Below are 72089 nucleotides of genomic sequence, written 5' to 3' on the forward strand. Positions count from 1 at the left end.
CTGTCGCCCACTTCCATCAGGCCCTGGACACTTTGGTCACACTGCCCCACTGCCCTCTGGCCTTGTCCCCCCCGAGCTCTCCCAGCACCTGCCTTGCACTAATGCACACCCAGCAGTTCCCTCCTGTATGTGCCTTCCTTCCCTTTCTCCTCTGCCAAGAACGCGCTCTGTCCCCTCCTCCTGTCCCTTCTGGGAAGACTCTTCTCTACCCAACAATCACACGTCTCAGGCTTGCACATTGGTTTTCTCACCTTCCACTTAGCTCATGTCCATGAAACTCTCTAGAACTTTTGAAAATCGGTTTCTGAACCCAAGCCTGTGGTCTGAAGAGGACAGTGTTGTGGTTGCTGTCCTGGAGAGTCTGAGGGATGTCTGTGTCCACAACTCTGGCCACACCTGGGTGTATCTGAGAGCTCTGGAGGGCAGGATAACCACACCTGGTCCAACAGTCATGACACACTAGCTGCCCATGAAAAGTTGGCTGTGTTAAGCTTTCAAGGGGCACAAACCAATTAGTGGGTATCTGCAGGCACAAGACGACATTATTAAGGACTGAAAACTTTGGCCAACCTCGTAATTAGCCCCAAGTGGCACTTTGTTAGTCAACACTGACCTGGTCATTCACTTTTATCCTCTATTACCCTTCTACAATACTTTCATCTTGAATAATCAAATTAATTGTTCCTGTATAGACACTGGTTTGCCGCTGGAACACTTCCCCTCCCTTCCTGACAAGAATATCAAGGTTTTGTTGATTTTGTTTTGCTTTGGTATTTTAAAACTATCCTTTCCTTTGCTCTCAGCCACGTGGTTTGGATGGGACTGACCCCACCTTCAGGTCCAGGGGGTCAATTAGCATATTCTTGTCTTCTAGCTACAGTGACTGGGGATGTAGTTCAGGGAGAGACCCAGTAGTTCCCTCTGATGACAGTGACTCATCCAGGAGTGGGTCCATGACCTCAGCTTGTCTGTTCACAGAGAACCTCAAGCCCACTTCCGGGAATCATGGTACCTACATGCTCTATTCCGAGGCTCAATAGTGTGAGGATGGGAGGCTTGGAGCTGCTGTGCCATAAGGGGAGTGCCAGGAACTGTACTAGGGGTTCACTGAAAACCGGAGAAGTTGTCTAACGAGTGGATGTGGTGCTCAGAGATGGTTATTGCAAACATTGTTTGAGTCCTGGATCAAGGTCTGCCTGAAACCAGTTTATCCCTGGATTCTTCAGTTACATGAATTGAATGCTGCCTTCTTTGGACCAAGTCAGTTAGACCAAAGTAGTTTTCCATTACTTGCAACCACAAGTAACCCGAGGTTCTTCTAATAATCACATTTGTTACTGTTTCTCTCAATTTTCTTGCTCTCTGAAAGATTAGTCACCAATACTCAGTTTTCTGCCTTAGTTTCTCACTCTAGTGTACTGTGCTCATTCAGCTATATTGCTTACGGGTGCATTTCTCATGCCTGTAAAGAGCTTCTCCATGTACTTGGAACTTTCTTGGATCAAAGGATACTTCCCACATTTATAAAGCCATAATGTTCCCACTCATATTTGCAAAATTCTACAATTCTACTAATTGAGCAAAATTGGGAGAGGTCACTAAAAGGAAACAAGGCAAATAGTAAGTAAATACTTGCACGATATCTGTCTGGCAGGTGTGCTCCAGTGTCTCTGTGCGGATTTCTTGCAGGGATCCCTCCTTTCAGAAATCCTCCATCTACCAGCCCTTAAGCCCCACAGGTTTGGGTATGTGACCCAGGCTAGCCAATCAGAATCCACTTACCTGGGCATAAGTGATTGGTTCTGAGAAGGACACATGATCCAAAGAGGCCCTTTCAGTGTATTTACTGGGATTTAATATTCAGTTACTGGGATTGTACACTAAGGCAATATATGCTAGCGTTGCTCATTACCTTCCCCAAGATGCATAAAGGAAGTTATTTACAGCAGGAGGGAAAGAGGTCAGTGGGAAAAGGAAGCTGAAAAGCAGAGCCAAGAAATTGAGAGAGGCAATGGAATGAGAGGGAGGGAGGGAAATGAGATATAGCCTCTGGATTTAGTTAAAACCATTATACTTGTCAACATTTTGTTTACATGCAGTCAATTCCTCCTTTTGCCTTTTCTCATTCTTTCATTCTTTAGTTTGTCCTTTCTTTTCTTTTCCTTTCTCCTCTTCCTCCTCCACCTCCTCCTCCTCCTCATTCTCCTGCCAGTTCTGTTCATTTGCCTGGAAGGGAAAAGTGGCTTAAAAAACATATTTTCCTCACTTCCTAATTTTAAAATTTCGTGAATGGTGTCATTAAAGCATTAAGGAAACCGAATGGATACTCATCAGGCAGTTCTCCCAGTACAAGGGGAGAGGTAATTTAAATGCATAAGTACTTTTTAAAAAAACAAACATCCATTTACTCACCATTCAGATGAACACATGCATTAACATTTTGTCATGTTCTCTTCAGATCATTATTTTATTCAAGATATGAAATATTATAAAGTCTTTCTTCAGAAGGAATTTCTTCTGGTGAATTCCCCTTTCTACTGAAACCATTTTAAACTGGTTTTCTGTCACTTAAACTGGAAAGAGTTTTTACTAATAAATATACCTCTTGTCCCATGTAAGACAAACAGCTCTAGAGCTGCCATCTGTTTGTATCTCCTGCTGTGATTGTGTCTGACAAGTTGTTGGTGCATAACAGATATTCAGTAATGGTGGCAAATGTTGTTTAACTACATACCAAGTCACATCGTTGAAACAACTACATTTTGAGGAGTTCTTACTATTTTTACGGGGAAAATAAGAATGTTTTTTATGATAACAGGAAATTTTTTGTTGTTTGTTTGAATTTCACAGGTGGGCTTTTTTTCTGTTTGAATTTTAAAAAGCAAAAAGCAATGTTTCTCCCACCAAAAGCACAGGTAGCAAAAGAAAAAATAGATAAATTGGACCTCATCAAAATTAGCATTCTGTGAATTAAAGGATGCCATCAAGAAAATGAAAAGGCAAACCATAATATGAGAGAAAATATTTACAAATCATATATCTGACAAGGGATTAGTATCCAGAATATATAAAGAACTCCTACAACTCAACAGCAACAACAAAAGAACCCGATTCAAAAATGGGCAAAGGACTTGAGTAGACATTTCTGCCAAGAAGACATCCAGATGTCCAACAAGTACATGAAAAGATGCTCAATGTCACTAAACTTTAGAGAAATGCAAATCAAAACCACAATGAGATATCACTTCACACCCGTTAGTATGGTTATTATAAAAAACAAATCCATGGGGCGCCTGGGTGGCGCAGTCGGTTAAGCGTCCGACTTCAGCCAGGTCACGATCTCACGGTCCGTGAGTTCGAGCCCCGCGTCGGGCTCTGGGCTGATGGCTCAGAGCCTGGAGCCTGTTTCTGATTCTGTGTCTCCCTCTCTCTCTGCCCCTCCCCCGTTCATGCTCTGTCTCTCTCTGTCCCAAAAATAAATAAGCGTTGAAAAAAAAAAATTTAAAAAAAAAAATAAAAAATAAAAAACAAATCCAACCATGATAAAAAACCCAGACAGAAAATAGCAAGTGTCGGCAAGGGTGTGGAGAAATTGAAAGCCCTGTGTGTTGCCGGTGGGAATGTGAAATGGTGAAGCTGCTGTGGAAAACAGTATAGTGAGTCCTCAGAAGTTTAAAACTAGAATAAACATATGATCTAGCAATGCTACCTCTAGGTATACAGTCAAAAGAATTGAATGCAGGAACTTGAACACATACATACACCAACGCTTATAGCAGCATTTACAATAGCTAAGAGGTGAAAGAAGCCCAAGTCCATCAATAGATGAATGGATAAGCAAAATGTGGTCTATACATACACTGGAATACTATTCAGCCTTAAATGAAAAGGGAAATTCTAACACATGCTACAACATGGGTCAACCTTGAAGACATTATGCTAAGGGAATAAGCCAGACACAGAAGGACAGATACTGTACGATTCACTTCTATGAGGGACCTGGACTGGCAGGGTTCATAGCAACAGAAAGTAGAATGGTGGTCACCAGGGGCTGGAGGAGGGGGAAATGAGGAGTTAGTGTTTAATGGGTACAGAGTTGCTGACTGGGAAGATGAAAAATTCTAGAGATGGATGGTGATGATGGTTACACAACGTTGTGAATGTACTTACTGCCACTGAATTGTACACTTCAAAATGGTAAATATTGTTATGTGTATTTTACTACAGTAAAAAATAAAGCAATGAGAGGCACCTGGGTGGCTCAGTCGGTTGAGCAACTGACTCTTGATTTCAGCTCATGTCATGATTCCAGGGTCGTGGGATGGAGCCCCACACTGAGCTGCTGGAGTCTGCTTAAGAGTCTCTCTATCTCTCTCCCTCTGACTCTCTGTCCTGCATGCACACACTGTCTCTCTCAAAAAAAAAAAAAAAAACAAACAATAATTCTCAAAGCAAAATGATAGAGACAGTTGGTAGATTAGTTGTTGCCTGGGCAACAACTGGGGGGTGGGAATGGGGATTAACAGTCAAAGGGCACTAAGATGTCATTGAGGGTGATGGAAAAGTTCTAAAGATGGAAAAGTTCTAAAACTGATGATGATTATACAACTTGGAAAATTTCCTGGAAATCATTGAATTGTACACTTGAAATGAGTAAATTATAAGTATGTAAGACATATATGTAAGATATGCTTTATAAGGCTGTGAAAAACCAACACTGTTTCTAGAAATCGCTCACAGAAGAATCCTAGTTCTAGAAAACTAGGTCTTCCAAAAAGGTCACCTATGTTTGGGAAGCACTGTAGGTATTTCCCCTTGAGAGGCTTACAAGGCACCTGAGAAAACAGAGGTCTGAGAAGGGGCGTGGCAAAGAGACCCACTCAGCCTATCCTCTCTCAGAATGTCCTAGATGTGTTTCTCAGAGACCCCTCGTCCTCCCTCCAGAGATCTCATTTACATCCCTCTGTCTAACCGTCTTTGGAAGGCATTTCAGTAAAAGCTAATTGACATTAAGTAGAAATCTCTTCGGTTGGCAGGCAGTTGCTTAAAGTCACTGTAATTGTTCTGAGTCCCTGAAATCACTTTCTCTGCATTGCCATCTATGTAACCAGAGGGGATTATTCAGCTCAGCAAGTGCGAAGAACAGAGATTGCCTGAATGCTTCATCAGATTGCGTCTCTCTGTGCCACCAAAGCCAGTAGTTCCCAGACAGATGTGAGGCACCCCACCCCTGCCACGGGGAGGAGACAGGAAGAGGGGAAGGCACTCCCTCAGCCTGGCTTCCTCTAGGCACTGGGCTGCCCCCACTTATTTCTCTGGTAGTACTGCCCTAGCTCTCATCAGGAAAATAGACTTTTCTTGAGAGGCTGATGGATAACAGTCCAAGGAAAAATCTTAGGTAGAAACTTCTAGAAACTTCTAGAGGGTCTTGTAAAGCTAGCTAAAGAGAATTTATTACACACCCACTGTATGCCAGGTGCCATACTAGGAGTGTCCCTATGTCTCATTTAATCCTCTTGGAGCTCCTGTAGCAGGTAGTATTCCACTATTTGGCAGGTGGGGACCTGAGGTGTGGGGGTTAAGTGATTCTCTTCTCATGTCGGGTCACACAACCAGGCTTGTGTTCTTCCCATGACACCACATATTGAAACTCTGGCCAAATGCAGCTCAAGAAAGTTACAGAGAATGGAAAACAAGGTAAAAAGATGGTATTTACAGCACATTTTTGGCAGAAGCTCCTGGGTAATGATATATGAAAAACACACACACGCGCACACACCATTACACAGTTAAGGTTGTGATCAGGTGAGTGGCCTGGGGCACAAAGAGGCAGGAGAAGGGTGGCTGTCCTGAGAGGTCTTCAAGGTGGGGAGTGGGCCAAGGAGCACTTCTGAGTCAGGCAAGACCCCACAATGAATTCGCACAGAGGCAGGAAGAGCTAGTGACAACCACAGGCCCTTATCTCTAGGGCTCGGAAACTCACAGGAAAAATGAGAATTCCAGAACAGAAAGCAGCACAGGGTGACATCAGCATGTAAACAGGCCAGCAGTGCCTTCAGCCAAGCCAGGGAAAGGGTGGGGTTTCCTGCTCTGTCCCCTGGCCAGTCTGGCGACCCTGCTGCCTTGTTGAGGCAGGAGGTCAGGCACTGTCTGCCCTCACTCCAGGAGACTGCATGCAATGTGCTAAGATCAAGGCCAAACGGAGCTTCTTGGTTCCTGGCAGGATGAGATTACTGGGCTTGGTACCAAAGGTTCCAAGGTTACTGGAGCTGGCAAGCCCCTGCACAATCACTGACCTGTGGTTAGAGCTGGGTCCCTGGGAATCACCACCATCTTGTAATAATGAGTAATAAAGCCGTGAGCACATCACATAAACTGCCTCATTTAACGCAAGCACTGAGACATCTCTGAGGTAGGTATCGTTGCTCCATTTTCTGGAAGCAGAAACTGAGAGCATACAGAGGTTAAGTAACGTGTCTGAGTCTCAGAGACAATAGGTAGTAGTAGTGAGCCCACGTGTCCGTGTATAAAAGCTATGCTCTCAACAGCTCACAGACGGGGCCAAAGTTCTGTGCTTCACTTCCTCACGATGTGAATAGAAGTACTGAGATCCTTGTCAATCCTTGTCCCTGTTTTGAGAACTGCCATCTGGCTTTCTGGCTCCTGAAGGACCCCTGCCCAGGACATTGGCTCTCCCACACATCAATGAACAATTCTGAGGGTCTTTTAAAAATATATATATATAACTTCGATTGCTGTCTTTTCCCTACTGGACAAGTAATTATAATGTTCCTAAACAAAAGAAAAAGGAAAAAAGGAAAAAAAGAAAAAGGTAAGCACTAAGAATAAAATGTGGATCACCTTCAATACCTACAACTCAGCAATAATGAAAGCGTATCTTTGCTTTAGACTCGGAAGTGATTTTGTCTCCTAAGTATGTGTATATATTTACAACAATGGATTCACATTATGTTTTGCAATCTTTCTTTTTTAACCTATCTACGTAGAGAATATTTTCTACAATATGCAGTGTTCTACAGCATAAATTTTAAGGCCAGTCTGTATTTTGCCATTATAAGTAATCTCTTATTTGGGGATGGTCAGGTTGCTTTTAACTTTTTCACTATTATGGAAAATTATTTAATGAAGATTCTGTAATGAGATCTATATGCATATTCATGAATATTTTCAGATGATAAATTACCAGATATGGAATTCTGGGTTTAAAAATGTTTTAAAAATATGGTTTAAAAAAGTTTATATGAAAGCAGCATACTCTCATAGCATATAATGTAGAGAATACAGAAAAGTTGAAAAAAAGATAAAAGTCAGTATTTCCATAGTTACATTTCTGTCTCCCAAACAACCATTAATAATATTTTATTTTCTCTAGAGTTTTTCTATGCATTAAAAACATTATAATCAATTTCTTTACATAATTTTGCATTCAGTAGTTTTCATTTTATGTGTATAGTATTGTATTATAATGATAGTATATATTATAATTATAGTATAGTATTATGCAGTATAATTAATGTGTGCTCAAAACTTTTCCCCATTCTTTGTGTGTTTCACTCCTCAGTCTCAAGATTTTCCAAAGGAAAAATGAGAAGCTTCTTGAACGTTATGGATATTTATAATAAACAAACCTCCCAGGACCATTTGAGAGGCTTCCTCTGAGCAAGCCTTTGAGTTTGAGTAGGAATATGGCATGCTTATTAAAAAGATCATTCTGGAGGCTTTGGCAGGGCAGACGGAGGAAGAAAGTAACCAGGGGCGCCAGTCAGGTGAAAGTGGTCCAGGCAGGTGAAAGTGATGGTCCCCATGGGGATGTAGACAAGCTGGGTTGACTTTGGAAAATCAAACTTGCTAATAACCATAGCCATGATAGATGTGTGGTGTTGGAAGGGAGACACAGGCAGCAAGGAGTGTAGCTTGAATTTAGATTTAAATAGCTATATGGGTAGGCTGTCATTTACTGAGATAGGAAAAGCTGGAAAAGGAATAATGTTTGGGATATTAGTTTCCTATTAGTCTGGGAAGATGGAGGCTTGCTTTGGATTTAATTTCACTTTAGAACATAAGGAAATGGGTAAGTCTGACCCACCCTCAGAGTCAGCTATGTTTTCTCTCTCTCCCCCTCCTGTCTCCCCTTGTACTTTGGGGCAAATTTATCACATTCTAACTTCTACTGCTATTATTTTAGGACATGCCTATATTATCCCTACTGGAGTTTTAAATTTGTTAGTACAGGTGTGCTTTTAATTTCCCTTACAGTTCTGTATTTCACTGCATGATACAAAAGTTAAGTGGCTGATTTGATATTTCTTTTTGTTTTTTACTATAAGCATTTATAGCTATAAATTTCCTCTTAGCACTGCTTTTTCTGTGTCCCATAGTGTTAGCATGTGGTGTTTTCATTTTTATTTGTCCCTAAGTATTTTATAATTTCTCCTGTGATTTCTTCTTTGATCAATGGATCAAATGGATCAATGGATCATGGTTAAAAGCATATGTTTGATTTCTACAACTTTGTGAATTTTCTAGTTTTCCTTAGGTTATTGTTTTCTTTTTTTTTAATATATGAAGTTTATTGTCAAATTGGTTTCCATACAACACCCAGTGCTCATCCCAAAAGGTGCCCTCCTCAATACCCATCACCCACCCTTTCCTCCCTCCCACCCTAGGTTATTGTTTTCTAACTTCATCATGTTGTGGTTGGAGAGGATACTTTGTATGATATCTATCTTTAAAGAAATCTATTGAGACCTAATTTGTGGCTTAACATATGGTCTATCCTGGAAAATATTTCACGTGCACCTGAAAAGAATGTATATGTTGTTGCTGTTGGGTGGTTTTCTGTATCTGATTTGATTTAGTTGATTAAGGAGTTTAAGTCCTCTGTTTCCTCACTTATCTTCTATCTGATTGTTCTATCTATTTTTGTGAGTGGGGATACTGAAGTCTCCATTTGTTATTCTAAAACTGTCTTTTTCTCCCTTCAATTCTGTCAGATTCTTTGATTTATATATTTTGATGCCCTGTCGTTAGGTGTGTAAATGTTTATAATTTTTATATCTTTTTGTTGTATTGAACCTTTTATTAATATGTAACGTATTTCTTTGTTTCTTATAAACATTTTTTTACATGTAAAATTATTTTGTCTGATATTGATATAGCTACCCTTGATCTCTTTTGGTTACTATTTGCATGGAATATCTTTTTCCAAACTTTTACTTTCAATCTGTCTGTGTTTTTGTGATCTAAAGCGAGTCTCCTCTAAACAGCGTATGGTTGGGGGCGCCTGGGTGGCGCAGTCGGTTAAGCGTCCGACTTCAGCCAGGTCACGATCTCACGGTCCGTGAGTTCGAGCCCCGCGTCGGGCTCTGGACTGATGGCTCAGAGCCTGGAGCCTGTTTCCGATTCTGTGACTCCCTCTCTCTCTGCCCCTCCCCCGTTCATGCTCTGTCTCTCTCTGTCCCAAAAATAAATAAACTTTGGAAAAAATAAATAAATAAATAAACAGCGTATGGTTGGATCAGGTGTTTTTATTCATTCTGCCTATCTCTTTGGATTAGAGAGTTTAATTCATTTACATTTAAAGTAATTGCTGATAAAGAGGGACTTACTGTTGTCATTTTGCTATTTGTTTCCTGTATGCCTTATAGTTTTTTTGTCCTTTATTGGTTGCATTACTATCTTCTTTTGTGTCTAGTTGATTTTTGTAATGAAATGTTTAAATTCCATTCTTATTTCCTTTTGTATATATACTATAGCTATTTTCCTTGTAGTTACCATGGGGATTACATTCAACATCCTAAAGTTAAAACACTCTAATTTGAATTTATAGCAGCTTGACTTCTTAATATAAAAAACTCTGCTTCTTTATCGCTCCAGCCCCATCCCTTTGGTTGTTAATGTCACAAATGATATCTTTACACACTCTGTGCCCCAAACCATAAACAAATGATTCTTTTAAACGCATTACTTTCGTATTATGTGGAAAACAAGATTTAGAATTACAAAGTAAAGTTACAATAACACAAGCTTTTAGACTAATAATTTTTTCTTCAAATGTATTAATCATATAGAAAACAAAAAGTACCACTACAAATTATTGTTGCAATAATACTAGCGTTTATATTTGCCCTTGTATTTACCTTTACTGAGATCTTTAATTCTTTATCTGGATTTGAGCTACTGTCTAATGTCCTTTCATTTCACTTTGAAGAACTCATTTTGGCATTTCTTGCAAGGCACCTCTAGTGGGAATGAACTCTTTTAGCTTTTGTTTCTGTCAGAGTGTCTTAATTTCTACCTCACTTTTTAAAAGTTTATTTATTTTGAGAGAGAGAGAACATGTGATATGAGAGAGGGAGAGATGAACCCAAAGCAGGTTTTGTGCTGTCAATGCAGAGCCCAATGCAGGGCTTGAACCTATGAGCCATGAGATCATGACCTGAGCTGAAATCAAGAGCCAGACACTTAACCACTGAGCCACCCAGGCACCCCTATGCCTCACTTTTAAGGACAGTTTTGCCTGATGTAGGATTTTATGTTGACAGGGGTTTGTTTGTTTGTTTGTTTGTTTAACACTTTGAATACTGCCACTGCCTTCTGGCTTCCAAAGCTTCTGATAAGAAGTCTGCTGATAATCTTATTGAGGCTTCCTTATATGCAATGATTTGATTCTCTCTTGCTGTTTTCAAGATCTCTCCTTGCCTTTGGCCTTTGAAGGATTATACTGTGTCTTAGTGTAAATCTCTTTACGTTCATTTTAGCTGAAGTCCGTTGAGCTTCTTGGATGATTATATGTATATCTTTCATCAAATTTGGAAAGTTTTTAGCTATTATTTCTTCAAATATTCTTATAGCTTCATTGTCTCTCTTCTTCTGGGATGCCCACAATGAGTATGTTGATCTTCTAGATGATGTCCCACAGGTCTCCTCTGTTAACTTTCATTCAATCATTTTCTTTCTCTTCCTCAAACTCAATAGTAATTTCCATTGTTCTATTTTTAAATTTACTGAATCTTTCTCTGCCTGCTTATATTTGCGTTTGAATCCCTTTGTGATTTTTTTTTTTCATTTCAGTTATTGTATTTTCAGCTCCAGAATTTCTTTCTAGTTTCTTTTTAGGGTTTCCATCTCTTTCTTTTTCTTTTTTTTTTTTTTTTTTAATTTTTTTTCAACGTTTATTTATTTTTGGGACAGAGAGAGACAGAGCATGAACAGGGGAGAGGCAGAGAGAGAGAGAGGGAGACACAGAATCAGAAACAGGCTCCAGGCTCTGAGCCATCAGCCCAGAGCCCGACGCGGGGCTCGAACTCCCGGACCGCAAGATCGTGACCTGGCTGAAGTCAGACGCTCAACCGACTGCGCCACCCAGGCGCCCCTCCATCTCTTTCTTGATATTCCATTTTGTATATTCATCGTTTTCTTGACTTTCTTTATATATTTTTTTTAGTTTTTTTGAGCATCTTTATGACAATTGTTTTAAAGTCTTTGCCTAGTATATCCTCCATCAGACCTTTTTCAGAGACAGTTTCTCTTGATTTTTTTTCCATTGAATGGGACATACATTCCTGTTTATTCATATTCCTTGTGATTTTTTGTTGTTGTTGAAAAGTGGACATTTGAACCTGAAATAATGTTATTACTCTGGAAATTGCATTCTCTCCTTTCCTCAGGGTTTGCAAGTTTTTTAAACAATCATTCTTATATTTGTTTTTTTATTATTGTAGGCTGCCTCTCTGCTGAGGGTAAGCCTGAGCTGTAAATGCAAGGTGCTCCCAGGTCTTTTCTGTACTTTTCCCTGAGTGTGTGTGGCCACTTTCTTTTTTCCTATACATGCAGTTGTTTTTGAGTGTTTTAATCTTTAATGTCTGTTTCCCAAAAGGAGAAAAAGAGATAAATAAAGGGGGATAAAGGTTGCCAACCTTTTAAATCCCCTGGAAGTCAGTTCAGCTAGAGGGAGAGAACCTTGCAACAGAAGTGGGAATTGAAACAACAATGGCTGCCCATTTCTTTGTCTGTACCTCTGTGATCAGAAGCAGCAATCAGCAGTCAGAGCACAAATCCTTGATATCTAGAAGATAGTTTTCCTTTTTGCCCATGCTTACTCTCATACATTGGGTGCAAACTGTCCCAGGGACATGTGCACAGCTGTTTCCCACATGGCTGGGGGTGGGGGAATGAGCAGCTACTACTGTGCCAAAAGTTGAAATTAACCAAAACCGACCACAATTTACCATCTAAATCTTGTGCTGGAAGTTGCAAACTTTCAACAGACTCCAGAATTCCAAAATAGTTCTATCACACATATTCCACTAGTAAAATTGTTGTCTAGGTGGAGAAACAGATTCCTGGTACTTCCTAGTCTTCCGTCTTTTCATACCTTACTCTTCTTGACAGATATACATGTTTCCACCCCATGGATGTACCATGGATATGTATGATCAATCTCATTGCTTTTTAGATTTCATAGTAGGCAATGTTGGTTGCCTTCCTAACATCGCTTTCTCCCTTTTTCCATCCTAACATAATCCCAGATCCCTTCAGTTACTTATCCCCTTCACTGCTCTGAAAGGAGATACTGACCAACCTAAGCCCATTGGAACTTGGCTCTATCCTGGTAACAGTTATTGGTCCAGGAACATACATATAACCTAAACTGATCACCCAGATTGAAGATTAGGGCTTAGAGACCATTCTTAGGGGAGAAGGGCCACTCTCTGCCCTGTGTTCTTTCTCTCCATTGTGAGTAGGTATGAGGGAGCATGTGGCCATCTTGCAAACATGAGAAGAATCAGCTAACCCAAGAAATGGCAGTCCTCAGTGAGGAAAGACCCTGATTCTTGATGACATTTTTGAGTTTCTCCTCATACCATATCAGGGCTTTTCACCTATGGACTTGCAATTATGTGAGAGACGAACTTTCCTATTTTCTTAAGTTGATGGAGTTACAGTTTCTGAAACTTGTGTATTCTAACTGATACAGGGTTGTTAGGAGGATTGAATCTGTTCATATTTGTAAAGCGCTTAGAATGGTGCTTAGCACATGGCAAGTGCTATATTAGTGTCTGTTGAATAAATAAATAAAATACAAGTTTTCCCACTGTCTTCAATGATAAATAATGATACCACAAACCTCTTTAACATGCATGTAACTTGAATATTTGGGAGGAAGTAAAACTACTCATTAGGATCCTATAAAAGTGGATACATGTCATTATACATTTGTCCAAACTCACTGACTGTATAGCACCAAGAATAAACTCTAATGTGAACTATGGACTTTGGGTGATAATAACGTATCATTGTAGGTTCATAATTTGGAACAAATGTACCACTCTGGTGCCAGGGTATTGATAATGGGGAAGGTGGTGCACATATGGGGACAGGAGGAATATGGGGAATCTCTGTACCTTCCTCTCAATTTGCTGTGACCCTAAACCTGCCCTAAAAACATTCTTTTAATAAAAAAATTGTTTGTCATGTGTATAACATGTTCTCTGATACTATCATTCTGCTTCCAGAAATTTATTCTAAGAAAGTAATCAGAGACGTAAATAATACTTTACATGTACAGATATTCATTGCACCTTTCAATAATATACACCCAGCGTTCAATAATCCGGGACTGCTAAGTAAATGTTGGTATAACTATGTGATGGGATACTATGCAGACATTAAAAATCATGAGCTATTAAATCACAAAGGAAGTTGGTCATGATATACTAAGGAAAAAAAAGATCACAAGGCAGTGTTGACAATGTGATCTCAATTTCATGTATATGACAAGGAGTGTGTCTACGGTGTGGATTGCAAAAGCACCTGTAGAGAAAAAGATCGGAAGTAGGCACGGGAAATGTTGGCCATAGCTATCTCTAGGTTATACAGTTGCAATGGCCTGTATTTCCTTTTCTACTTTCCTGTATGGTTTACATTTTGTTTTAGAATGAGCATGTAAACATCCTTTCCCACAAATAGTAAACACAGTCAAATTATTCTCTATTATATTAGCAATTTTTATAGAACTTAGGATATTCTAGTTCACAACAAGCCAAAAGGAGTCTAGAAAAATGCTATGCTACAGAAGTTGGATATTCATTTGATTGATTGATTAATTTATTTGTTATTTTTTATTTTAGACACACAGAGAGAATGTGAGGAGGGGAGAGGGGCAGAGGGAGAGAGACATATTAAGAGCGAATCTTAAGCAGGCTCGACACTCAGCATGGAGTCCCACATGGGGCTTGATCCCACGACCCTGGCATCATGACCTGCGCCGAAATCAAGAGTCGTATGTTCAACTGACTAAGCCACTCGGGTGCCCCTGGATATTAGTGTTTAAAAAAGACATCCCAATTCTTTGCATTAGAAGTATACTATACAATGGCTTCTGATACGGTGGCGGGTCTGATAATCCTCATTTTGGAGAGATAAACTATGCACTATTCTCATGGACCTAACACAGCTGAAGTTTTTTTTGACTTAAGAATAGCAGCAACACTGAGTAGAGTCTGGACAAAAAAAACCCCCACAAATCTCAATTTTAAAGTTTTATTTTTCACAGTCATAAATGACTCATTGACACTCGTAGTGAGAGGATTTTCGTGAGCTGGAAGCCACTGGAGTGTTTTTTAGAAACATGTAATTTGAAAATTAAAATGATCTTGTCCATTTTGGTTTAGGTGGCAGTTTGGAAATTAAATGGTTTAAGATGAAAGTGTGTGCGTAAGCACCATGTCTTCCTTTTAATCCTATTGTAGTTTCTAAATTTACTTCTAATATACAAAGGAGCTGGGAATTAGCCTGATACTCAATGGAGCAGAAAACTTACTTATCTTGATGAGAAAAAGAAAGATGCTGGGGAAGCTGACCAATTTTGCATTTAAAAAACGACAGCAAATTGCCCTGTGGATGAATTACATACATTTGGACCTGTGCTCACTGTTGTTTGGGTTGACTGTTTTTATTGATGCTTTCCACTTCTCCCTGTATGTGGGCAAACCCTTGTCGTTAGCCTATGTTTGTCACCCTCTGAAGAATTATTGAAGCCCAAACAACCTTCTGTAATCCCCTCTTTCAGAAGCAATTATGTCTTCTATCATCACCTGTTTCCTTGTGCATCACGAACACATTCCACCATGGAACCAACTGCCAAACCGTTTTAAGTCATACCTTCAGTTTCCAGTGGTTTTAACAAAAAGGGTCTTTCCCTAAAAACCCCTTTCCTTGGGGGTTGGAGACTCTCTAGACTTAACTGGGTCACCACCCTCACAGATAAAGCAACTTCATGGTTGCATTTATGGTTTTAGGTAATAGTCACCGTCTTTGTCTCTATTTTGCAACTAGAGGGAAAATGTGTGCCATTTTAAGTTTTAACGGAATTTCTATTGCTTGCCTACTTTCTTACAGAAATACTGAAAAACCTGAAGTGATCTCCCTGACCACTTAAGGTGGGGTTCCTCAGGGCTCAGGCAGACCCAGGCACTTCCCAAACCTTTGGGAAGGTTTCTTCCCAACCCTTCTTGCCAGATGATCACAGACGTTCCCTGGACTGTAAGGACAATCTTTGTGTCACCGTGTCTCAAATGCATGTCTTTCCCTTAGACTTCTCCTCTGAGATAGAAACTGACAAGTTCCACTGCCAGCTTCCACAGACGGGTACCCTCCTAGACTGTTGGAATGGAGGCTGTTTGGAGGTCAGGGGAAGCAATGGAGATCGTATTTACTCTTTTCAGTTCACAGGGGACGAACCTGAGACGCAAAAGGATTCAGGATTGTGCACAACTGTCCGAAACACTGCAACATTAACATGTCTTCGAAATCTCTAATTTCCCCTCCAAAACCAACTCCTCACTCCCCAACTTTTCCTAAGACAGTAAATGGCACCACGATCCCCCCAATTATTTGAGCTGGAATCTAAGAATCAGGCTGGATTCCTCACTTTCATTACTAACCCCTCTGCCAGTCCTGTTGGGTGTCCTGGAAAAGCAACTTGCATTTGTCCACTTCTCTCTCTGGCCGCCGTGTCTACCTTGTCCAGCCCGCCATCTGCCTGGACCACCACGGAAGCGTCCTTTCACTTTTGCTTTGATTCCAACCCGTTCACCAAAAAGCGACAAAAGTAACCATGTTAAAATGCAACTTGGAACCAAAGGGGGCCTGAGAGAAGGACATCTCAAAGGCTCCGAGCACAGAGGTGATGGTGACTCAGAAGACCTGAGGGGCCCCAGGGAGCTGGTGGGTGGACTGTTGTTGCTGATGGGGCACGGGGTTGCGGCTGGGGGAGTGGGGCAAGTGTGCGGGATTTTGCCATCTTTCCTATGCCTGAAGCTGTGTGCTGCCAGAGAATACTCGGGCAGTAAGTATCACCTGTCTGCTGGGGGCGCCAATGCCGGGCATTGTGAGCCATCATGCCTCTCTAGGTTCCAGTCACCATGGTGTTACTCATTACATGCAGGAACCTAGACATAGCCCTGGGCCCCTGAGCCTGGCGATGAAAGGGCTGGATGAAAGATCACTGTGGTTCCTTCCAGCTCTGTCTGTCAGTCTGTGATGCAGGTGGGGCTAGGGCTGGGGCTCACACTGTACTCTACTCCCAGAGCCTTTCCTGGCAGCCAGAACATTTGTGAATTAATGTCTTTCAATTTTATTGGCTGGCCGACTGCATCCTTTTAAAGTAACAGTTTTTCTTTGACACTCTCATCTTCCTTCTTTACTGTTCTTTTTCTTCCTGGCAGCCTCTATCCTCAGTGATCCTTGGGTGTTCAGGCTGCTACTTGGCCATCAAGGACTTCCCTGATTTCTGACATTGTTCCCTGTGCCCTGCATGGGCAAAAACTAATGCTGTAAACTTCTCCTCTCCCCCTGATTCCATTAAAACTCTGACTCTTGGGGCATCTGGGTGGCTTAGTTAGTTAAGCATCCAACTCTTGGTTTCAGCTCAGGTCATGATCTCATGGTTCTTGAGATCCAGCCCCATGATGGGTGCTGGGCTGATAGCACGGAACCTGCTTGGGGCTCTCCCTCTCTCTCCCTCTCTCTCTGCTCCTCTGGTGTGCATATGCTCTATCTCTCAAAATAAATAAACTTAAAAAAGAACTTAATTGTTAAAAAAATCCACTTTGACTCTTTGTCATGAAAAGACTCCCATTTTATGTAAAGAGTACAAACAAACAAGAACAGCTCCCTGCCCACACTCTCCCTTTCCACCCCCAGCAAAAATCCACAAGGGAAAGAAAGTCAGGATTGCTGGTGACAAAGCTTTAGAAGGTGGAGAATAGAAGGAAAAGTGCTAACTGACTTAGCAGTCTGGAGAAAGGAGAAAACTGTACCCAGACTCGGGGATATGCAGAAGCAGTCTGATTCAGAAAATGAAACAAAACAAAAACAAAATAAAGAAAGTCTCAGGAATTATAAGTGCCAGGGACCTGGGAAAATAGAGGTACAGGTGGAGGTACAGTGGGGCTGTTTGAAAATTTGCTTGGGAAACCATGAGCCCCCACGTGGCCTCCCTGCTCCATGCAGCTGAGGGACTACCTCTCCCCAGCCATGGCAGAAGGACCAGAGTATGACTTGAAGAGAAGTTGGACCAGAGGATGTCTGGAGTTGGGGATACCAGGCGTGGCTGAACTCAGGGCTACAGCACTGAGAAGAGGTTGGTTAGATAAAAGAATATATGCCAACAGATGAAAGCCTTAGCTTCCTTCCCCATGTGGCTCTAGGGATGTTCACAGCCAGACTCACATCTCCCGGGGTCCCTCCTAGGAGAACCTAATTGCACCAAGAGAAAAGACCAAGAGATGATGGCAACTGGTGGGGGTGGGGAGGTGCTCAAATGCAGTGACCAACCCAACACATTGCACAGTGAAGCCCAGGGGTCAGTAAATAATACCCCACCCCACCCCAGGGAGCTTCCAATGAATTTTTGACTGTCTTGCCCTCAAAGAAGGCAGCCAAAGATCACCAGACAGCAACACGAAAGACGGAAATCAAAACAAAGAAAGGAAGGAAAGTCAGAGGATAGTGACAGCAAGGAGAACAGAGTAAAAATTTTTCAAAATTATAACTCATATATTCATAGCTTCACAAAGCAAGAACAGTGGGTCCATCCCTCATCAGGAAATATTAAAATTCTGATAGCAGACATGAAAAATTAAAAAGAGGAATTGGTGATAAAATGATAAATCTCCTATAACGTAGAGCAACAACAAAAGATATAATATAGGAGGAAAATAATGAGAAACTTGAGTGACCATTTCAGGAGGTACAACAAACAAATAACAGGCATTCCAGAAATGTAGAATAGAGAAAAGGGGGAAGAAAATGATCACACAAGGGATTCAAGATTTATCAGAATTGAGAGATAAGTAATGGTGTCCAGTCTGAAAAAGCTCATTGAATATTAAACACAATGTAGAGGAAAAGGTCATATGTAAAGGTACAGTAGCATAAGCTTTCAGAAAAAGCTTTTAGGAAAAAGAATTGAGTCTTAAACTTTCCAAATTAAAAAACAGGTGGCAGAAAAAGAATTGGGATGGCAAGAGACTTCCCAATAGCAACATTGGATGTTAGAAAACCCGTGGAACAATGCTTTTAAAATTCACAGGGAAAATAAATCCTAACTTCAAATTCTATTATCTAGTCAGATTATTAATCAAGAATAAGGGTAAAGGACGGGTGTCTGGGTGGCTCAGTCGGTTAAGCGTCCGACTTCAGCTCAGGTCATGATTTCACAGTTTGTGTGTTCGAGCCCTGCACTGGGCTCTGTGCTGATGGCTCAGAGTCTGGAGCCTGCTTGGGATTCTGTGTTTCCTCCTCTCTCTGCCCCTCTCATGCTCATGCTCTCTCTCTCTCTTTCTCAAAAATAAATTAACATTAAAAAAAAAAAAGAATAAGGGTAAGGGAGAGAGACTTAAGATGTGAAAGTCTCCAATTTTATTGTGTATGTATTCTTTCTCAGAAAGCGACTAAATGTCCTTCACCAAAATAAGGGAGTGAGTTCAGAAAAGGAAGCCATGGGGCACATGCAGGCAGTCTGTCCCAGGAAAGGCAGTTGACAGGGAGACACCCAGTTTATAATAAGACAGGATGGTGATCCAAGAAGGAAGTCATATTAAAAAATTAAATTGGTAAGACTATTTGATGTGTTTGAATATACTGAGAGGAGATTATATAAATGACAGAGAATTTGAGGATAAATTAACAAAGGAAACTCAGACAAAAACCACAACAAAACAAGTTGTAAAAGAAGAGAAATGTAACTAGTGAATGCATATGACTCAGCTGTGAATAATACTTAATTGTCATAAGAATGTGAGCCTTAGCTAGTGCCCCTGGGCTCCTTCGAGATTGTGTGTGTGTGTGTGTGTGTGTGTGTGTTTATGTGGGTTGGGGTAAAAAAAAGTTGTAGTTTAATCTTCTATAACAGAAATCAATAAGTACTATCTAAAAGTTGAAAGAAAAATCGAGAAATCTCTGTACTCACAGTTTATTTAGAAATATGGAAACAAGTTGGGGCGGGGGGGCTCCTGGATGGCTCAGTAGGTTAAGCGTCTGACTTCAGCTCAGGTCATGATCTCACAGTTTGTGAGTTTGAGCCCCACATTGGGCTCTGTGCCTTCAGATTTTGTGTCTCCCTCTCTCTCTGCCCCGCCCTCATTTGCTCTCTGTCTCTCTCTCTCACAAGTAAATACACATTAAAAAAAATTTAAGCAAAAAAAAAAAAAAAGAAAGAAAATATGGAAATAAGAACCAAAGATAAAGCTTAAGAGGTTGCTTTATATGGAGTCAGAGAAGACTGGAGAAGGGGACTTCTCTGTTTTTGTTACAAAATTATTTGACGTTTTAGAGTGCTTATATACATAAAACTTTGCTCAGCGGGGATGGAGAAAAGAAAGGAGGGATGAGAGAACAACCTGACAAATTAGTTCATATCAAGATAATTATGATCCATAACAGTTTAATGCATTACTGTTATCAAGAGCAGGTGCGTTTTAAAGGTGAAAAAAATTCATTTACACTTTAACCCAAAGAAATGAATTAAGCCCCATAACGGGTAAGTGGGGGATACATGTGGGTGCCACGTAATCTGAGATTACTCTATGCCTTGCAAATCACAAGTGGGAATGGGTGGAGCTTGGATAGCTGGAAAAAAGAAGGGAACTTACTCCAGAAGGTGAGTGAACCACGAATTAAGCACTGCCCTGTTCATCTCCTAATCTTGAGAGCTTGCCCAGCAAAGCTCCTATGGCACTGATAGATTCGTATCATTGGAATCAGGTAACTTCTTCAAAGATATCCCAAGATTCGAAGTCCCTTCTAATACATTTAGCTTTCATTTCTAAACACCTATTGAATTTTGAAAAGTTAATAAAAAAATTCAATCATCATAATATCTTTCTATCTACAGAAGTTACTATACTCTTCTTTTTAAATGATTTGATAAAGATTTTTATTAGATTTTCTCCAGGCTCGGTAGCGGTTGTAATTAACAAACCCAACTGTCATTCAAACCAGAATACATCAAATCCAAAGGCCACAGAGCGTGTTCACAGGCAGTGCTGTGCATGTCTCCCTGAGAGTCAGATAATGCCAGGCAAGAGGGAGGCCTATACATATCGCATTCCAGAGCACTGACATTGACCTACACTGTTTGACAGAAACATTAAAACACCCAGACATCTGACACATTCTGCTGAAATTTCTTTTCCCAAAGGTAGGCAGGCTTCGGGGCTTGAGAACTGTTGCAAATTCTGAAATGTCTCCTATCTGTTGTTACTGTTTTCTTGTCACCCAGGAAAGGCTACATGGCTTTTCCCCCTGGCTTTGCCAGTAAACTGGTTGTACAGGAACATGGATAGATGGGCATGTGATTCCTAAAGCTTGAGAGATTTCCCAGACGTCAAGCTTTCGTCCTCCTCCTTGCCTGCTCTCTCCATATTGTTCACATCTCCCTACTCAGAAGGGTCCTACAAACACTTACATAGTGGATTTCACTGATCACCAACAAGGATTTGTCCCGGCTGCCTCTTAGCAGTGCTGATGTACTGAGAAACACTCCCCGCGATGCATTTCCTTGTAACAAACGCCACGCAGAACCACAAGATGGCTCTGTAGCTACAGCAAAGGATTTGCTAAATCTCTGCACCCCCCCCCCCCAAAAGGTGCCTACTAGGGAATCTTCAGCTGGAAGCAAGTACTTGCCAGGCCTGAGCGTGGTGCTGTAGATAGTGATGACAGGTATGCTCCATCCTGAGTAAGTTCTAGAGAGGTAGTGCTTTTTTTGTTCTTTAGTGGTTTTTTAATTTACTAGGAACTTTAATGTGTCAAATAGGATACCAACCCCATATAAAAGCACATCTGTATCCAGATATTTTGTACAGGACTGTTCCAGGAGCCACCATTTTTTTTTCTTAAAAACATTGTTTAAAGTGGGGGGGGGAGCATCAGCTGTACTTAAAACAATCTTTGAACAAAGCTGTACTTTCAACAATCTTTGTCCTAGAAATCCCCCCTCACTGCAGTCTTCAAAATGGGTTGGTTTCTGACATAAATAGGCAAGAAACACACCGTGCTTATGGCCTGACTCAACTGGAAAGCACTTAATTCAAGGTCTCAAGAGCGAAGGCAGTTTCTGGAGGCTCAGGTAGCTCTTCATTTTCACTATGGAAAACAGAGTTTTCCTGAAAAAACTAAGTGCAGTGCTGTAGTGACCTAAGAGTCATGTCTGTGTGGGTTGTTTTTGGCAAAGCTACCTTCTCCCTCAGTGGCCGTAATGACGTCTATAACACACGTTTACTCGGGCCAGGAGAGTTAGCCGAGCGTGAAGCGTGAACCCAGGGGTTTCCAGACTGAGCAGGTGGGTGGTCGTCTCTTCAAGTGGGCGTGACATGAGAGGTTCTGCCAGCTTGGCCCCAGAAACCTGTCAACATTCACCCGCTCCCTAGGCCATTTTTAAGGAATAATACACACGCCCCATTCAAAAAAGCTCTGCTCACAGTAACTGCCATTTAATGTTCTTTTCATCTGCTTACGCCCCTTGTGTACCGAGGCTCCTATACTCTCTATCAAAAGCCCCACATCACCTTAGCGAGCTCGCTGTTCCACAACAGTCCGGCTCCCGAGCGTCCCTATGTCCTGAAAGTCAGTGATCTGAGTCTTGATTCCAGGTCAGCCACCCACCTCCTGGACCTTTCTAATTCCCAGGTGACTCCAATTCCAAAGATCTTAAACTCTACTCTTCCTATTAAGGTCCTTTAAGCCAGTGGCTTGCAAACTTTAGGGTACATCACACTCTCCCAGAGGAAGACTTGGAACCCAGAGGGCTGGACCCCATCCGCGAAGGTTCTGATTCAGCTGGTTTGGGGTGGAGCCCATAAATTTGCATTTCTGGGAAATAGCCAGGGAATGCTAATTGTCCTGATGTGGGGCCACACTTGAGAATCACCACTCTGAGAGTTCTCAGCCCTGACTGCATATTCGAACCACCCAGGGAGCTTTATAAGCCAGCTATGCCCAGGGACCACCTTGGCTAATTAAACCAGAATCTTGAGAGATGGGCATTCCTATGTTTTTTAAAGCTCCCCAGCTGATTTGGAGGCGGAGTCAGGATGGAGATTTACCTCTCTAAGCATCTCGACTCCACGTCTGCTTCCTCAGTGTTCGCCTTGCCCAGCAAAATTGCAGTCCTAGATCAGTCCAACATTCTGCTGTTTCCACTTCTAAACTTGGGCTGCTGAGCACATGTAATCACGCGGATTCGGACCATTACAAGTGTAGGGTTTCCAGTCTCCATTGGGTACTCAACGCTGCTCAGCCAGTCCTCTGATGGGTCCCCTGTCAGCTCTCTCTCCCAGGCTCCACGACAGCGCTTTCTTCTCCAGCCTCCTCAAGCCATCTGGCTCAGTCACTGGCGTCTGCCAGGCAATAGAACCTCTGAGCCTCAGTTGTCCTATCTGTCAACAGGCAGTAATAACTGCCTGGTGGAGGATGTCCTCGGGATTAGAGACAGTGGCACAGTGCCAGGTAGGTGTATGAGGAACTCACCAACAGTATAGTTATTGTCGAGTCATGGTGGTTGTTGCTTACTGTCCGAAGATGGTCCCATCACCAACTGCATAAATGGCCATGGACCCTTCAAACCTTTCTTGTTTGCCTGCTGCCAAATTTTTATTATCTCAAAGTCATTATCTTCTCTTGTCCTTCCTGCTCAGGTTCATTAAATTAGGAATTTTAGCTTTCTGGAAAGATTCAGAAGTTGGGAAGAGGCTCTCTGCCTTTGTCTCCACCTCCTCACTCCATCCCACCAGGGGGTGAGTTTGGGAGAAGGCACGAGTCCAGGGGTCATGTCCATTTTTCTCTTTCTCTCTCTGGAATGGCCATTCCTGGGAAGCCGGGTATCTCCTCCTTGGTAAGCAGCTTTCTCTGACACGGGATGCTGTGATCTACAGCTCGTCCTGTGCCCTGATGGAGGATGACATAGGTCCTCTTGAGTGTGTGCTGGGTGAGGTGGAGAGCACAGTGGGAGGAAAGGTTGAGTCCCAAAATAAACCAAGCTCTCTTATCATAATAAATCAGATATGAGTTTCTGGTGTCTCTTGTTCAACCGGTTACAAATAGGGAGGCAAGGAGCATGGGACCATGATTATCTTCCCCAAACCCTGGTAGAAGTCACATTTTCCCGTACCCCTCCAAGGCTAATTTGTCCATTTGTGCCCCGAGTCCTGCACCCTCTCACTTCCTCAGGGACAAAATTCTATCAATCATCCCTTCTCCCAAATGCTTCTTTATCCTCTGCCTTTTTTGTAGATTCTTTCTCTACAGCATTTCTATATATTTAGATTGATTTATATTATTGATTTATATTAGTTATTTTATCGATTTATAAAATATAAATTAAAACCGATTTGGTGAGTCGATTTACTTCCTCTTCTGGTTTTCCTTTTGAGAACTGTTTGACCACTCTTTCTCTGACCCTTTTGAAGCCTCCCTTCCCTCTTGCCGCTCTGTCAACGCCGGTGTCCCCTCCCTCTCCCAGCCCGCACTCTTACCTTCCTGGAGCACAGCGTCTCCCATGGCCTGAAACCACCAACAGAACCCTCTCATCTCTCCCTCCCAGAGGGTACTCTGGAGCCCCAGGGCCACACACCCTGCTGCTGTGGCCTGGGTGTCCCACAGGCATCTCAATCCAAGTCCCAAACTGACCTTGGCCCTCACCTTCCCTGAAGTCCCACCATTAATCCCAACAAGGGAGGAAATGCTTCAGTGCTGCCCACCCCTCCGTCAGTGTAGGATGGAACCCGAGGGGCTTCATGACCTTCCATCTCACTACCTGTGACCTCTTCTCCAGCCACCCCGACTTGAGCCTACATACCCCAGGAAATAGGGCCCTCATGGTTCACCCAGAGGCCAAGCTGTTTGCACCTGCCCTGCTTTGCTCCTGTGGTTGACCCTGCCCAGCCTGGCCTTTTGCATGTAGTCTGAAGACTCAGTTCGCCATCATTTCCTCTCTGAAGGCTCCCAGGGCCCCATCCTGGCTGGGCTGGGTGCTCCCTTACGTATTCCCCTGACACCAGGTGTGGGGGTCTAGCATATTGCTTAAAGCATTGTGTTGTATGTTTCTTCCCCTCTCTCTCTCTCACACCCCCCAACCCCCATAGAAGCTGGGAGCCCTTTGAGCTCCTTCGGGATTCTGCATCTCCAGTGCCCAATACAGAGCTTAGTACCGGTAAGTGCTCAACAAATGTTTGGTCTCACAGATGTTCAGGCTCCACTCAAGGGGTCTGAAGGCCAGATGGGAGGATTACATAACCCCAGCTCTGCAACTTAGCAGTTGGGTGACTTTGGTTTTCATTTCTGTATCCATAAAACAAGGTGGGGATTTTAGCTGAGTTAGCGTTTGTCCCATGATTAACCAGTGGCTGGCACTCAGTCAGCATTGTTACTGATGGGGGTGTAACCAAGATTCCGTGAGGATCTGTTTACCAGGCCGTTAAGGAGAAGGGGGTAAATGGCTTTGCTGCATGTCAGAGTAAGGAGAGAAGAGGAGGGAGAGGAAGGGACAGGGAGATGGCAGTATAAGGGGAAGTCTGGGAAAGTGGGTGAATAACATACCTTTTTTCGTCAAGAAAAGCAAAAGCTTCCATTTCTTTTTCCTAATGCCTTATTGGGGCACATGTATGTGTAAGTGTATGTGTATGTGTGCGTGCAGGTGTGTGCTCCTGTGTGTGTGTATGTGTGTGTGTGTGTGTGTGTGTAAATGGCACAGTGTGCTTTTTGATATTGGAAGTTTGAGCATGAGTGTGTAAGAAGATATGTCTTATTATTAAACTACTTCAAATCCTAATCCCTCACTTATTAATCGGGGACTATAATGCTTCCTTTATAGAGATACCACAAGAATTAAGTTGTGCTTTTAAAGGTTTTTTTTTTTTTTTTCAACCTCTTTTTGAAGGGTTTTGCATAAGAATAGAGCATTCTAGTGATATCACGAGTCAGGCCTGTAGGCCTCAAACTATGCATCTTGTTGAATTTTTAATATACATTTTTCATTCTTTTCCCCACTGGCTATCACAGATAGAAAAATATACAATAAGCAATAATAAAGGCATATGGAAACTGAGTCAAAAACTGAAGCAAATAATAAGAGGTGATATCATATGGCTCTATTATAAAATAGATCAGATATCAGCGAATGTGGAAGTTATTTTACTTCATGCAGTCATAACTTTGTGAATTATTTTTTCAGATTAAAAGCATTCTCAGTCCAACAAGAACAAAAAAGTCAACACCGTGTTCTCTTTTAGATTTGCTAGACTACCTTTCAAAATAACCTGGCTGTTAGAGTTGGGGCATGGAGTACTGAAATTACTGAAGAGGCACGGACTCCCTTCGATTTCCTTAATAGGACAATTATAGTGACACATCAGGTTCTGCTACCTTCTGCATGAGGCCAGACCACAGACTGGGGTATCCCCAACCTTCAAGGATGATAGCTTGTCTTATCACACCTAGACAGGTAGGATTTAAGAAGCCACATGCCTCACTCGACCAGTAACCACCTCGGAAGATTTCGTAGACGCGGCCAAGTCTTAAAGTCTGTTGGCTTCTCTTTTCAATCGCCAGTACTCAATAAAAAAGTAACACACTCTTTCTAACTCCTTAGCATCAGGTGGACATTGGTGATTATCTTGGCTTCCCTCTCTGGTCATGAGTGCCGTCCTGGCCGATAAGGAAAGGAAGATGGCAAGTGGAAGTGTATGGAGAAGAGTGACTTAAGTGAATTGCACAAGATGTGAGAAATGGGAGGGCTTTAGCCATCAGTAACAATGTTCATCGACGATAAACTTACTATCTAGGCTTGTGGGTCCACCCAGAGAGGCATTCGCTATTCATCTATTTATTCATTATTTTGTCAACATTCCTGAGTACCACACCATACGGATTATCTAGCAAAAACATCAAATCGATTCAGATCAAATCACATCTAAACTCTGGCTGCTTTGGATAAATCCAGATATATTCTTCTTTCCCAGGGCCTTTGGTGTTTTCCCCTGCTGTTGTGGCTCTTGCCATCCAAGGGCTCAACCTGGTTTTCCAAGATGATGACAATGGGGTTGGGGATGCAAAAATTCAAAACTAGGTTACCCTAGCTGCCTAACTTGCATATTGGAAGATACAATATCACCACCTCCGGTCCCTGATTAGCTTAATGAATCTGGTCTTCTGATGGCTCTGAAGGAAAACGTATTCCTGAGTACAAAGGGTGGTCAGGTTTTCATTATCTCCTGGAAACTGGGTGCCCAATGAGGAAGGCTTCATCCAACTGAAGAATTCACCAATGAAGAAAAGAGGTTTCAAGGTTTAAATAGCCTGATACCATGTTTTGTCATCAAAGGTGCTAGAAAAAAATTCAATACATAGCCTCATCCTCAAAATATGCCCCCAAATTTACCAGCTCATTCCTGCCCCCTCTTAGGACCCTGAATGGCAAAGTAACTGGCCTTTTATAAACTTGGGTTTATAAACCCAAGTTTTTTCTCTCCTACATATTCTAGCCTTTTTCTCTCCTACATATTCTACCGCTGAAATAGACCTATTGGGATGTATTTGAGCAAACTCAAAGTACAAATATCCTTTATCCTAGAATGAAAGCCAATTTCCTAATTTTCTATAGACAACTGTGTGAATTTTGTATTTGTAAAAAAAAGTAAATTTTATTTTATTTTTAGTATTTTTTTCTTTTTTAATGTTTATTTTTGAGAGAGAGAGAGAGAGACAGAGAGAGACAGAGTGTGAGCTGGGGAGGGGCAGAGAGAGAGGGAGACACAGAATCCAAAGCAGGCTCCAGGCTCCAAGCTGCCAGCGCAGAGCCCGGTGTGGGGCTCGAACTCACAAATCGTGAGATCATGACCTGAGCCGAAGTCGGACGCTTAACCGACTGAGCCACCCAGGTGGCCCCCAAAAGTAAATTTTAATGTAAAACACTGAAAAAAATATTTCCTGATATACCGAAGCACACCAGACACATTACTTCGATAAGGAACACAAGTGTCCCCTCCAAGAGTCTTAAAAGTAGCTCACACTTTTGGTCAACTAGCAGCACCTGAGAGAAGATTGGTGGTTCTATGTGCCGGGAAAGCTGCATCGGAGCAGCTGGCCGCTGGAGGCAAGGGGAGGAGAGGGGCATGTACCCATCATGTCTGAGGAGGGTATCAGCTGAGCAGAGACCAACCCAAGTTTTATAAAAGGGCACATTATAGGCTTTTCCTGTTGATCAGTCAGAGACTCAGTAGTGGCTGAGCTTCCTAAGACTTCAAAGCGTGCAGTGACTCATTTGATCCCTCGGTTCTGCTGGTGGGAACTCTCGAGCTGCCCGTCCTCGTCCTGGGAATTATCCATGCGGTCTGTTCAGAGATGGAAAGACTTCCCAAGCGTGGCAAGTCCCAGAAGATGGCACAGATCCACTAGAATAGTGGTATTTTTCCTTCTGGGGGAGAACAGGGTGTTTGGCAATCACTATGGTCTGAAGCAGTCTTTAGACTATGGGAAAGGGTGGGTCCCATCATGTACATAGACTAACGGGCTACCATTTAATGTGATCTGCCCCTGTGCCGGCCACTGTAGTACACGCTTGATGTGTGTTTTCTCACTTAACCCTCCCAGCAAACCCGAGAAACCGGTGTCATTATTTAGATTAACACACGAGGAAACGGGCTTTGAAAAGCTAAGTGGCTGAACCGGTGATGTGCTCATACACGGACACACAAAAATACGCAATAAGATAAGATGACCCTGGTGTGCAGCGTTTGTGGGTTTCCGTGGTACCGTGTACCAACGGTTCACCTGTGGCTCACAAAACTCGTGCATACTTAACTATCAGCTCCCCAACCTGGGTGATGCCGGCTCCAGCATCACTCTGGCTGTGGTGTGAAGGCACTTCTGAATAATCCCTAGACCCCGCCACACTTTATAAAAGTAAGCATGTGTTTACTGAGGGCAAGGCCAGTATTTGGAGCAGTTCCCGGCTGGATGTAGGAGTGAAGGATTAATGATTCACTAATTCATACAACAAATATTTCTTGGTTCTGCAGGTTCACCTGATAACCAAGGCCAACAGGATTTTATTTCCTGCAAAAGGATTTTGCCTCATGTAAGAGTGATAGGTTTCATTGCTTCCTGGAGGGCACCCCATAGCCAGCTATAATGTTGCAGTTGGCTGCTAAGCACAGGGACACAGGGGAGACCCACTAAGAAGCCATCGCTCCATGCTCTGTGCCTTTACCACCTGCCATCTTGTCATCCATGTGTTAATTTCTATGTCACCCTGTCAGTGTCATCCTCCAGTGTCAATGGCTTAGCCCTGTACCAGATCCTTAGTTCCTCGGCAGGACTCAGAGAATCAACCCACTGAGTACCCAACTCAGCATCTTGCACAAAGTACGGGCCCATCAAACTAATGGTTAGGGACCCATCAAACTAAGTATACTCACTTCAAAAAGTGTGCGTCTAGTTTTGATGGTGCCCCAGACAGGTTTTGTGTGGGTCTCAATTTTGCAGCTCAGAAGCGTCATGCACAGAAAAACCCATCTCCGTTGTGATTACAGGGCAGATTGCAGTGTGCTGAGATAATAATGGCCATGAGAGAGCTCGGGGTGAGGTGACCTTACCAGTGTTTGCAAGTCCCATGTCCAGCCTGGCTCCCAAAACTCAGATATCCTTCCCAGGGAACTACCCAGCAGAGCAACAGTCAGTCCACAGATCAAAGTACAGTTGTCCCCCTTTATCTGCAGGGGATGTTCCAAGACCCCCAGTGGGTGCCTGGAGCTGCAGAGTGTACAGAACCCTCTATATACTATGTTTTTCCCATACATACACACCTATGATAAAGTTTAATTTATAAATTAGGCACAGTAAGAGATGAACAACAATAAGATCAGCACAATTATAACAATACATTACAATAAAAGTGATGCGAATGCGGCCCCTCTTTCAAAATATCTTATTGCGCTGTATTCACCCTTCTTCTCTGATGATATGAGATGCGAAAATGCTTACATGATGAGACGAAGTGAGGTGAGTGATGTAGGCGTGTGACATAGCGTTAGGCTGCTATTGACCTTCTGACAATCTGTCAGAAGGAGCATCATGTGCTTCTGGATGGAGGTTGATCGTGCGTAACTGAAACCACAGAAAGCAAAACCACGGATAAAGGGGGGACCCCTTTATGAGGGGTATCCCTCATCAGCAGTGGAGAGCAGCATTCTGGAACTTGGAAGAAGGCTGGTACAATGAGGACTCCAAAGCTAGGCAGAGAGCAGAGCTCCCCAGATCCTCTGCCAAACGCTAGATCTAATGAGCGTGGCGTCAAGGTGGGCGCCCCCTTTTAAAAACCACAAGTGCCGGCAGCTGGTCTCCGTAGAGATCATGGCAGGAGTTCTGCTCTCAGTTCGGAGGACAGCGCGGGGAAAAGCCCTGTTGTCGCTCAGTTTCTGCACCGGGTTCTATATTGTGGGGTTGATTTCTTATGTATCTGGCCACAAAATATCACATTCCTTCTTCTTGCCAGGTGACAAGGCTGAACCCACTTTTTTTCTGGTGACAGCTTCCAGAGCGGTGGCCAAAAGTGCAGAGCTGAGCATATGGAAACCAAAGGCTGTCTCGGGGAGACGCTGTGTGCTTTGGGGAGAGTCGGTTGGTATGTGGGCTCTATTGCCAGGTAAAAGTGACAAGAGCTTTGGGATGGCAGCTGGCCACAGATGTGGAAGTGGTTCCTCTTTCCCCAGGTATTTTATTCGGCTCATAACCCAGCAGACTGAAATGTGAGAAGGATGAGTATTAGGTTTGCATTCACACTGAGCATCCTGGGATTCAGCAAATAGGGTGGAGAAAGTGGTTTTGGTGGCTTTTTTTTTTTTTCCCCAGAAAGATTCAGGGCAGAGCAGAGCATTTTTCTCCCCCTCCTATTTGCTTGATTTAATGTGAGCCCTGATCCCAACAGACAACTAGGTTGGATAAGAAGACATGTCAAATCTGGTAACAAGGAAAACATGGCTGTGATTCCGTCATACATCAAGATTGGGCCCCACTATCAGGGTCGATATCCTGCCTGCCTCTTTCAGGGACAGCCAGGTGGCGATGTGCTTCTAGAAGCTTCTAATCTTTTCTGGAGACCCCGCACGTTGTCTGTCCAGGCTCTTCTTATCCCTTCTTTTCTTTTGACAGTGTTTGGACCTCACGGAGAGACAAATCACCAGTGTCCCGTTTCCAGGTTACTTGATCCCCTCCCCTTCGAATTAGAAAGAACAAGTTCAGAGGAGAACTTATCACCAGCTCCTCCCACAATCTGGACTCACCTTAAGAACACTAACAAGCATGCAACCAGCGGCCACGAGGTGAATCGTTTCTACGAATAAAACGTAACTCTGCTCCCTGACACAGGTTTCCAAGCCTAAAGCTTTGCTTCCGGTGCCTGCGAGCGGAAAGCTGCATCCCAGACCAGTGACTGTCACTCTCCCCGCCTGGTTTCATGGCACCGTGTTCCTAATGTGCAGTCTGGGCAGATAACTGCCTTGTTATTGAGAAGAGGCTATTCTAGCGATAATGCTAATATCGAGTGTGCTGGGAGGAACCATTTAGTTGTTTCCCCGCAGGGCCTCCGTTCACCTGCTGCTCTATTTTACAGTCCACTTCCATCGTATTGCAATCGATAGACACATCAGCATGTTCTGCTGCAACCAGGCACATCGGCAATCCGGGAGGTGGGCTCCCAGAGGTCCCTGCCATGGCGCGTTAGGCAGTGGGCCAGTAGGTTCACATCCGAGGAAGCTCTCCATCTCATTAGCTTCTCCCTGTACAGCGAAAAGCATGGTCATCTAGGTTATAGCAATCAGGGCAGAATTGCTTGCAATTGTGATGGCCGATGCACCAGATTGCAGAGACTTTAGACAATGCTGTTCTGTGAACGGTCGAGTTTTAGAGCAGAGCTAACACAGGGATGGGGAGGGGATTTATCTGGCACAGAGGTTTTGGTTCTTGTTACCATGTTCTGAAGGGGAAGCAGAGAAACACTTCCAGGTGTCAGCACTAGACCATCAACAATCCCGAGGAAGCTCTTGGCTTAACAGCAAAACGTGACATGTTCCAAGAAAAAAAAAAAAAAAAAACCAACACAGAAAAATGTATTTTGCTCTGCTAGGAATCCTGGTAGGGGCTTTAAAAGTCAAATAGGATCTGAGAGCCAAGAAATCCTTTTATCTGTACGGTTAATAAAGTGACCCTGAGGCTAAGGCCGAAAGGCCTGTGGTGTCTGGGCATATGTGGACGGACAAAGGATAAATTGTTTCGCGAGGCGATTATCGATCCTGCCGTTGATCTAATTTTCAGTGGATCATTCATATTCTTAACTGAAAGAAAGCCGGGGAACCAAATGAGTAGGTGACAGGCTTGACATTCATGAACACAGGATTTGCTTTCTACGGATACAGTTCAGTTCGACACACTGAGAATCTGCTCAATTTCAGCTACGGTGCTTTGCCAGAGATTGGTCCTCGAAACCTCCCGGTTGGCGAGAAGGGTAGACAGACACTGAGACACGATTTCAATATAATGGGAAGCATGGCGGCAGTATGCACAGAGGGCTCCATCAGCCCTCATCCCATTCTGGGGACTAGAGGCAGCATCCTGGGTGGGCGATATCCTCAACTGAAGCTTAGTCTTTATCCACAAAAATTCCCGGCCATGGGCTGGGAACGTTGTTTTCTGGGTGGGCTTGGTTCAGCTGGTCCAGTGACATCCCCTGCTGGTGGCAGAGTCTCATCACCACTACGTGTTTATAGCAGCGGGTGGAGCGGGGGGTGGGAGGCTTCTGGGATTGGACTTTTACCAGCTGTGAGATCTAGGGCCTGGGGGCTGGGTGAGAGATTTCTGGAGAAATCTGCAGGGGAAAAGTCAACACATCTGGACGAGATACCCACTAGGCTACAAGGAGCCCGTGTTCTTCCTGATAGGAGCTTCCAACCTTGGGGCTACGAGTGAACCATCTACAGCCCGAAGGGCCCCATGCGAAACTTTAGAGGCAGTTTCCCTTTGAGCTTTTGTAAAACATGCAGGGATTCCCAGGACTCCCTCTTTTGCCTTCCTGGCCTCAGGAAGGGGTAGGTTCTGGGCACCCTCTGTGTGAACTGGTTGGCAGGGGGAGACACAGTTCCTCAGTTGTCCTGGTCCAGGTTTGCCTTCCTTCTGTCCCTGTCTTCTCTCTGGATGGGTTTCCTGCAGAGACAGCTTCTGGGATGTAAACCTCGCCCCCGGAGGCTTAAGGAAAGGGCCAGGGCGAGGGCTGGCAATGCCTAAGTCCGGACCTGACTCACTGCACAGCTGAATTGTTGGAGGGTAGCCAGAACCCCACAGGCCCGCTTTCCAACTGATGGCTTATGTCCTCCATTCTTCTCTACACCACTTCTCTGTCTGGGGGTGCCATGCTGGTGCCCATTTGCTCTTCTCAGAGTGCCTGGTTCTGTTCAGGTTTCTGCCCTGACACCGGACAGGCCCCAAACTTCAGGGAAAGCCCCCTAGATGACCAAGGGGCGGGCCGGGAACCCGGACACTGGCATTGGTTCAGGAATGGCCACAGGACTCCCCACAGGGGAAGTTTTGGGGGGCCCCTGAGGGGGAGGATTTTCCTTGCTCTAAAGAGTGAGCCACGGGGCGCCTGGGTGGCTCAGTCGGTTGAGCATCCGACTTCAGCTCAGGTCACAATCTCGCGGTCCGTGAGTTCGAGCCCCACATCAGGCTCTGGGCTGATGGCTCAGAGCCTGGAGCCTGCTTCCGATTCTGTGTCTCCCTTTCTCTCTGCCCCTCCCCCATTCATGCTGTCTCTCCCTGTCTCAAAAATAAATAAATGTTAAAAAAATTAAAAAAAAAAAAAAAGAGTGAGCCACTGCAGGGATGTTCATTCCCCCTGGGGATGGGGTGGAGTGGCTGAGGCCCGAACTGGCTATAGCATCGGCATTCCAGCTGCTTAGGCGGAGGCTGGCAGGAGGGCAGACCAGGAGGACCCCACAGGTAGAAAGAAGCCAGAGCCTCCATTAGCCCCACTTTCCCTGATGTGGGCCAATCAATCGATCGTAGCTGTTGTTTCTGCTGATTCCAGTGAGCTTTTGTTTTTTGTTTTTTTTCCCCATAGCATTCCAATGGAAGTCATCTTTTTCTCACTGAGCCTTCCAGAGTTTCATTTAAGGTGTCACCATCCTAACTTACCTGAACCAGCCTGGCCTCCCCGGTGCACCCTCCACACATGGCCAGAGGGAGGCGCCAACATGCACGACTGTCCTAGCCCTCTCCTTCTCCCAGTCTCCAGCCATTGTCCACCCATGAGAGCATGGGCCATCTAGGTTTGTCTCACCTCCTACACCACCTGCTGCTGACCAGCTCCCCCCCCAGCTCTCCCCGTGCGGGAAGACTTTGGGATGAACTGCACATTCATCCACTGCTTTTCTTGGACTGCCCTCCTCACTCCACCATTTGCGGGGTGACCAGCCCTCCCTGCTTTCCCTGGTTTGAGTGAGGGACTCTAAGTGCTAACGCTGAGAAAGCCCAGGCTCATCGGGATGAGTTGGTTGCCCTATCTTCCCGCCCTGTGGAGTCCTACTGCAAAGTCGACCTGGATGTCCCCTGTTCCATGTAACTAGACAGTGGCCCACCAAACACTCCAACACTCCCCATTCTGATGCCGAAAGCCTTGCTCTTTCTACTCTGTTATGTGGCTCCCTAATGACTGCTTGGCCCAGCTGTGAGAACAAAAAAGAATAAAACAGGGTGCTAGAAATAAATACATGTTTAGAAAGTCCCATCCATCGGAAGGTATTCGAAACTCCCCATCGCGAAGTTGTCTTGCTTAAAATGTGAATGTGATTTTCACCACATTGGCAAACTTAATCCATTTTCTGTCGGGCTAAGGAAAAAAGTGCTGCTACACATTAAAACTAGCAGAGACCAGGGTGGGTGCTTCTGCAATTTACACGCAGGTACTTCCGTGGGGGGATCGGAAACCATGGTCTGTCCGTAGTTCCTATACCCCCAATGAGCATAATGGTCACGTCATATTAGCCAGTCTCCTTTGGCACATGCGCCAGTCTGGTGCTGATGTGGATGACTGATGTCTCGGATACAGGTCTATTAAAAAATGCCTAAGCTCTTGGCCAAGAGAATATAAGAACATAAATCACATGTTGCTTTACACAGAAATTGCATGTTAAAAATTTAATAACCACACGGCCCTCCTCCCATTACCTTGTGAGGAGAACGTTCCCACCTACCAACCCTGGGAGGGACTGGAGATTGTTTGTCCGGGTCCCCCAAAGTGATATAAAAATAGTAAAGGCCATCAATAGTGATTGATTGATTTCAATAACATAAATAATGGTTGTAATTGCAATTGAAAGAGAAATGCTTTCCTCTTTGATTAATCTGACCCTCGGGGCCACCATTAACACAAGCACATTAGAATGCTAATCAGGACATAAACCCAGGGAAACAGCTGCAACTCCTCAGGAGTGGACCTCCGCTGGTCTTCCCCACCGCTGCCCCTGCTCTCTGTCCCAACCCTTACGTCTCAGGCACTGTCCCCCGGAACACCCCTCAGCCAATCAGGAAACGCCACCCTTCATCTTCAAAGCTGGCCCCTCTTTCACTAGAGAAACATCCTGGTTGGTACTTTAAATAACTCTTTTGTTTTAAAGGTTTATTTATTTATTTTGAGAGAGAGCGAGAGAGAAGGAGGGAGAGAGAACCCCAAGCAGGCTCTGCACTGCCAGTACAGGGCCCCACGAGGGGCCCCATCTCAGGAACTGTGACACCATGACCTGAGCCGAAATCGAGAGCTCGGCACTCAATCAGCTGAACCATCTGGCACGGCCCGCTTGGTACTTCGAACGTTGCCCTTGGCGATTTTAAAGCTCTGTGCGGCCGTCAGTGGCTGGGTGGGTTGGCTATGTGGCCGAATCATAATCCCCATTTTACAGATTCCTGGGTAGAGATGCTGAGGTTAAGGGACATCCCCAAGCAGCCAGCAGGGGGGAGGCAATAACAGAAGCAAATGTGTTCCCCCACACCCTACATTCCAGCTGTGTCTCCCCTCCTGGACTGCTTGCCCTGTTGAGGGACCCTACTATTCCTTCTCCCCCTGTCATCCTCAGGGGGGGGAATCCTCAGGGATCCCCAGGGCTCCTGGGCCACTCATTGCCTTCTTTTGCCATCGTCCCAGTGGGACCTAGCACGCCCAAGACTGCAGAGTCGCTGCTTTGGATGAACCATTTGGGTCTCTGCAAGTTCCTTTTCCCTTCTTTCTCTCTCTCTCTCTCTCTCTTTTTTTTTTTTTTTTTTTTTAGAGAGAAAGGGAGAGAGAGAGAGAGAGAGAGAGAGATCACGAGCGATTGAGTGCAGAGCCTGACATAGGGCTGGATCCCACAACCTGAGTTGAAACCAAGAGTCAGATGCTCAACTGACTGAGTCACGTGGGTGCCCCTGCAAGTTCCTTTTTCTACAGCAGTAGGCGGGCCTTAAGGTCGGGAACTGAATCAAGGGGACTGACCAAGGAGGCCAGCCAGTTTTCATTGCTTGCGGTCCCGCTCAAAAACATAGTCACTCTGTCCCTGTTCTTCGAGAAAGCTGGGCCCAAGTGCAGAGTCGCGTTAGAGAGGGGAAACAGGCAAAACGCATGCAGGGGAGACTTGTGAGCTGGGTGCCCTCCCAGGTCCTCTTCCAGCTCCCTCACATGTCTGCTCTCAGAGAGTTCCCTCCCATGTGGCTGACGGTGGGACTCTACTCCTGGTTGGCTGCAATTTGAAACGAGAGGTCTGGGGTGCCTGGGTGGCTCAGTTGGTCAAGCGTCTGACTTCAGCTTAGGTCATGATCTCACAGTCTGTGAGTTCGAGCCCCGCATCAGGCTCTGTATTGACAGCGCAGAGCCTGGAGCCTGGTTCAGATTCTGTGTCTCCCTCTCTTTCTGCCTCTCCCCAATTCATGCTCTCTCTCTCTCTCAAAAATAAATAAAACTTGAAAAAAAATTTTTTTAATGAGAGGTCTAAGTGGTCTAAGTTGAAGGAAGACATCTCTCAATGAGAACATTCTGGATCTTAAAGGGGAAAGGGCATCCAGAGGGGAAAAGCCAGGGGTTCTATTTTGAACATGGAGGAGTGGACTGGCCACTGTGGGCTGGTCAGCATGCAGGACCAGGGGAATGTCAGGTCCAGGAACATTTGGGAGCCTATGGCCTTCCAGGCACCCCAGAAATCATATACCCAATGGATCCCGGTCCTCAAAATACTTTCACAGGATCTAAAAGCACTCTTTGCATAGGTAAACTATTAAAATTCCTTCCTGAGGAAATCCATGCTTGAAATGTCTTCACTTGAGTCCTAGGCACGTTTGTGCACATGTGGTTTCTTAATCTGTTTACAGAAACTGGAGGCTCCGGATCCTTCTGGAAAAAGAAGGTTAAGGCCACTTGAAAGGAGGAAAGATCTTCCTTTTATCTAATTTTCTTTATATCTACGTACTAGTGCTGTGTCAGAGTCGAAGCTCTCTTTTTATCCCCATGCAGTGAGTAATGACTTCTTTTTGATAATTTGTTCAAAATTTAGCAGCTTATACATTCTGGCACCAACCGTCTTGCCCCTGACGGAGACCCTAACTGGGTTCCAGAGGGTCGGAGAGAGATGGTGGTGCCAGCTTTCCTGCCCTGACGGAGAGAGAAGACTGTCACATCTGTGCTTTCACTGTCAGGACCGAGTGAAACCGGTTTTCGTTTATTTTTGTGGGCAGTAAATTCTGGCAACCCCACTTTTGTGTGCGTCCATCTTCTTTCTGGGTCCCGGTCCGAGTGTTTCTCCGCATCTGTGTTTACTCCTTTTTTGTTTGTGCTCCTCTCCTGATTTCTCCCTCTCACGACTGTCCTGTTACTTTTCCCTGATCACAGTATGGAGAGGAAACGCATGAAAACTTTTTGCTTCATTTATCTCACGTATTTTTCTGAAATTACAAAAGTTGAATGGACTATTTCTACTCCTCTTTCTGTCTCAGAAAACGAAACCCAACAACTCGATGATGCCCCATCATCATACACGTGGCCCCCGACCGGCTCTCTACTCACAACCCAGCAGCTTTCTGGAGACTGTTTCTTCCATTGCTTAGGGACACTTGCTAAGTTCATCTAACAGGAAGTGGGAAGGCTTGAGATTTTCTCAGACATTATTTCCAAACGGAATGGAGTCGATAATACGGCAAAGAACAGAAGAGCAGTTCGTGAGATGTTTTTCATTCTGATGCTTGAGGGTTGCCAGGAGTTTAGAGCACTGTTCAGGGAGCCAAGACAGGATTCAGCTGTCTGCTTTTCAGGCCCGCGTCACAGGAACATACTCATTCAGTGCTTCCTTTCTCGCCAAGCCAGGCTCCAACCCGGCACTGTGGGGAGCTTACTTTCCCAAGAACTGGCTCTGTGCAGGAAAACTGGACAAAAATTTATCTCTTTTGGTCTGATTTATTTCATTTAGTGTAATACTTCCTAAGTCCACCCATGGTGTCAGAAACGGCAGCAGCTTGTCCTTTGTCATGGCACGTAATATCCCAGGGTGTGTGTGTGTGTGTGTGTATACCCCATCTTCCTTCTCCGTTTGTCTATCAGTGGACACTCAGGCTGCCATATGTGGAATCTAAACAACAAACAAAACGAATCAATGAACAAAAAGCAGAATCAGACCTATAACTATCGAGAACAAACTAATGGTGGCCAGAGGGGAGGCCGTGGGGGGATGGGCAAAGTGGGTGAAGGGGAGGGGGTGACCCAGGGGTCCAGTTATGGAATGAATAAGTCACAGGAATAAAAGGCACAGCATAGGAAACATGGGCAATGATATTGTAATCATGTTTTACTGTGACACACGGTAGATATGCTTCTGGTGAGCACAGCACAACCTATAAGAGGAGTTGAATCACTATGTTGTACACCTGAAACTAATGCAACATTGTGTGTCAACTAAACTCAAATAAAGAAAATTAAAAATAAAATAACACCAAATTTCTTAGCGATAGGAAAAAAAAAAACGAGATAGAAACACCTCTTCTCACCACACCCACACGCATAACTACGCTCTCATCAAAGTTCTCCAAGTCTAAAAGGGGATGCTGTGTCCTTTACCTTCAGATCCATGATGCAGAGAGACCATCCTCAAAGTTGGTTCCTCATCATTCACTTCAGCTCTGAGGTCCAGGGGTGCAGGATCAAAAATCATTATTATGTCACCTCTGGAGAATGCCAGTGTATACAGTGACCCTGAACATCAGGAATTTGCATGGGAGAGTTATCAAAGGCAGAAGTTACATTCAGAGGTTTGTACTTAGTATTTCCTTAAAAATGTTTTTAAATTGTTTATTTATTTTTGAAGGAGAGAGAGAGACAGAGCGTGAGCTGGGGAGGGGCAGAGAGAGAGAGAGAGAGACACAGAATCCAAAGCAGGCTCCAGGCTCTGAGTTGTCAGCACAGAGCCCAACACGGGGCTTGAACCCCCAAACCGTGAGATCATGACCTGAGCTGAAGTCAGATGTTTAACCGACGGAGCCACTCAGGTGCCCCTGTACTTAGTATGTCCATTGGTAAGTGAAAACTTAAATACACACACACACATACACACACACACACATATAGTTATTCAAATGTGTTCAGTATTACATGGAGGACAAATGGATTCTTCTTGAAAATAAAACCAGAAAAAGAACACTAATTGGGTAATTCGATATCTTTCATAAAAAGGCAGAATTTTAAGTATGTCAGACCGTGTAATTCATCTTCAGATTTGAAGTCATTTGAAATAATTTTCTTTCGAGAAGTGATAACCATGATCTGCCTTACCCGACAGGCAGGTTGGCCACCCCCATCATTTCTAGCAGTCAGCCCCACTTTCCTGTTGTAACAGTGTGGAGAAAGTGTGTAAGGTTTTCTGCTTCACAGGATGCATTTTCACTAAACCATGGGGAAATACTTCCAGCATCGACATGACTATTTTTTGTTACCATCAAGCCAACAAAAGACAATTTTTCAAGATCACACTTATCTATGCCTTAGATTTCATGTGTCAAATTGCAGTAATTTCTTAGCAGAGTGAAAAATATTCACTGCTCAAAAATAACATTAGAGTATTTTGTTGTGGGTTGTTTTTTTTTTTTTTTTTTTCCTTTCTGGGCAATCACTAAACTTCAAATAGCCACTGGTGAATAGCTTCCCTCCCTATCCTCCTGTCAGATTAAAAATAAAACAAAAAACAGAAAAACACCTTCAACTAGTAGGAAATATGACAACATACACTGCATTTAAATTCAAGCCAAGAGAAAATCTTATTCTGCTCAGGGCTAAGGAAAATACCTTAGTAAATAAATGTCTCCTATAAGTAAAACATTTTTTTCTTTCTTTTCCAATAGTCTACCTTCTTGAGAAAGGGGATTTCCGCCCCCCCTCCTAAATTTGGGGTACAGTAAAAAGAAATCAGGCCAGGATATTTTCCAGGAAAATCATTCCGGTGAAATGATTTCACAATTCTTTATAGCACAGCATGGCTTTGAAGTTCCCCAAACAAGAGAACTGCCTCTCTCACTCTTAGTCCTGAAGTCCCACAACCAAGAATCTCAAGCAGTCTTACATTCCTTCCAGCAACTGATAAGTTTCTAGCTGCTCCCAGAATTCCTTGTTGCATTCATGCACTGTCTCCCTTACCTGAAAAATCTTTTCCACTGGTCACTTCCACTTATCTGGGCAAGGAGTTCTGATTTAAGGGAATGATGTAAGGATTCCATGGCAACTGAGATGTTTTTCTTCCGAGGGACACGGTCAGCACCACTCAAGGCAATGAGCTGAGGGCTGAAGCTGTCCCTCGTGGGCGGGTCATCAGCCATGTGACCATGATAAGGAGAACAGGGAGCAGCTCAGCTTGTCCTGGAGGAGTGCCTCGTTCACGGAGAGCGTGGATGGCTGGGAGGGGCAGGGCCCCCAACTGATCATTTGGAAAATGCTCTCACTCAACTCTGAGACTCCCCTCCGGATCAGTGTCCCAAACTCCAAGGTGCATAAAATCACCCAGGGTCTTGTGAAAATGCAGACTATAGTTCGGTAGGTCTGGTTATTCGCGGTTCTGGCAGGCTTCCGAGTGCTGCTGCTCCTGATTCTTGGACACTTTTTGAGGAGCAAGGTGCCTGAGAACGGAGGGTTGGGGGTGCTCCCTGAGACGTGGACCACAGCATCAACGGGAGCTTGTCAGAAATGCAGATTACTCAGTCCTGCCCAGACCTAGATGGAAGGTTGGAATGTTGGTGTGGGCCCAGCTGTCTGTGTCTAACAAACTGCCTGGGGGAGTCCCATGTGGGCTGAAGTTTGAGAAACTTCTTTAGAGCCATGCCACTCGGAGGTGGTCCTCAGTTGGGCAGTGTCTCTGTCACCTAGAAGCTTGATAGAAAAGGAAGTATCTCAGGCTCCCGTCCAGACATTCCCGAGCAAAGTCTGCATTTGCTCAGGATCCTCTATGATCGGTCTTTCAGATAAGTTGTGACAAGCCTGAGCATTTAAGGTAGGGACACAGTTGGAATCTGAGGTTTGGCTGTCATCCAACGTGTCTTGGCTCATCTAAAGCCTTGACCCCCATGTCAGCTGCCTGCAGTCATGACCCTGTGCCAGCCAGGATAGGCTTCTGCCAGCGGCCACAATGCTCAGACCTAAGCCTCTCTGTCAGGCATAACTGGGTCCAAAATGTCACATGCATGCCTGGCCACATGCCTTACACACCACAGCCCCATCAGCACTGGCATCCAGCTAACCAGGCCACCAGGCCATCGGTCAGCAGGCCATGAAGCTTTTCACTCTGAAATTTTTTCTTCTTTCTTTCATTAGAAGAATACACGCCCAGGCATGTGGCTGGCTTAGTCGGTGAAGTCGGTTAAGCTGGCTCAGTCGGTTAACTCAGTCATGAGTTTGACTCAGGTCATGATCTTGTGGTTCATGGGCTCGAGCCTCAGGTTAGGCTCTGTGCCAACTGCTCAGAGCCTGGAGCCTGTTTCGGATTCTGTGTCTCCCTGTCTCTCTGTCTCTCCTCACCTCACACTCTTGTCTCTCTCTGTCTCTCAAAAATATATAAATGTTAAAAAAAAAAAGAAGAAGAATATCTATTGTGGGAAATATGATGAAGTATAAAGGAAGGAAAGTCCCCCCAAAATCCCATCACCCAGAGAGAACCATCATTTACATTTTGCTATATTTTCTTCTGGTCTTTTTGTCCATTTATTGTTAGAACTCCACCTTTTTTCACTTAATATGGTTTTAGGCCTTAAAAGTGTTTTACAAACATAATTTTAATGCCTATAAATACTCAACTGGAATTACAGAAATTAATTTTTCTGTACTAATGTTAGGCATTTGGGTCATTAAAAATTTTTCTTTCTATACATGCCAAGGATCTCACTTCTCCTTCACAAGCTTTGAATACTACTGTTTCTGGGATATTTGTTAATGTGATGAAAACCAGTATATCGTTGTGCCTTTGTGCTTCTCCACGTGGGGACGAACGCTTGTCCGTTACTGCAGCCTGCTGCTGTGGGATAGAACTTGTTGGAACCATACCTGTTAAGGTAACTTTACTTTCTTCCCTTGTGTGCCCTTAGAAAGCTCCCCCAGGTTTTGGGCATCCAGTGGCCACACCCAGCCTTTATCTTTGGGATCTCCTCAACCCTCCAGAGCACACCATTGCCTGAGCCGGGTTCACTATTTGACCTGGACCTGGTCATGGGCAAATAGCTCCTAGCCTATCTCTTCCTGTAGGACTTTAGTCCCAGGTGAGTATAAATGGGAGTGTGCGTGTGTGCATGGGTATGGCAATTGAGAAGAGGTCTTACCTCCTGGAAGATGCAACTCCTATAGCAGGGTGTGCAAGGCGTAGTGAGGGGACAGGTCTTGATTGTAACTCCCGCTTACCTGTTGACCAGGTGTTTTGGTACAGGTCAACCCACATGAGCATATAAGGCAGCCCTGAACTTAAGCTCTCTAGAGGTTCTTCATGAAAACTAGATGTGAGAGAAGAAAGTACCTCCTCTCTGCCCCCAATGTCTCTTTCCAGGAAACCTTTTTTCTAATCTTTACGTTACAACAACTCTTGCTGCATGTGTACTGAGCTAAGGACAGCATGCGTATACAATTTCTCCCATCTTCTTTTGGAATGAGGAAGTCCCTGAGACCGACACTCACTTTCACTTCCTGTCCCAAGTGTTTATCATCTATTTGCCTTTTTCATTCTAAAGCTAGATCTTCCTGGGGCGCCTGGGTGGCTCGGTCGGTTGAGCGTCCGACTTCGGCTCAGGTCATGATCTCGCGGTCCGTGAGTTTGAGCCCCGCGTCAGGCTCTGTGCTGACAGCTCAGAGCCTGGAGCCTGTTTCAGATTCTGTGTCTCCCTCTCTCTCTGACCCTCCCCCGTTCATGCTGTCTCTCCCTGTCTCAAAAATAAATAAACGTTAAAAAAAATTTAAAAAAAATTAAGCTAGATCTTCCTGTTGACATTGTCTCTGAATGCCCTCCTCCTCCTCCTCCCTCCTCTCAGCTGTTGCTTGTGGCCTTGGAGCTGGACCAACCCACATCTCTCTCGGAAAGGGCACAGCTGCCATAGTATGATGCGTGGAGGTCTTTCACTTTGAACCCAGAAGAAGGATGAGGAGAATGGGGTCGGAGTTCTGGCTTAAGGAGAAGAACCACAGGTGAAGAGACTCTACCTTCCTTGGAAGAACAAAGGGAAAAAGGGAGAAGTCATGAACCACCAGGTCTAAATGACAGTCATCTAGGGGAGAAACTCAGTAGCAGTTTCTTCCTGGCATTAAAGACCATAAGCAATAAACAGAAATGACAGTCAGTGTTCCAAACCCTGCTGCTGTCATACCTCAATGTGAGAGGGGCAGCTCTGAGACCCTGACAAGGATCTAACAGTAGTAATGGCTATTTTACTACCGCTGGTAGCTAAAAACAGTACAGAGGATTGTGAGGATCATGCTTTTGTTCCATAATTTAGTTTCTAAGTGACTCTCCATCACCAAAAGTAATGCCTTTTCAGTATCAAACGCATCGGTCTTCTGTATACATCTGGGGTAGGGTTGGGGTCTGCAGGACTCCACTATGAGGAGTGGGGAAGAGCAGCTTCTGGGGGAACAGAACACTCTTCTTCTCTGAGCCACTTTGTGTGCTTTGTTCTAGTTTTCTCTCCCAATGGCACGGGCTTATATGTTGATGATCATATCAGAAAGCTGGGGGGGGGGACGGGGGTTGGGGTGGGAAATCTCCCTGTAAACTTCCTTAACACCAAACATACCAGCTCACTCAAGCATCCATGAGCATCAAACACAGGCTCAAGTCCACAGAAGATGCCCGGGGCCATTGATGGGCAGGGTCCCAAAATAAAAGAAAACAAACTCTTTTTTTTTTTTTTAAACATTTATTTATTTTTGAGACAGAGAGAGAGCATGAACAGGGGAGGGTCAGAGAAAGAGGGAGACACAGAATCTGAAACAGGCTCCAGGCTCTGAGCTGTCAGCACAGAGCCTGACGTGGGGCTGGAACCCACGGGCCATGAGATCATGACCTGAGCCGAAGTCGGATGCTTAACCGACTGAGCCACCCAGGCGCCCCAACAAACTCTTAATCTGAAGTAGTTCAAGTGACTGGATGGGCTTGATTATTTTGGCCAAAGACAAATGTCTTTCTTTAAGGAGGCAACCTTCAAAGATAAAACCATTGGGTGGCTCAGGGGGTTAAGCAGTTAAGCGTCATGATCTCGGCCTGATTTCGGCTCAGGTCATGATCTCAGGGTTTATGAGCTGGAGCCACATACAGGGCTCCATGCTCACAGTGTGGAGCCTGCTTGGCACTCTCTCTCTCTCTCTCTCTCCTTCTTTCTCTCTCAAAATAAACAAATGAACTTTAGGGGAAAAGAAAAAAGAAAAAACAGTTGAACAAACTGATTAAAAGGAAACTTCAAGCCCTCTTAGTGGCTGAATCATACGTCAATAGGATTTCTGTAGGTGTGAAATTCCTCCACCAACTACCATCCAGTGTTCAGAACACAACACTATGAGTGACAATCATTTTCTCCTAAAGGAGTTTTCCTTGCAGTTATGTTGCTTTTTTTTTTTTTCTCCAAAATTCTCAACACAGTCTAGGGAGGTGTGTTTTATTTATGTTTCCTATATGGTCAGGTTTATGCTTGACAATTATAATTCTTTTGAATCTTTGTATAATTCTTCCTCACCAAAAAGCAACACTGTGTGTAACACAGAATTATATTCAAGCATAGTGATACAAGCGAACATAAAAGATTTGTGGATCACCCGGTCACTGAAACCGCCATCACTGAAGAGCGTTGATGAGGTATCGCGCAGAGGTGTTGGGTGGCCTCTTATGAAAAGCAGAGACCCATGGACGGGAGGTCAGGCTGAGTACTACCCTCCTCCTGAGAGGCGAGCCCAAATCCATCCACACCGGGGTAAGTCTGGTGACTTCTGTTCTGCTGAAACCCATGCTGAATGGATTTAGACAAACAAAAGGGGGGATAAACCCTTATAGCACAGCAGCCTATGATGACAGGAACTGCATTTCTGCCTGTAACCAGTGGGGGCGGATTTTACAAGGTTCTCCTATAATTGGGGCGCCTGAGTGGCTCAGTCAGCATTGGACTCTTGAGTTTGGCTCAGGTCACGATCTCACAGTTCGTGAGTTCGAGCTCCATGTCAGGCTCTGTGCTGACCATGTGGAGCCTGCTTGAGATTCTCTCTCCCTCTCTCTTTGCCCCTCCCAGGCTACTTCCCCCCCTCTCTCACTCTCTCTCTCTCAAAATATATAAATAAACACTAAAAAAAAATCAGTGTGCTTGGGTGGCTCAGTCGCTTAAGTGTCCAACTTGGGCTCAGGTCATGATTTCACTGCTGGTAAGTTTGAGCCCCGCACCGGGCTCTGTGCTGACAGCTTGCAGCTCGGAGCCTGGAGCTTGCTTTGGATTCTGTCTCTGTCTCTCTGCCCCTACCTCCCTCAAGCGTGCACGCTCTCTCTCTCTCAAATATAAATAAACATTAACAAATAAAAAAAAATCCCAAAGTTCCCCTATGATTGAAAAGACCAAGATTTCAGCCCAACTTGTCATTTGACATGTGGCCAGACTTCATCTGTGCAATACAGAAGTTCCCGCTGCCCAAAGACCAAAGGAAGTGGGTGACTAGACATTTCAGGTAAGCGACCACCTCAGGTGTGATGTGCGTTTCCATTTTGGCCAAATTTCTTTTCAAGTGCCCGGGGCTTTACACACAATGACTGAATTGTTCAGACACTCAAAGAAGGTCTGAAGCCTCATGTCTCTCTGGAACCCTGGAGTAGGGAAGGGTATCTTTCTCCCCTCTAAGCCAACATCATCCCCAAAGAGGAAATTGCTGCTCTGGGGTTGTCATGTGGACTCTAATGGATTTCTTTCTGTGGTCAGATATTCTATTGTAAGTAACTCTGGATGTCACTGTTCTCTTTCTCTTTTTGACTTAGATTGTTGCTTTTTTTGAAAGATTCTATTCCTTGGCCCTGCAAACTATATGCCTACTTTGTCTTCTTTTCAACTGTTTTCGGAATCTTTGAGGATAACCATAATGTTTAAATATTTGCATGTTCAAGCTTAACATATGGAGCTTTCTCAACTTTCCTTCCGTGGCATAGGTTCTGCTATGTGCATTGCAACCAGACAGTCCTGACTTTGAAGACCTTGGGAAAATTACCAATTCTTTTTGAGCCCAAGTCTTCTGTTCTGTAAACTGGGGATAGCAATGCTGTAAATTGATTATTGATTGTTTTCTAATGTTTATTTATTTTTGAGAGAGAGAGAGAGACAGAGCACAAGCAGGGGAGGGGCAGAGAAAGAGGGAGATAACGGAATCCAAAGCAGGCTCCAGGCTCTGAGCTGTCAGCACAGAGCCCGACGCGGGATCATGACCTGAGCCAAAGTCAGACGCTTAACCGACTGAGCTACTCAGGTGCCTTTATTATTGATTGTTTTTTAATGTCATGGGTAAAAAACCATTTATTTAGGCTCACAATGTTGATGGATGGGTCTTCTGGTTTAGGTTGAATTGGCTAATCTCAGCTGGGCTTGTACATGTGTGTAAGGTCAGCTGACAGGTTGTCTGTATGCTGGTTGGCCCAGGATGGCCTCATTCATGTGTGGTGGCCAAATGTGACAGAGGTGACTGGGCTACATGCCTCTCAGACTGGTCAGGGTTTGTTTACATGGGCATAATGTTCTAAGAAGCCTGAGTGTGCCTCCCCGCTTTTGAAGCCTCTGCTTATATCCCCTTTACTAACATTCCATTTGCCAACGTGAGTAACATGGCTGACCAGATTCAAGGGATGGGGAACTGGACTCTGCTTCTTTACAGGAAGGGTGGAGAATTGCAGGGGGGGTTTACAACCTATCCCGTATGTCAACCCGATAGGGATGACACAGGATTAAATGACAGACAAAATGCAAAGGGCTGAGTGCAGAGCCTGGCACGTAGCAGGCATGCAAAGTTGGTTTTCCTCCTCCATGACACTTCATCACCTGGTGCGGGGGGAGGGCCCTGCAGACCCCGTCTCTACAGAATTTACCTGTCAGGGATGATGATAGGATTAATTAGATCTGAAAATTGCCTGGTAAAGCTCCATTAGTTCTATGGAGATACGCAGGATGTAAATTTAAGGTGTTATTACATTATTATGGCTTTCTCATCCTGGCTGGGGCTGCAAAATCAAGACTATCAAATATTATAGGCCCTTCGTTCTATTTTTACTATCAGAGTACTGGCTAATAAATTGCATCCATTGAGAATTCTGGTCTAAACTTTGAGAACTCTGTCTTTTTCTACGGGGAGGAAATGACTTGGTAGTTCAGATTCACGTGTAAGGGTTTCTGCAAAGGTGGTAAAAATAGTCTGTCTATGGAGCTGATTTCTCCTTGGGAAATTTTATCGAAGGAAATTTAATGGCGACCAATCTGAGCTGGACTAGATTTTTTTTTTCCCTGTCCCTTTCCGTTGTGTCTAAGTACATACATCCCTTTCTTTTTCTCTTCTATTTCAAAACACGATTTTAAAATATTGAAGTAATATTTCTCTTTCCCTTTAAAATGCTTGTTCCAAGCCAACAACTTAAGCCTTCTTTTTTTTTTTTTTTCCTCTCAGCATTTAATCTGTAATTTTGTAGGTTACACTCATTTGCAGATTTTAGAAAGTGCCTTTTATTCTTCTCTAAGTGTTAGAGCAATTTAGATTAATGGGCCTCGGACTCTTTGATACCCATTTTTAAGACATCTCAAAATGTGTAGAAGACGATTCCCTTTCATATGTGATAAGTAGAAATCTTGGCAGACGGAAGACTTTTTTTTTTTTTTTTTTTTTGTACAAAAGAGATCTTTGGAACTGCAGAAAAATTGCAGAAAAGAGAGAAGAGATCTTCCATATTGTAATTTCCTTCTTTTTCCCGTGCTTGGGGAACGCCGTCCTTTGCAGCTTATAGGAAACGGGAAAGGATATAGCATGAGGTCAGGTCCACAGAGAGGGGACAAGGGGGGGCCAGCCTGCTGCTCATCGCGAACCACCCCCGCACTCTGTCCCTAATGGTCGCCACTTGTTCCCAATGTTTACAGAGTTTAATTTCCACCTCATACTCCCTTTATCAGTGCAGGATGGCTCTGTGAGGACCAATGTTCTCTTATAAAGAGAGTGGCCCTGGGGGCACCTGGGTGGCGCAGTCGGTTGAGCGTCCGACTTCAGCCAGGTCACGATCTCGCGGTCCGTGAGTTCGAGCCCCGCGTCGGGCTCTGGGCTGATGGCTCGGAGCCTGGAGCCTGTTTCCGATTCTGTGTCTCCCTCTCTCTCTGCCCCTCGCCCGTTCATGCTTTGTCTCTCTCTGTCTCAAAAATAAATAAACGTTAAAAAAATTAAAAAATAAAATAAAATAAAGAGAGTGGCCCTGGCCCCTGGAGGGTATGTTGGCTGATAGAAGTCCTGAGTGGTCCCGAGGGCCTGACCTTTGTGCAGCTCCGTGAGCAGGAGCTCAGCTCTGTGGGACACAGAAGCGGCACTGACAACTGCCAGTCACTTCCTTTGATGAGGACTGTCAGATCTCAGGTCTCCACTGCCCTTGAGGGGGACTGAAGGGAGAGCCGGCCACACTGCTGGCACAGCTGGAGCTCAGCAAACCTCTGGGTCTGTGTGTCTTTGTGCATGCACTTCTGTCCATTTGTCCGTCTGGTAGACGAATGTTGCTCTGTTAGTGGTGAGGAGAAAAAGTGGCAAAGAAGTCGCATATTTGTTTGCTGCACTTGGTCACAGACTCAGCGTCTTTCTTTCTTTCATTGGGACAAATGCCAGGATGTCGGTGAATTATAATTTGGTGCCTAGGTGAACAGGAACACCCCAGACAGACACCCGGAGAGGGCTGTAAACAGCAGAGACTGGGGGCTCCATGCTGGGTGGGGGAGGCCTCCTGAGGGACCATATTTATTCGCCTTGTTAGCTCCGGTAACACCTTCCATCAGTTTCACTGTTGTGTGATCAGAACGATGGCATTTCAGAGCCAGGAGGGGTCACCCCAGAAGTTCCTGACAATAATACCACCGGGGACACATGGTTTTTCCCTCCAAGGACGTCACTTTTTTTTTTTTTAATCATCAATTCCTCTATTTTATTCATTTATTTATTTATTTTTAAGTTTCTTTTTTTTTTTTTTAATTCATGTTCGTTAACATACTGTGTAATATAAGTTTCGGGTGTGCAATATAGCGATTCAACACTTCCATACATCACCCGGTGCTCATCCCAGCAAGTGCCCTCCTTAACCCCCATCACCTGTTTCACCCATCTCCCCACACCCCTCTGGAACCAACAAATCATGTCCGTTCTCTATAGTTAAGAATTGTTTCTTGGTTTGTCTCTCTCTTTCTCCCCCCTTTGCTTGTCCACTTTGTTTCTTAAATTCCACATAGGAGTGAATTCACATATTTGTCTTTCTCTGATTGACTTATGTCACTTAGCATTATGCTCTCTAGCTCCATCCATGTCATTGCAAATGGGAATTTTATTCTTTTAAAAACATTTTTAAAAATTTTGATTTCAGAGAGAGAGAGGGAGAGAGCGTGTGCAAGTGGGGGAGGGGCAGAGAGGGAGAGAGTGAATCCCAAGCAGGCTCCAAACTCAGCACAGAGCCCAACATGGGGCTCAATCCCATGCCCCTGGGATCATGAACTGAGCCGAAATCAAGAGTCAGATGCTGAACTGACTGAGCCACCCAGGCGCCCAATATTTTCTTCTTCTTTATGGCTGAGAAATATTTATATATATACATATATATAATATATATATGTGTGTATATAATATATTATATACATATATATTATATATAATATATATAATATATGTGTGTATGTAATATATATACACATATATGTATATGTATATGTGTATATATATACATATATGTGTATATAATATATATATTATATATATATATATATATATATATATACACACTACAACTTCTTTATCCATTCATCAGTCGCTGGACACTTGGACTGTTTCTGTAATTTGGCTATTATAGATAATTCTGCTATAAACATTAGAGTGCATGTATCCCTTTGGATTAGTTTTTTATATTCTTTGGGTAAATATGTAGCAGTGTGATTGCTGGATTGAAGGGTACTTCTATTTTTAACTCGTTGAGGAACCTCCACACTTTTCCAGAGGGACCACACCAGTGTGCATTCTTAACAACAGTGCACGCAGGTTCCCCTTTCTCCAGACAAAGATATCACATTTTGAGAGATTTTATTAAATCTGCATAGTTATATTGGAACTGAAGACAACCCAGAGCCTCCAAAAAGTTGAAAATCATAGTGCATCTCATTTTGCCGATAGGCTTTTAAACTAAAAAAAGTCAAGTAAATTTTTTTCTTTAATGTTAACTAAAAATATATCAAAGATTCTGGGTGGCTGAAGTAATGGCAGTTGCGTAATCTCCCAACATATCCTCCAAAAGTCAATGGAGAGCAGCCTTCAGAAGAGCAATGCAGGCCAGCTCTCAGCAGAACAGGAGCACAGAGAATTCTAGAACCCGTGAGCAGAAAAGTAAATGTCCAACCTTAGCTACTTTTCATGCTCCCACCTCAAGACGGTGGAAGACAAGAGTACTCTGGGAAAAACAGAATGGAAGAGGGAAGAGGGAACCTAGGGGTAGAATTAAAATTGACCTAAATTTCCCAAAAAGAGACTTTCTGAAGAGCAGGAATGCCCAGTGAGCAAACATGACCGGAAGGGACAGTCTTCAAAAAAGCATTGCTTTGGGGGCTGGGGTGGGGGGAAGCTATAAAGGAAGGGAGATGTACCCTTTGGAGAGTGGGTGGCATGGAGGAAAGAAGTCAGAGGAAGAAAAGATTTTAGGGCTCTGGGCGAGAGGGGAGCAAAGAAACCATCACACAATCCCTCCCCTATTCCCCTTCCAAAAGAGCCATCCATCCACGAAACCATACCGTGGCATAGCGACACAAGAGGTGCCCTCCAGCGAGGAGTCTCGTAAGTCGCGCAGCAGAGTGAACTTGGAAAACAGACTGACTATGTGTCACACGACTTGAAGCCAAAGAACCCTTTAGCTGAGAAAAATCTACTTCCCCCAAATGATTACAAAACAGAACATAAAGGTATAACAAAGCCCCTGAAACTGACTTAAATTTCATCAAGCAAGCATTTTAGAATACAAGGTCCCGCCTTGAAGCAGAAATTCAAACGCTAAACCCAGAAGCAGAGAAAAATAAGAAAGGAAAAGAGAGATGATTGATCTCAGGGAAGAAAAGGAAAGAAAAGACAAAATGACCTCGGAAATGAAAAAGAAGCTGTAAGGTATGTAAGGGAGAAGAGGCTCAAATGAAAATTTAATAAACAGCGTTGAAGAAAGGGAGGAAAGTGGCTGAGTGAATGATAATGGTATACAGAAAAAGGCAAAAAATGCTCAGAGAGAAAGCAACCAGAGTGCAAGAGAGGCAGACGAAAAACAACATACGTGATGGGAAACCATGAAGAAGAAAAACAGACAAACAAATAAACAAACAATGGAACAAAGCTAACATTGAAAATTATAATGCAAGAAAACTTTCCAGAAATAAAGGGAACCTTGAAGCTACATATTAAAAGGACCCACTTAGTACCTGGGGAAAATGGCCAAGAATAACCAACCCTGAGACAGTGTCTTAGGGAAATTATTCAAATGTAAGATTTAAAAAAAAAAAAAAATCAAGGCTTCTAAGAAAAAGATAGCATACTTTACACAAGCAGGAGAAGAAGACTTGCATCAGAGTTCCCAAAAATGACAAACAAGTAAGGCAACAAGTAAGCAGTATTTAAAAAAAAATACTGGAAATACATGTATTATACATGGAAAATATGAATCAAAGATCTATCAAGCCAACCCATTCTTCAAGTATGAAGGACGTGGAAAACATTTTAAACAAACAAGAATGTAGGGGATGCTCCATCTGTGAGGCCTTCTGGAAGAATCCATGAGCCGAGGAGCTCCATCCGGTCAAGAACTGGGTGGTGACCATGGGGAGGTGTGGGGAGAGTGGCACCCTCAGAGAGCACACCAGCTCTGCCCCTTCCCCATCATTGCTCCAGCACCTCTGCCCTCTGGCTGTTGTGCAGTTACTTCCTTTTACAATAAACTGGGAGTCTAGTCTCTGTTTGGATCCAGCAAGTGGCCAAGTTCCCTGCTTCCTGCTAGGAAATTACCATGTGAAAACGTCCAATCCCAAAGAACATCGCAGGCCTCTGGCTTCCTTCACGAGCACCAGCCGGACCTCCAAAACCACGACTGCGTGCAACTGCACTGGAAATTCGTCACACACCCCTATGGGCCTGAGGCAGCCTTGGAAAATGTCCATGCAAAAACTACAAGACTCGTGGCACAGGGTGGTGCCTTTGAAGAAGTGACTAGAGTCTTAGGGACAACCCAGAAGGATGTCCAAGGGGCCTGCAGCACCCTCGGAGAATTTGCCTGCCCCTTGCAGTCTCCCCATGTCTGAATGTGCAGCAGCCAGGACTGTATGCGCCAAATGTAAAACAAGGAATATTCCAGGAGTCGGGGAAGGAGAGAAGTGAGGCGGAATTCGAGAGAGAAGGGATCTTCCTCCTGTGGCATCTTGGGGACAGTGAGGCTTGGGGATTTGCTTCTCGTAAGACTTGCTCAGGATGTCCACAGCTGCGGCTTGCGTATTTATGCCAGCTGTACTTTTAAATCAGGGCTGGACTGACAAAAATAACCTCAGGGTGTTTCCATCCGTTGAAATTGGAACCTGTGAAATGCTTTCCTTGTTTACAAGTTGGCCAGGTTGCAGTTTGTCTTTGTTTTTAGTTTAGTTTCGTGTTTTGATGCCCGTGCGGTGTTCCTGATGGTCGCTTTGCAGAGCGGTTGGGTCTCAGGTGACATTGCCTGCCAGCTCCCTTCCTGTCCGTATCAGCAGCTAACCTGGCCTTGGCTTTGCTTCCTCCATCACCTCCCCTCCACCACCACCGAGGCCGAGTTCCTTTTCTTCTATTTGCAGGTGCTTTAAAGGTTCTTATTGGCAAAGCGTCAAGTTAAAGCAGCACCACTACCCCACCGACCCTCCACCCCTGGCAAAAAAGGAACTAAAGGGAAAAACTTGAACAAAAGGACTTACAGTGAGCACCTCATTTGTATAATTGTAGGTCCGTCCATGACTCCAGTAAGTCAGAATGAGGGCCGGAGAATAGTATTTCCTATGCTATAGGTTATATGTTATGTGTTATACATATCCTATCAAAAGTGGAGGAGAAGGGAGCAGAAAGGAAGAAAGCAAAATAATTTCACTGATATTCGGATAGGCAATTAGTAGGAGACAAAACAAAATCAAGTAACTGGAGACTAGTGGCAGTTAAAAAGGTGTGAATGCAAAAGGCAGCCACTAGTGTAAATGTTAAGGCTTCCTAAATACCAAAAGAAAATTCAAAGCTAAAAGAACAAAGAAAAGAACATCACACAGGAAAAGAAGCAGAGCCCTTTCAACATAATGTGGTGATTTTAACATAAAAATAATATGAAAGAGTTGAGATCAAACACAGGCTTCTGCCTCCAGAACAAATATTAAGATAACCCTTGTTCTGGGCTTGGACAACTCAGCAATATAAAGCTGTCAGTTCTATTTTAATTTATAAATTTAATACAATCCCAATAAAGTACCAACAAGCTTTTCAAACCCAGCCAATTTGGGGGCGCCTGGGTGGCTCAGTCGGTTAAGCGTCTGACTTCTGCTCAAGTCATGATCTCACGGTCTGTGAGTTTGAGCCCCGCATCGGGCTCTGTGCTGACAGCTCAGAGCCTGGAGCCTGCTTCGGATTCGGTGTCTCCCTCTGTCTCCGCCCCTCCCCAGCTTGCACTCTGTCTCTCCTTCTCTCTCAAAAAAGAAAATAAAACGTTAAAAAAGTTAAAAATAAACTAAAAAACTGGGGCGCCTGGGTGGCGCAGTCGGTTAAGCCTCCGACTTCAGCCAGGTCACGATCTCGCGGTCCGTGAGTTCGAGCCCCACATCGGGCTCTGGGGCTGATGGCTCGGAGCCTGGAGCCTGTTTCTGGTTCTGTGTCTCCCTCTCTCTCTGCCCCTCCCCCGTTCATGCTCTGTCTCTCTCTGTCCCCAAAAAAATAAATAAAAAACGTTGAAAAAAGAAATTAAAAAAAAAATAAATAAACTAAAAAACAAAATCCAGCCAAGTTGACACTCTGTCTCAAAGTTCTGGAGGCTGAAAGTCCAAGATTAGATACCTGTGTGCTCAGGAGAGAGCCCTGTCCGGGTCGTAGACTTCCTGTTGTGTGCTCACAGCAGGGGCGGGAGAGGGAGCTCTCTGGGGTCTCTTATGTTAGGGTACTAACCCCATCCATGAGGGTTCCACCATCATGAGCTAATCATCCCCCAGAAGCTCCACCTCCTGAGACCATCACCCTGGCAGTTGGTTTTAATATATGAATTTTGAATCAGAGTACACACTTTAACTTTGTCAAACTGATAGGTGAGAAATAGTATATATATTGTATATATGTATATATATATACTATATATATACAGTATATATTAATATATATATTAATGTTTATTATTTTTTTTATTTTTATTTTTAAAAAAATTTTTTTTACGTTTTATTTATTTTTGAGACAGAGAGAGACAGAGCCGAAGTCGGCTGCTTAACCGACTGAGCCACCCAGGCGCCCCTAGTGTTTATTTATTTTTGAGAGAGAAAGCGTGAGTGGGGGAGGCGCAGAGGGGGGGTGGGGACAGAGGATCCAAGGCCGGCTCTGTGCTTACAGCAGTGAGCCTGATATGGAGCTCGACCCCATAAACTTTGAGATCGTGACCTGAGCTGAAGTGAGATGCTCAAATGTTCTCTCTCTGTCTCAAAATAAATAAATAAACTTAAAAATAGCTCTATATCAGTTATAAAGGGGCCAGCTAAAATGTGATTATTGTATTTAAGAAATTTTTTTTTCAACGTTTATTTATTTTTGGGACAGAGAGAGACAGAGCATGAACGGGGGAGGGTCAGAGAGAGAGGGAGACACAGAATCAGAAACAGGCTCCAGGCTCTGAGCCATCAGCCCAGAGCCCGACGCGGGGCTCGAACCCACGGGCCGCGAGATCGTGACCTGGCTGAAGTCGGACGCTCAACCGACTGCGCCACCCAGGCGCCCCTAAGAAATTTTTAAGAGGCACCTGGGTGGCTCAGTCAGTTGAGCGGCCGACTTCGACTCAGGTCACGATCTCACTGTTCTTGAGTTTGAGCCCTGTGTCGGGCTCTGTGCTGACAGCTCGGAGCCTGGAGCCTGCTTCGGATTCTGTGTCCCCCTCTCTCTCTGCCTCTCCCCTGCTCGTGCTCTGTCTCTGCCTTTTAAAAGTGAACAAACATTAACAAACAAAAAAAAAAAAAGAAAGAAAATTTTAAACCTATTTTTTGATTTTTATTTATTTTGCAGTTGGGTCAATGGGACTATGCCCTGTAGGATTGCAGGGGGGGGTGGGGTGCACGTGTTTTATGATTGTTCGAAGGTCTCTTTCATGGTCATTGTTTGGGGTCTCCACAACCACTCTGAGAAATGCCAGACCACCCCCTCCTCATGTGAGCTCTGCAGGACTGCAGTTGGATTTCTCTCAAACTCCTTCAGATTTTTAGGCCTCAGTTTCCTCATCTGTAAAATGGGTAAGGGAGGGGTGAAATTAAAAAGTCTGAGGCCTTTAAAAATCTGTGATGTCTACATCTGGGCAAAGTGTCAGGACCCTGCCCTCTTCGTCGTAACCGGGCGCCGGGTCTGTCTCTGGGCACAGCCAGAGGGTACGCCCTCTCCTACAACCTCACTCCCTCCTTGTCCTTCCATCCATTTATAAGATCTTCCTTGCTCCTCCTTTGTGAGCAAACAGGTAAACATTTTTGTGGCCTGTGGCAAGATTCCTGCCACATATCTGGGGCTGACTGTGGCTCTCCAGGGTGACGTCCAGCTCTCATGTTCATGGCCCATTCACTCTGGCTCTGAGCTGCCCACTGCCTGTGTCAAACATATGTTTCAGGGAGATTGAGGCCTCAGGACAGATTGAATGTTGAGTTTAATCCTTAAACTTGGTTGTACAGAGCCCATCTGTAAATGTGTTTTCAGTGTATCCCTTTTCCTATTTAGATTATATAAACACACGTCCTGTACATGCACTTGTGACAGGGTTCATCTGTATCATGCTTGCCTGGGGTGGGTGTGCAGGCTTTTGTCCTAACTGTCACATTGTGTCACATTAGTCTGGGGCAGCACAGCACCCAGGCAGGATTTTGTCCCAGCAGTTCAGCTGGGTTGGTTAAGCCTGCAGCTCTTCAGGGCTTTAGAGAGGCCAGACACCCGAGACCCTTGGCTTTGGAACTCAGCAACTCCCATAAAGACAGTCAGTCAGGATCCAGCCAGGAGACAGGAAAGACACAGAGATTTGAAGGCTGAATGGAAAGAATCATTAACTACTGCAGGGGACTGAAGTAATGGGAGAGTGGCTGGGAAGAAGCAAAGAGAACTTCAAAGATCACAGACACAGGAGGCAGCCACACCCCAAGGGCTGAGGAAGAACACCTGTGGAGGAGGCCCTCACCCCGCGAGGAGTTGAGATTCAGCCCTCGTTGGGGGTAGAGGGCATGGTCGCAGCTCACAGGTGGCTGGAGATGTGACTGAGGTGCTTCCCCAGCAGATGGAAATCTGCCTTCTGAGATACTGGGGAAGCTGTCCCCAACGACGGGCTGCATCTCACAACTTGCAGCAAGGTTGCTTTCCAGCATCCTGAGGATGGCTGCTCTTGCTGGCCTTTGGACTGGCAGAGGCCTATCCTGGAGAAGCTGCCTGCTGCAGCGGCCTCGCGCCCGGTGCACACACAATCGGACAGAAAACGCCTTCTTTAGCCCCCTTCCCTCCAGCGCCCTCTACGGACAAAGAGTAGCATTGCACCCGCTGACCCTGGAAATATTTTGCAGGTCCCACCTCCATTTTTTGCAGAGTAGGGCAATACATTTCGAATTTGGAACTGAGAGGCAGTAAGTTGATAACTGGTATACAACTAAGTTACTTGAATTCACACAAGTCAAGAGGAGTGAGATATGGGAAAGGCAGGGGCACTTTTCCTCTTCCCGTCCAGGAGGAGGTCAAGATCAGTAGTGGGATCAGGGCTGCTGTGTAGGGCCATCCAGCTTAAGTACCTCATAACTCCGGGGTATCCGTTCACAAAGACCTCACCGGGAATGGCCCCTTGATGTTGCACCTCTTGGAGAAGTCCTAATTTGGAGAAGTAGGCCGTGTTGCCAGACGAGGACCAACGATTCCCAGGGCAGGGACGGAATCAGTGGCAGAGTAAAGACTATTGATCTGGGTTGAACAACACCAGGCCACAGTCATGATGACATAGGGTAGCCTCACTTCACCTTGCTGAGACCGACGAGCTGTCTGTTCTTGGGAAAGTTACCTCCTCTGGGCTTCAGTTTCTACAACCATAGACAAAGGAGCTGGGGCTGGGTACTTTTTTAGGTGCTGTGGGTCCGGCAAGTATACACCTTTGCACTTCATTTATTCATTCACCTACTCATGTATTGATTGACTCAGCAGCAGATTCACTGTGAAGCTATTGACGTCAAAGCCTCAGGGTTTCTGGCCTGCATGGGCCCCCTTCCAAAGCCCTTTTTTGTACCTGTAAGTTTCATTCTTTCTCTTCAAGCGAACCCCCCACATCGTATAAGCTTCATGTCGCCAAAAACCTGGATCTGCTCATGCCCTTCAAACCTTTACTGAGCACCCCTCCCACGGTTAGATACTGCACCAGCCCCAGCGATGCCTGCATTAGCTCCTGCCTCTGTCACATAACAGCCGCATTGCCTGGAGCAAGTGCTCGTGTACAAAGCCCAGGTTCTTGTGAGGGAACATGTGCAAAGGCACTGGGCACTGAGCAGGTCCTCTAGCAACAGCAGCTCTGTCCCTACCTGTTGGAGGAAGGGGACACTCTGAGAAGTTTGGGCAGGAGTCTCAGAGCTGAGATGTATGCCATAGCACACGGGGCTGAAACGGAACCCCTGAGGCACAAGTTGCAGAATCAGTTCCTGGGTAATATGTCAAAGGACCTTTGAATTAGAGAACAAGGGTGAGGGCATATGGGCAATCGGACACCCCTCACTGAGGGAAGCTTTCTGTGGAGGCTAAGATTTGTTCCTGGGAGAGTATAGAAGGAACCCTGGGCGGCGGGGGGGGGGGGGGGGGGCGGGAACCTGGATGTCACTAAGGTAGACAGTAATGCTGCAGTGCAATCTCATTGACAATGAATGAGAACCACATGCCTGGTAGGAGAGGGGACTCAGGGAGGTGGCTGCTAGGACCAAGAGCAGAGGCCAGGCCAGCAGCCGTCTTTCCCAGAAATAACCACCCCTTGGATGGGAGGGTCCTGGGAAAATGTTTTTTATGGGGTCTCTGTCTATATAAATAATTCTCCTTAAAACATATTAAAAACTCAAGCCCGTGTGAGGTTTAGTGACTGATTGTTGGACATTTGGATTAATGGGTGGGAGGAAATACTTCCTTATTCGCTGTCTAGTGTTAGGATTCTTTGTGGTGTCCAGGTACTATCTCTTCACATTCTTTCTTGTCAAGTCTCCATTCCCGGCGCATGTCATAGCCCATTTTGAGCAAAAGCAGCCATGCACCCACAAGTCACAATGCCATGGTTCTGGGCACCTGTTTGCTGGCACAATGGAGATCTCCTTGCCCTTGTGGCCCCCTAAGATCATTCCTGTGATGCTGCTGCACCGTCCCTCGGAGCCATGTCCCTCCACCACCCATGTGCTATGGGCTGGATTGCGTCCCTCTGCAAATTTGTATGTGGAAGCCCTCACCCCAGCACCTCAGAATATACCTTTACTTGGAGATATGGTATTTACCAAGTTAAAGTGAAGCTACCGTGGCAGGCTGTACCACAACTTGACTGGTGTCCTGAGGAAAAAGGTGGAATTTGGTGACAGATTTGCATACAAAGAGAACGCCACATGAACTTGAAGACAGCCCTTGATGAACGAACCAAGGAGAGCGGCCTGGAACAGGTTTTCCCCTCGAAACCCTCAGAGGGAGTACCTTGGTCTTGTACTTCCAGTCTCAAGAATTGTGAGATAACACACTTCTGTTGTTTGAGCCCTTAGACAGTGGCACTTTGTCGCGGCAGCTCAAGCTGACTCCTGTACCGAGAATACCGCCTTCCAACCGTGTCTCTCTGGACCTATTCAGGCAGAAATGCTGAATCCCTGGAACGTGATCCCTGCCAATGTTGACTGCTATCTTAGTTCTTAGTCCTTCTGGGGGGCTGCTATAACAAAGTGCCACAGGCGGTGTGGCTCATAAAAGGCAGACATTTATTCTCACAGTTTGGGAGGCAGGAAATCCGAGAGCAGAGCACCAGTGTGGCCCGGTTCTGGTGAGGGCTCTTTTCTGGGTTGCAGATGTTGACTTCTCCTTGTGTCCCCAAATGGCGGCAAGAGGGTGGGAGAGCTCTGGGCTCTCCTTCGTAGGAACACTAATCCCATTCACGAGGGCTCCACCTTCCTGACCTAATCACCTCCCAAAGGCTCCACCTCCTAACACCCCCCTCGGGGGGAGGGGGGAGGATTGAAATATATGGCTTTAGGGGGAAAACACGCAGTCTGTAACAACCGCACCAGGGATGTTAGCCAGTTCCCCCCCCCCCACCCCCCAGAGCGAGAAGATCAGTCCCGTCCTGCGAGGAACACTTGTCCCTCATGTGGCACACACAGCACAAGACCAAGCAGGAGGGCAAGATGTCACTACATTGATGGGGGCAGGAGAGGACGCAGATCAGAAGGGCGCACAGGTTGCAGAGTGGCAGTCTCTGAAGTGCTGGGGAGAGGGTGTGGGCACCCAGGGGGCCCCTGAGGTGGTGGGGAGGGGCACCTGGGTGCCAGCGGTGGGCGTAGACGGTATGGTGAAAGATGCTTGCAGCTGCCCCTGCCCCTTTGGCTGCTGTAGTCCAGAAGTGGCAGTGCACAGGGAAAGAGTTCAAGGTGAAGTTCAGGCCCAAGGATGGGTGGTAGACTGTCACTGTCCTAGAATTGGAACTCTTCCTGCACCCCATGTGAGAGAGTCGCTCAGAACTAGCTGGCAGCCCGTTCGCACAATCCCACATAAAAATACCATGCAGGCCAGCAGGAGTGATCTCCATTGTTGGCCCAGGCGTCTGGCCCAAAGGCATGGGGGAACCCTACAGGCTCCAGTTCTAGAACTCCTTGGGGCACCTGGGGAACCCCCGCATAGGATAGAGGGTCAGAGCTTACCCAGAAAGGGAAGTGGAGATGGGGTCCCAGGGGGCTTGGGCATCCTGCCTGGACAGTCCTGCTGCCCTGACTGGTCCCAGGCACCAGATGGAGACTTAGATGTTTTCCAGGAAGGTGTAGCTACGGGGTCCCTTGTGGAATCTGTTCAGGGTGCACCTGTCCCCCCACACAGTGTGGATGGCCTCCGCTGGCCGCACCCACCAGAGGAGGCTTAGACAGTTTCTAAGAGGTACTTTTGGCTGCTGGGACTCAGGTAGGACCCGCCAAATCCAGGCTTAGGGAGCCCTGCCCAGACCACACCATTGGCCTTGGCCAGTCCCAGGCACCAGAGAGGGATGGAAATTCTTTTTCTTCAGCTTCTAATTTCAACTGCTTCTTTTATTCCTTCCAGCTTGATTGAGGTATGATTGACAAATAAAAATTGTACATATTTATAGTGCATGACGTGATGCTCTGCCATATGTACACATCATGAAACGATTACCACAATCAAGCTAATTAACATTTCTATCACCTCACATAGTTACCTTTGTGTGTGCATGGTGGGACCCTTTAGGATTAGTCTGTTAGCAAATTTCAAGTAGTAGTATAGTATTATCAGAGACAGAATTTTTAGAAAGTCACTCTAAAGGATGGGAGGGAGGGGGTAGACAAACCCCCCACAGCACAGACCTGGGGAAGGGTTTCAGCTTGCCTAGGTGTACAGGAGGTACAGGCAGGTCTGTCTGGTGACGAGGATGTTCTAGGAAGCTCTTGAATCAGAAATGTAGTGGTCGACAGCACGGTCTTGACATTCAGACACGCCTGGGTGGGGACCTGACATTTCTACGTAGCTCTGTGACTTCGGGTAAGTTACTCAGTCTCTCTGAACTTCAGTTTCCCAATGTATTAACCCAAGGGGGGAGAAATCATCCCATTGGCTACTGGGGGCTAAGTGTGCATGGTCTGGCCTTGACTGCCTGAAACCGAACTCTGGCTCTGTTGTCATTGGCTACCCGTGCTCCCTGGGCACATTCCTTAGACTTCCTATGCTCAGTTTCCTTACCTATAAAGTGAGAGTTATAAAAGGACCTATGTAATATGGTTTGTGAAGATTCAATAGTTAGTACAGTAAAGAACGCAGACCCGCAGCACATAGCAGGCCTCGCACCAGTGTCAGCCATTGTTACTGTTACCTGGGTAGGCTTGCAGGATTCCAGGCCTTCTTGTCTCAAGGTAGCTTACGCCATGCCTCGCACAGAGCACACACTCAAAGGTCAGCTTCTAAAGGTCTCTCTGCCCATCCCCCAGTCCAACCCAGTCCATCTCCATGGTGGGTGGAGGGATCCCGGGCTGGAGAAGGAGCTGGGTCGTCCTCCCAGCCAGGCCATGTGGGAGATAGGGTTGACCACATGGGGCCTTGCTCCCCTCGCGGCCCACCGGGGGCCCTGAGGTCTTCTCAGCCCAACAGTCCATGCTTTCATTCTACAACCCCCCCCCCCCCCCCCGGGAGTGCCCACACCAGACCACGTTAGACAACTCCTCCAGAAGTAAAGCTCTGGGAGTGAGCTGCCCAGGAAGGTCATCAGAAAAGCCAGAAGAGCGAAGAACACAAAACTGAAGGTCAGAAATGGCAGCAAGGAAAGAAAAGCACATACAATGATGTGTTCTCAGAAGAGGAGAGGAGATAAAGAACAGAGAGCCGGGACAGGAGCGCCGGGGAAGAAAGATCCAGAACAAAACGACTGATGGAAGCCCTGGGGACCACACTGAGCTGGCATTCTCTGTCCTGCTGGGGAGCATCCACGAGGCCCATTTCTGGCCGCCCAAGGCTAAGGGGAGAGGCCAAGTGTGGTCTCTTGTTCCTTGCTCCCAGTCAGCTGCGGGCGCTTCAGAGAGCACTCATAGCTGGTCGTGGGCCCCGCACCTTCGAGATGAGGATGTGTGTCCAAACCTGCGCTTGGGGAAACCCAGGGTCTGCTTCTCAGGAGTCACACTAGGGAGAAGGCTGGAAACAGATGCTGGCATTCCTAACACCTGATACAGGACAAAGTATTTTCCTTGCTTCCTTCTTCCTTTAGTGTCATTTAAGATATAATAATCAGATGGGACGCCTGGGTGGCTCAGTTAGTCGAGCACCTGACTTCAGTTCAGGTCAGGATCTCACAGTTCACGTGGTGGAGCCCCATGTCGGGCTCTGTGCTGTCAGCACAGAGCCTGCTTTGGATCCTCTGTCCCCGCCCCCCCCCACCCCTCCCCTGCTTATACTGTCTCTCTCAAAAATAAAATAAACATTAAAAAAATTAAAAAAAATACAATATAACAGTAAGAGCAAATGCATAATGCCAGGCAGAGTTCTTTTATTTTTTATTTTTTATTTTATTTTTTTTCAATATATGAAATTTATTGTCAAATTGGTTTCCATACAACACCCAGTGCTCATCCCAAAGGTGCCCTCCTCGATACCCATCACCCACCTCCCCTTCCCTCCTACCCCCCATCAACCCTCAGTTTGTTCTCAGTTTTTAAGAGTCTCTTATGCTTTGGCTCTCTCCCACTCTAACCTCTTTTTTTTTTTTTCCTTCCCCTCCCCCATGGGTTTCTGTTAAGTTTCTCAGGATTCACATAAGAGTGAAACCATATGGGATCTGTCTTTCTCTGTATGGCTTATTTCACTTAGCATCACACTCTCCAGTTCCATCCACGTTGCTACCAACAGCCATATTTCATTCTTTCTCATTGCCACGTAGTACTCCATTGTGTATATAAACCACAATTTCTTTATCCATTCATCAGTTGATGGACATGTAGGCTCTTTCCATAATTTGGCTATTGTTGAGAGTGCTGCTATAAACATTGGGGTACAAGTGCCCCTATGCATCAGTACTCCTGTATCCCTTGAGTAAATTCCTATCAGTGCTATTGCTGGGTCATAGGGTAGGTCTATTTTTAATTTTTTGAGGAACCTCCACACTGTTTTCCAGAGTGGCTGCACCAGTTTGCATTCCCACCAACAGTGCAGGAGGGTTCCCATTTCTCCACATCCTCTCCAGCATCTATAGTCTCCTGATTTGTTCATTTTGGCCACTCTGACTGGCGTGAGGTGATATCTGAGTGTGGTTTTGATTTGTATTTCCCTGATGAGGAGCGACGTTGAGCATCTTTTCATGTGCCTGTTGGCCATCTGGATGTCTTCTTTAGAGAAGTGTCTATTCATGCTTTCTGCCCCTTTCTTCACTGGGTTATTTGTTTTTCGGGTGTGGAGTTTGGTGAGCTCTTTATAGATTTTGGATACTAATCCTTTGTCCGATATGTCATTTGCAAATATCTTTTCCCATTCCGTTGGTTGCCTTTAGTTGTTTCCTTTGCTCTGTAGAAGCTTGCCAGGAAGAGTTCTAAATACATGTATTCATTTCACTGAATCCTTTGCACGACCCTGTAAGTTGCATGATGATTATCCCCATTCCGCAGAGGGAGAAACAGAGTTGCAGGGAGGTGGTCTAACTGGTTAAGGTCATTCAGGAAGCAGCGGAGGTAGAATTCAAACCAGGCGTTGCCCCCAAGCCCCCAGCCATGGCAGCACTCCATATGTAAATGCAGGACAACCTAGGCTTTGTTATTGTTGTTCTTTTTAAATTGTATTGGCAGTTCATTTACTTTGCACCACAGTAAACTGCTGCTGTGTGATGAGAAGGGCAGCAGAATTTCTGCGCCTCTGTAGTTGGAGACGTTTACTGGTTTGATTGCGATTTAATGAGTAGAAATAAAAAAAAAATACTTTCAGTGTATATACATTATCAGGTAATATATATTCAAAACAGGACATTCAAGAATTAAACATCTGCTAAGATGCATTAATTTGTGTGGGAAAGTTATTGCCTCATTGCGATATAAATTTCCTGACAAAATCCATCACTCTGTTATTTACAAATCGGCTTTCCGCTCTGGGCGGGAGGAGCCTCCCTCTGGATGGATGAAGCGTGTTATGTGGCATCAGTAGGGCTAAAATGTCATTAACCGCGAGGAAGATAGGAATCAGAGCAGAGCCCTGGGTACAGTGATAAAGTTATGAGCACGTTTCGTGCCTGTTGATGGAAGAGTTGATCCTTGCAGCCTGTCCTTGGTTCCTGCTCTTGCCAGGGGATCCCCTCCCCCCCCCCCCCCAGCTCGCTTTCCCCACCCTGAGGAACTGGATTGCAAATCACACCAGTGGTGTTGTGACAACTGGGTGACGCGGACTGTGTTGCTGTAATTAGTCTATCCGAGCAGGCAAGTTTATGACCGAGGAGGGGGCCGCTCATGTGTCACCCCCAGGATGGCAGGCTGGGCCAGGAGGCACTGGCTGCTGCTATGGGGATGTCCTGGTGATTGATGTCTGTTTAGGGGCACAGATGTCTGTCTCTGCCACTCGGCTAGGCCTCCTCGTGGGGAGCACGAGGGCCGAGTAGAGGAAGGAAAAGGGGAAGAAAAGAGGAAGTTTGTGGGAGGTTCTCTCTTTCTAAGGACGACAGACCCCAGGCCAGACAAGGATCACTCCAGAAGTAGGTCTGGAGGCCACACTTCTCCAAGAAGACAACACCTTCCTTTACTGGGACATAAAGGCCCAGGCTTCTGCTCGTCCAGCCCAAGGATGGCTCGAGGTGTCCAGTTCAGAGTCTGTGGGGCTTCATGGAAGAACAGAGGCTTCCTATTTCTTGTGCTCAGTTTAAGGGATAAATGAGGTTTGGAGCCAGTGTTTTATATTACTATAGAAATATACATAATCATATAAATAGATCTATAGCTACAGGTAGTAGTTCTTCATCTAATATATCTATATATCTAATATGGAGAGTGATATAAAGAGGTTCATTTATTTTTTTAAATTTTTTTTAATGTTTATTTATTTTTGAGACAGAGAGAGACAGAGCATGAACGGGGGAGGGTCAGAGAGAGGGAGACACAGAATCTGAAACAGGCTCCAGGCTCTGAACTGTCAGCACAGAGCCCGACGCGGGGCTCGAACTCACGGACTGCGAGATCATGACCTGAGCCGAAGTCGGCCGCTTAACCGACTGAGCCACCCAGGCGCCCCAAGAGGTTCATTTAATGAGACTCACAATCAATTATCCAAAAGACACCGGGTGCTGGTTATGTGCTAAACATCCTACTAGGCTCTTCGGGAAATTAAAAATGAGGTCAGCACGCCCCCAACTTTAAGGAGTCCCCACAAAGCACCTACATATGGACACCGTGGCAGCAATGCCAGTGATGTGCGAGCAGCACACGGGCGGATGTGGAAACACCTGCCCGATGGCAAGTGCTCTGAGTTGAGAGGAGTCAGAGGTGATGGCCTGAGTGGGCTCGAGGACCCCCTGGAAGAGGTGGGACACACGATCGCCTTGGGTGGCGGGCAGGATTTGTATGGGGACTGGACCCTGCATATGACCTTTCTTCCCTGACCCCAGCCTCGTAGGAAGAGGATGTGCCCTGAGTCACTGACTTCCAGTGTGGAGCCCAGGAGCATTCTGGTTGGCAGAGCAGAGGCTACGGGCCATGTGGTGATGATTTACGGGCAAAATCCTGGAGCAGGCACAGAGGCTCAGCTGCTGTTAGGCAAAGAAGGTTCACTTTGAGTAACAGATATATTGTTGCAGAAAAGTTAGAAGAGAGGACAAGGGAGGGGGAAGGAGTCGGGGAGACTCACCCTCATTCACAGGATCTGTTTTAAATTCTGAGTTGAGGGGCACCTGCGTGACTCAGTCAGTTAAGCGTCTGATGTCAGCTCAGGTCATGATTCAGTGGGTTCGTGAGTTCTAGCCCCACATCGGGCTCTGCATTGTCAGCACAGAGCCCACTTTGGATCCTCTGTCTCTCTGTCTCTCTCTCTCTGTCTCTCTCTCTCTCTCTCTCTCTCTCAATCTCTGCTCCTGCCCTGCTTGCTCTGTCTCTCTCAAAATAAATAAACTTAAAAAAAAAACCCCACAAAACTCTGAGTTGATAACAATAGCTACCATTGATCAAGTACTCTTTAGGTATGTTTCATACCTAAATCTGAATGTTTTTGGTTGCAAATTCATACCTGAATCTGAATGTTTTTGGTTGCAAATGACAGAAAACACACTTGAAATTTGTTTAAAATTTTTTTTCATTTTTCGTTTTTATTTTTTTAATTTTATTTTTTATTTTTTAAAATTTATATCCAAATTAGTTAGCATATAGTGAAACGATTTCAGGAGTAGACATCTTAATGCCCCTTACCCATTTTGCCCATCCCCCCTCCCACACCCCCTCCAGCAACCCTCTGTTTGTTCTCCATATTTATGAGTCTCTTCTGTTTTGTCTTCCTCCCTGTTTTTTATATTTTGTTTCCCTTCCCTTATGTTCATCTGTTTTGTCTCCTAAAGTCTTCACATGAGTGAAGTCATATGATTTTTGTCTTTCTCTGACTAATTTCATTTAGCATAATACCCTCTAGTTCCATCCATGTAGCTGCAAATGGCAAGATTTCATTCTTTTGGACTGTCAAGTAATACTCCATCGTATATATATATATATATACCACATCTTCTTTATCCATTCATCCACCGATGGACATTTGGGCCCTTTCCATACTTTGGCTATTGTTGATAGTGCTGCTATAAACATGGGGGTGCATGTGTCCCTTCGAAACAGCACACCTGTATCACTTGGATAAATGCCTAGTAGTGCAATTGCTGGGTCATAGGGTAGTTCTATTTTTAGGTTTTTGGGGAACCTCCATACTGCTTTCCAGAGTGGCTGCACCAGCTTGCATTCCCACCAACAATGCAAAAGAGACCCTCTTTCTCCACATCCTCGCCAACATCTGTTGTTGCCTGAGTTGTTAATGTGAGCCATTCTGACAGGTGTAAGGTGGTATCTCACTGGGGTTTTGATTTGTATTTCCCGGATGATGAGTGATGTGGAGCATTTTTTTCATGTGTCGGTTGGCCATCTGGATATCTTCCTTGGAGAAGTGTCTATTCATGTCTTTTGCCTATTTCTTCACTGGATTATTTGTTTTTGGGGTGTTGAAGTTTGATAAGTTCTTTATAGATTTTTAATACTAACCCTCTATCTGATATTTCATTTGTAAATATCTTCTCCCATTCTGTCGGTTGCCTTTTAGTTTTGCTGATTATTTCCTTCACTGTGCAGAAGATTTTTATTTTGATGAGGGCCCAGTAGTTCATTTTTGCTTTTGTTTCCCTTGCCTCAGGAGACGTGTTGACTAAGAAGTTGCTGCGGCCAAGGTCAAAGAGGTTTTTGCCTGCTTTCTCCTCGAGGATTTTCATGGCTTCCTGTCTTACATTGAGGTCTTTCATCCATTTTGAGTTTATTTTTGTGTATGGTGTAAGAAAGTGGTCCAGGTTCATTCTTCTGCATGTCGCTGTCCAGTTTTCCCAGCACCACTTGCTGAAGAGACTGTCTTTATTCCATTGGATATTCTTTCCTGCTTTGTCAAAGATTAGTTGGCTGTATGTTTGTGGGTCCATTTCTGCGTTCTCCATTCTGTTCCCTTGATCTGAGTGTCTTTTCTTGTGCCAGTACCGTACTGTCTTGATGATTATAGCTTTGTAGATTAGCTTGAAGTCTGGGATTGTGACGTCTCCTGCTTTGGTTTTCTTTTTCAAGATTGCTTTGGCTATTCAGGGTCTTTTCTCTTTCCATACAAATTTTAGGATTATTTGTTCTAGCTCTGTGAAGAATGCTGGTGATATTTTGATAGGGATTGCATTGAATATGTAGATTGCTTTGGGTAGTATCAACATTTTAACAATATTTGTTCTTCCTATCCAGGAGTATGGAATCTTTTCCCATTTTTGTGTGTGTTTTCTTCAATTTCTTTCGTAAGCTTTCTATAGTTTTCAGTGTATAGATTTTTCACCTCTTTGGTTAGATTTATTCCTAGGTATTTTATGGTTTTTTGTGCAACTGTAAATGGGATCGATTCCTTGATTTCTCTTTCTGTTGCTTCATTGTTGGTGTATAGGAGTGCAACTGATCTCTGTGCGTTGATTTTATATCCTGCACCTTTGCTGAATTCATATATTAATTCTAGCAGTTTTTTGGTGGAATCTTTTGGGTTTTCCATATACAGTATCATGTCATCTGCGAAGAGTGAAAGTTTGACCTCGTCCTGGCTGATTTGGATGCCTTTTATTTCTTTGTGTTGTCTGATCGCAGAGGCTAAGACTTCCAATACTATGTTGAATAACATTGACAAGAGTGGACATCCCTGTCTTGTTCCTGACCTCAGGGGGAAAGGTCTCAGTTTTTCCCCCATTGAGTATGTTATTAGCCTTGGGTTGTTCATACATGGCTTTTATGATCTCGAGGTATGATCCTTCTATCCCTACTTTCTTGAGGGTTTTTATCAAGAAAGGATGCTGTATTTTATCTAATGCTTTCTCTGCATCTATTGAGAGGATCATATGATTCTTGTCCTTTCTTTTATTGATATGATGAATCATGTTAATTGTTTTGCGGATATTGAACTAGCCCTGCATTCCAGGTATAAACCCCTCTTGGTCGTGGTGAATATTTTTTTTAATGTATTGTTGGATCCAGTGGCTAATATCTTGTTGAGGATTTTTGCATCCATGTTCATCAGGGAGATTGGTCTATAGTTCTTTTTAGTGGGGGTCTCTGGTTTGGGAATCAAGGTAATTCTGGCTTCATAGAAAGAGTTTGGAAGTTTTTCTCCATTTCTAGTTTTTGGAACAGGTTCAAGGTGTTAACTCTTCCTTAAATGTTTGGTAGAATTACCCTGGAAAGCCATCTGGTCCTGGACTCTTGTTTTTTGACAGATTTTGATTACTAATTTGATTGCCTTACTGGTTATGGGTCTGTTCAAATTTTCTATTTCTTCCTGTTTCACTTTTGGTAGTGTGTATGTTTCTAGGAATTTGTCCATTTCTTCCAGATTGCCCATTTTATTGGCATATAATTGCTCATAATATTCTCTTAGTATTGTTTTTATTTCTGTTGTGTTGGTTGTGACCTCTCCTCTTTCATTCTTGATTTTATTTATTTGGGTCCTTTCCTTTTTCTTCTTGATAAAACTGGCTAGTGGTTTATCAATTTTGTTAATTCTTTCAAAGAACTAGCTTTTGGTTTCATTGATCTGTTCTACTGGTTTTTGTTTGCTTTCGATAGCATTAATTTCTGCTCTAATCTTTAGTATTTCCTGTCCTCTGCTGGTTTGGGGTTTTATTTGCTCTTCTTTTTCCAGATCCTTAAGGTGTAAGGTTAGGTTGTGTATCTGAGACCTTTCTTTCTTCTTTAGGAAGGCCTGGATTGCTATGTACTTTCCTCTTATGACCACCTTTGCTGCATCCCAGAGGTTTTGGGTTGTGGTGTTATCATTTTCACATGCTTCCATATACTTTTTAATTTCCTCTTTAACTTCTTGGTTAGCCCATTCATTCTTTAGTAGGATATTCTTCAGTCTCCAAGTATTTGTTACCTTTCCAAATTTTTCCTTGTGGTTGATTTAGAGTTTCATAGCGTTGTGGTCTGAAAATATGCACACTATGATCTCAATCTTTTTGTACTTACTTAGGGCTGATTTGTGTCCCAGTATATGGTCTATTATGGAGAACGTTCCATGTGCACTGGAGAAGAATGTATATTCTGTTGCTTTAGGATGAAATGTTCTGAATATATCTGTTAAGTCCATCTGGTCCAGTGTGTCATTCAAAGCCATGTTTCCTTGTTGATTTTTTTGATTAGATGATCTTCCCATTGCTGTGAGTGGGGTGTTGAATTCTCCTACTATTATGGTATTACTATTGGTGAGTTTCTTTATGTTTGTGATTAATTGATTTATATATTTGGGTGCTTTCACATTTGGTGCATAAATGTTTACAATTGTTAGGTCTTCTTGGTGGATAGACCCCTTTATTATGATATAATGCCTTTCTGCATCTCTTGATACAGTATTTTAAAGTCTAGATTGTCTGATATAAGTATGGCTACTCTGGCTTTCTTTTGTTGACCATTAGCATGATAGATGGTTCTCCATCCCCTTACTTTCAATCTGAAGGTGTCTTTAGGTCTAAAGTGGGTCTCTTGTAAACAGCATATAGATGGATTTTGTTTTCTTATCCATTCTGTTACCCTATGTCTTTTGATTGGAGCATTGAGTCCACTGATGTTTAGAGTGAGTACTGAAAGATATGAATTTATTGCCATTATGTGTCTTGTAGAGTTGGAGCTTCTGGTGGTGTTCTCTGGTCCTTCCTAGTCTTTGTTGCTTTTGGTCTTTATTTATTTGTTTTGTTTTGTTTTTTCATCTTTTCTCCCCTCAGAGAGTCTCCCTCAAAATTTCTTGCAGGGCTGTGTTAGCAGTCACAAACTCATTTAATTTTTGTTTGTCTGAGAAACTTTTCATCTCTCTGTCTATTTTGAATGACAGCCTTGCTGGATAAAAAAGTCTTGGCTGCATATTTTTCTGATTCAGTACACTGAATATATCCTGCCACTCCTTCCTGGCCTGCCAAGTTTCTGTGGATAGGTCTGCTGCAAACCTAATCTGTCTTCCCTTGTAGGTTAGGGAATTTTTCCCCCTGCTGCTTTCATGATTCTCTCCTTGCCTGAGTATTTTCTGAATTTGACTGTGATATGCCTTGTTGATGGTCGGTTTTTGTTGAATCTAATGGGGGTCCTCTGTGCTTCCTGGATTTTGATGTCTGTGTCTTTCCCCAGGTTAGGAAAATTTTCTGCTATGATTTGCTCACGTAACCCTTGTACCCCTATTTCTCTCTCTTCCTCTTCTGGGACCCCTATGATTCTGCTGTTGTTCCTTTTTAATGATTTACTGAGTTCTCTAATTCTTAAATCATGCTCTTTTGCCTTAATCTCCCTCTTTTTGTCTGCTTCGTAATTCTCTGTAAGTTTGTCCTCTATATTGCTGATTCTCTGTTCTGCCTTGTCCATCCTTGCTGCCGCTGCATCCATGATTGCAGCTCAGTTATAGCATTTTTAATTTCATTCTGGCTATTTTTTACTTCTTTTATCTCTGCAGAAAGGGATTCTAATCTATTTTTGACTCCAGCTAGTATTCTTATCATCGTGGTTCTAAATTCTGGTTCAGACGTCTTGCTTGTGTGTGTGTCGGTTAAATCCCTGCCTGTCGTTTCTTTGTGCTCTTTCTTTTGGGGTGGATTCCTTCATTTTGTCATTTGAAGTGAGAAAAGGAATTAATGAGGTAGAAAAATTGAAATTAAAAAAAATTAAAATTAAAAATTAAACACCCACACACAAAAATCGAATAGATGATGCTAGATCCTAGGTGTGTTTTGGTCTGAGTGTTGAAAGTGGTTTGACAGATTAGAGGAAAAAAGGGGGGGGGGCGGAGAAAAAGAAAAAAAAGGAAATCGTTTGAGAATTTGAAAAAATGAATACACTGAAATAGACTAAAATGAAATGATGGGGGTAAAATAGAATTTGAAAAAATATACACCAAAGTAAAGAATATAGTAGAAAAAAACTAAAGAAAAATATTTTTAATAAAAATTAAAAATGAATATGAATTTTTCATTTTCTGTATTTAAGAAAAAAGAGAGAAAAAGAGAAAAAAGATAAAAAAAAGAAAAAAAGAAATCGTTTGAAAATTT

This window comes from Prionailurus bengalensis, chromosome D3 (genome assembly GCF_016509475.1).
Source record: "Prionailurus bengalensis isolate Pbe53 chromosome D3, Fcat_Pben_1.1_paternal_pri, whole genome shotgun sequence".
NCBI classification, from domain to species: Eukaryota; Metazoa; Chordata; class Mammalia; order Carnivora; family Felidae; genus Prionailurus; species Prionailurus bengalensis.